Below are 72,089 nucleotides of genomic sequence, written 5' to 3'. Positions count from 1 at the left end.
TAAAAGTTCATGGTTGGTTCATAAAAGTGATTTACTGAGAATCACTTGCCTGGACACCAGAATCAATACTGACTGAGAGAGGTGGTTATCTTGGGGTCAACTCATACTTTCTTCCCAGTTTCTACAGGTTTATTAATCTCTCCCCCCCCCCTCATCCTTGTAGATTATGGAATTATTGTCAGATCCGTGTATCTGCCATTCTTCGTGGAAGAGTGGGGGGGATTTGGGCTTGTCACATTTAGTTCTTTTCCTATGTGTCCTAAATATCCAATTTCTTCCCCGGTCCTCTTTGTATAAACTTTAACCTGATTTATAACCATTGCCTGGCACCAGGAATGCCTGGAGAATTCTCACACCTCGGGAAATGAAAGGGAAGGGGAAGGGAAATGAGTGGATTGTAAAATGACCCTGAGAAGCTCTTCGTATCTGGTTCTCAGAGAGGCTGGTGCAATTCATCTTCACACCGGCGGATTGGTCGGATCCACATCAGAAGGTGGGCAGGGATTCCTAATTTCCTTTATCCTGAACTGCATGCCCTGAAGGACCCCAGAGCCTGCTTTGAGTTTTGACTCGCTTTTCATCCCTTTCAATAAAAGGGATGAAAGAATTTTGATCACATGACAATGGGGGTGCTGCAACGGTGATAAGTCCCATTTTTCAGTGCCATTGTAACTTTGAAAGGTCACTAAATGAACTGTCGTAAGTGAAGAACAGTAATGGATTATCAGTGCATTACATTTTTTAAATCAAATGGATAAAGAAGATTATCACGGTCGACTCAGCCTTCCATCCTTTCTAAGGTGGGTAAAATGAGGACCCGGTTTGTGGGGACAATAAGCTGACTTTGTATAAAATATACAAAAGTATGAAGGCTATTGCTTAACACACTGTAAGCCGCTCTGAGTCTCCAGAGAAGGGCAGCATTTAAAAATAAATTTAAAAAAAAATTTAAAAAATCATGCAAAGTTATTTCTAAAGAATTGCTCTGTTTAAACAGTAATATGATTTTCCAAACTTTTTGTTCCCACTTATTTTTTAAAGTTACCATTATTCATGTTTTTTGCATTCCGTCATTAATGTTTTTCTATGAGTTATAGAGAAGTTTGCAGTAATGTTTTTTAAATGATCGTTTATTTATTTAGTAGCCATTCATTCTCATTAAATTATATTAACTTGCAGTAATCAACAAAATATTAAAAACCAAGCAGAGCACAATAAAAGAAGGAACGAGAAGCTGCACAAAAAGCATTAAAAAGATTGAGAATGTACACTAAGTACATTTCTACCCTTAAGATAAAATACCACAGAGAGGAAGCAGTCAAGCTATTTTCCAAAGCACCTGAAGGCCAGAAAAGGAACAATGGATGGAAACTGAACAAGGAGAGATTTAACCTGGAAATAAGGAGAAATTTTCTGACAGTGAGAGCAATCAACTAATGCAGAAGTCTTCAAACTTGGCCGCTTTAAGACTTGTGGACTTCAACTCCCAGAATTCTCCAGCCAGCTGGCTGGAGAATTCTGGGAGTTGAAGTCCACAAGTCATAAAGCGGACAAGTTTGAAGACCTCTGAACTAATGGAACAGAAGTTGCCTTCAAAAGTTGTGGGAGTTTCATTACTGGAAGCTTTCAAGAAGAGACTGGACTGCCATCTGTCAGAAATGGTGTAGGGCAGTGGTTCTCAACCTTCCTAATGCCACGACCCTTTAATACAGTTCCTCATATTGTGGTGACCCCCAACCAGGGGTGGGTTCTAAATTTTTTTACTACCGGTTCTGTGGGCGTGGCTTATTTTGTGAGCATGGCTTGGAGGTCATGTGACTGGGTGGGTGCGGCTAGCTGGTCATGTGACCGGGTGGCCATGGCTATGTGTATAGGGTCTACTCAGAGGGCTGAAAAAAGTCATTTCTGACAGGTCCTCGCACTTTTGACTGGTCCTCACACTTATGACCATCCTCACATTTATGCCCGTGCAGCATTCTTAACAACCGTGTCACTCATTTCACAACTGCTTCTCTTCACCATGGTGACAAGATAGGGCAAAAACGTAAAATGTGAGGACAGTCATAAGTTCGAGGACTGGTCAAAAGTGCGAGGACCAGTCAGAAATAACTTTTTCAGCCCTCTGAGTAGTCCATATGCATAAAAGGATACAGCAATAGAGAGGGATGAAGGAAGGGAAGGGAAATTAGAGTAGGAGTGAGGGTAAGAGAGGGAGGAAGAGAGGAGGAGAAGGAGAAAGGAAGAGGAAGTAGGGAGGAGAAGAAGAGGGGGAGGAAGAGAAAGTAAGAAGGAAAGAAAAGAGAGAGGTGGTAGGTTTGAGGAGAAAGATTGCTGTACAATAAAAAAGATGAAAGGGAAGAAAGCCAACCCCAAACAAATATAAAGATATTAAGATAAAGAATGAATTGTTAAACTTTAAAGAATAAAAAAGAACAAATATGAATAAATAACAATAGTTAGAAACACACATACAAACATACAATGTATTTTCTTTGAACAGAGTACTTGGCCGGTTCATAAATTTAAACAGTGTTTAGTCATTTCAATTAAATTTACAATTTCTATATTTCCTTTTTGCCATATTTATTCCTCATCTATTTTTGTAAAAAACCAATATTACCACCCTTCATCCTCATCTCTAATCTTAATCAAATTCAATTTTTCCCTTCTATTCTATATTATACCCCTTCCCATTGTCATCTATTTTTATATCCATCCTCACATTGGTTAATTATGTAATATTACAGTTGTTTAATATAAATTCAACATTTTAATATAAATCAATTAGTTATATAACTACCTTTTTTGTATATTAATCAATATGAACATGAATATTCCAATTATTTCCATGCCATCCAATTTCTTACAAATCAATTAATTATATTTACCAATAATAATAAACCAAATAATTTCCCCCATATATTCCTCCAAACCACAACTTAACCATTTCTGCTTTCAACACAATATTCAATTAATAGTATCTCAATTATTACAATTCCCTAGTTAAATAGAGCTTTTTTCCTTTTGTGTTTTGAAATCTTGAACTCTCCTCTTTTTCCCTAAATTTCCCATTGTTTGCACCTACCTTTTTTGGTGAGGAAAAAGAAAAGAAATCTGCCTGCCTAATTTTCCAAGTTGCAGCAATAGCAAAGCCAACAGCCTGCTTTAGTTTCTGTTTCGTTTTTCAGCATAGCTAGGGGGAAAAAAATTGCTCCAGCACTCTTTGCAAGCAAGCAGCAGAGCCCTCCGCAAAACAGCTGAGACCAAATCAGCTGAGAGTCGGGAGCCGGTCTAATCAAGGGCTAATTAGCCTATGCTGAAGCTCCGCGGGCCAATAAAATTACAAAAAAACACCGAACCATTTGTTAAATTGTTGGCTCGCCCGCCCCTCACCCCCACTATTTATTGGCAATAAATAGTGGTGCAGAGGGGTGCAGCAGAATCCCACCACTGGCTATAGGGCGGCCCTTTGAAGCCCCGCGGCAAGAATTTAAACAGTTTTTTTTTTCCTCTAGCCATCAGCTGGGACTCCGGAGTCAGCAATAGATTGGGAGTGGGCGGGGTAAGCGAACGGCCGGTGATCCAACAGAGCAGAGAGTGAGGGTGAGTGAAGGCATGGGGGGGGCGAGAGAGGGCTTTGGCGACCCCTGTGAAATGGCCGTTCGACCCCCAAAGGGGCCGCAACCCCCAGGTTGAGAACCGCTGGTGTAGGGTCTCCTGCACGCAGGGCTCTGCTGCTTGCTGCAAAGAGGTAAATTGCTGGAGCAGATTTTTTTTTCCTTGTGCTAATCAAGCTATGCTGAAAATGAAACTGAAAGTAAAGCAGACTGTTTGGTGTTTGCTGCAACGAGGCAAAATTGATCAGAGAGAGAGACAGAGGCAGAGGGAGATTTCTTTTTCTTCTTTTCCTCACCAAAAAAGGTAGGTGCGTCTTATACTCTGAAAAATATGGTATGTAGTCGAATTAAACATTCTGTTTTCTTCTCAAACTTTTCTTTTCTTGGATTTATCCATGGTTGGCCTACCGGGGGTTGAAAAGCTCAATAAATTGCGTGCCAGTGGGTGTCACACATTGGCAGTTGTGATGCATATTTTGAGTGACCGGGAGCCTCAGTAAAGGGGTGAAAGAGCCACATGTGGCTCCAGAACCCCAGGTTGCTGACCCTTGATCTAGTCTAATGAAAAGAAAGATTAGGGGCGACAAAATAGTAGTCTTTCAATATTTGTACCGCTTTATAAAGCCTTAGTAAGAACACACCTGGAATCCTGCATCCAGTTTTGGTCACCACATTACAAAAAAGATGTTGAGACTTTGGAAAGAGTGCAGAGAAGAGCAACTAAGACGATTAAAGGCCTGGAGACTAAGACATACGAAGGACGGTTGCAGGGTTTGGATTTGGCTAGTCAACAAAAAAGAAGAATTAGGGGCAAAAGATTAGGGGGGACATTATAGCAGTGTTCCAGTATTTGAGAGGTTGCCACCAGTGGTGGGATTCAAAATTTCATCGGTTTTGTGGGTGTGGCATGGCTTGGTGGGCGTGGCTTGGTGGGTGTGGCAGGGGAAAGATACTGCAAAATCCCCATTTCCTCCCCACTCCAGGGGAAGGATACTATAAAATCTCCATTCCCACCCCACTCCACGGGAACGATATTGCAAAATCCCCATTTCCTCCTGATCAGTTGGGACTTGGGAAGCAGAGAATAGATGGGGGTGGGGCCAGTCAGAGGTGGCATTTGCCGGTTCTCCGAACTACTCAAAATTGGTCAGAACCTGCTGAAATCCACCTCTGGTTGCCACAAAGAAGATGGGGTCAAATTATTCTCCTAAGCACCTGAAGGCAAGACAAGAAGCAATGGATGGAAACTAACCAACGACAGAAGCAACCTAGCACGCAGGACTTCCCTTGACCTACAACCTCAGTTGGGACCAGAACTTCCATTGCTAATCACTGCAGTCATTAAGTGAGTCTTACACCTGATTTTACTATCTCCTTTTGCCATGGTCATTAAATGAATCTGGCTTCCTACATTGATTACTCTTGCTGGAAACCCTTCAGGATGGTCGCAAGTAGCAATGACATAACTCTGGGAACCTGCAATTGTCGTAACTGCATAAGTGGGCACACTACAGCAATTTTAAGGGTGATGACTTTTTTGAGCACCATTATAACTTCAAATGGTTGTTAAATGAATAGTTGCAAGAGGAAGACTACCTGTATACAGGCCATTTTTCCTATCCCCAGGGCATTTGGGTGACTTTGTTTGGCCTGAAAGAGGTGAAATTTGATTCCAAGGTTTTAGGAAGCATTCATTTTCCATTGCATTCTGCCCTTCAAAAAGTTCTCCAAAGTGTCCCACCGTTCATTGAAAATTCTGGGTTCTGCATTCATCGTGTGTCATATTTTGTTGGTACCCACTGACTCCTTTTTATTTATTTATTTAATTTTATTTATTTATTTATTTATTTGTGAAGCATATATAAGATAACAGGTAAAAGTATAAACATAATTTGAATACTAGGAATATTAGGACAGGGACGGTAGGCACGCTGGTGCGCTTATGCACGCCCCTTACAGACCTCTTAGGAATGGGGTGAGGTCAACAGTAGACGGTCTTAGGTTAAAGTTTTGGGGGTTTGGGGAAGAAACCACAGAGTCAGGTAATGCATTCCAGGCATTGACTCTGTTACTGAAGTCCTATTTTTCTGCTGTGATTACAGAAAACTATTTTCGTCTCTTCGGGCTCATGTGAGCTTCCCATATGAAATATTAACATTGGAATAAATATTGTATTGGTCCAATGCATTCCAGAATAAGCTCTAGCTTTTGTTCGCATATGAGTAACTTTTCCATTCCTTTCCCTCAGAGAGAGAAGTATTATCGATATAATTCAGAAAACTTCATTTTTTTAATCCTTTGTGCTCCATCTTTAGAAATGTGTTGGAAAATATGCTTTTCTGGGCAACATTACGATATTGCCTCCCTCATTTTTTTTAATGTAAAGATGTGTTTTTAGAAATGTGTGAAGCCTCATCTGCTAAAATCCCAAAGCAGAATTTACAAACCGATATGATACAGTGCTTTAATTGTGTGTGTGTGTGTGTGTGTGTGTGTGTGTGTGTGTGTGTGAGAGAGAGAGAGAGAGAGAGAGAGAGAGAGAGAGAGAGAGAGAGGGAGAGGGAGGGAGAGGGAGGGAGAGGGAGAGAGAAAGATATGAGAGGGGGAGAGAGAGAGATGAGAGAGAGAAAGAGAGAAAGATGAGAGAGAGAAAGAGATGAGAGAGAGAGAGACAAAGAGAGAGGGGGGAGAGAGAAAGAGAGATGAGAGAAAGAGAGATGAGGGAGAGGGAGAAAGAGGGAGAGAGAGATGAGAGAGAGATGAGAGAGAGAGAAAGAGAGAGAGGGAGAGAAAGAGAGATGAGAGAAAGATAGATGAGGGAGAGGGAGAAAGAGGGAGAGGGAGAGAGAGATGAGAGAGAGATGAGAGAGAGAGATGAGAGAGAGAGAGAGAGAGACAAAGAGAGAGGAGGAGAGAGAAAGAGAGATGAGGGAGAGGGAGAGGGAGAAAGAGGGAGAGGGAGAGATGAGAGAGAGAGATGAGAGAGAGAGAGAAAGAGAGAGGGGGAGAGAGAAAGAGAGAGATGAGGGAGAGAGAGAAAGAGGGAGAGGGAGAGAGAGAGATGAGAGAGAGATGAAAGAGAGAGATGAGAGAGAGAGATGAGAGAGAGAGAGAGAAAGAGAGAGGGGGAGAGAGAAATAGAGAGAGATGAGGGAGAGAGAGAAAGAGATGAGAGAGAAGGAGATTTTTTTTTATTTTTTATTTTATTTTATTTCGAATTTATATACCGTACCTTCTCCCGAGGGACTCAGGACGGTGTACAGCCAGATAAAAACATACAATACAAACATTAAAAACAATTAAAAGGATATATATTAATTTGGCCCCAATTTAAGATAACAAACCAATTAAAAAATTAAAAATATGTTAAAAAATATGTTAAGCCAGCCCGGCTTGCTGAAAAAAGAAAGTTTTAAGGGCACGGCGGAAGGCACCGAGGTCTTGGATTCTCCTTAACTCTGGAGGCAGCTGATTCCAGAGGGTAGGTGCCCCCACAGAGAAGGCCCTTCCCCTGGGGGTCACCAGCCTACATTGTTTGCCTGATGGCCAAACAATGAGAGAGAGAGAGAAAGAGAGAGAGATGAGAGAGAAAGAGAGAGAGATGAGAGAGAGAGAAAGAGAAAGAGAGAGATTAGAGAGACAGAGACAAAGAGAGAGGGGGGGTGGGAGAAAGAGAGATGAGAGAAAGAGATGGAGAGAGAGAGATGAGAGAGAGAGAAAGAGATGAGAGACAGACAGACAGACAAAGAGAGGGGATAGAGAAAGAGAGATGAGAGAGAGAGAGACTCACACATGAAAGTGAAGCCATTTAAGAAAACTCATGAAAGAATCAGCACCTTGGAGAACAATCTCCGAGGAAAGAGAGTGAGAGAGAAAGACCTCCTTTTGTAGATTTTTTTCCCTGAGGAAAAAGAAGACATTTCACTTCCCTCACCAACACTCATCCTGAAAAGAAATATGAACTTCCCTTCCATTGACCCTGCCATCCTGCCAGAACCAATGAAGCTTCTTGGATGAGAAACGAAACGTCTCCCTCAGGGGAAAAAACAGTCCAGTTGCCTTTTGAAAAAGCATCTTTGAGACAACTGTGACCTGGATGACTGAAAAATTCCACAAACTCCTTTTGGGGAGATTTCACAGGCAACAAAGATAATTTGGGGGCTGAAGGCTAAGACATATGAAGAAGGAATTGGGTTTGTCTAGCTTAGTGAAGAGGACTAGGGATGACATGATAGCAGTGTTCCAATATTTGAGGGGCTGCCACAAAGAATTGTGGGTCAACCTACTTTCGAAAGCGCCAGAAGGCAGGACAAGAAACAATGGGTGTAAATTAATCAAGAGATTCAAGCTAGAACTAAGGATGAATTTCCTGACAGTGAGAACAATCAATCAGTGGAACGGCTCGGCTTGCCTTCAGAAGTTGTGGGTGCTCCCTCACTGGAGGCTTTTAAGAAGAGACTGGACAGCCACTTGTCTGGAATGGTATAGGGTCTCCTGTCTTGAGCAGGGGGTTGGACTAGAAGAGCTCCAAGGTCCCTTCCAACTCTGTTAATCTGGTCTTCTATATGTCACTCCAGCCTTTTTCATCCATCTTCCCTTGCTCACCACCACTCATCTTCATAGCTGCTACCACCCACTTCAATGCCTTAACTCCTAAAATACCTTGACTTTCAGCCAAGCATGGAACAACCTAATCTACAAAGATCCAGAACTCCCTGCAGGGACCATGGAAAATCTAATTATTAACTTCAAGAGCTGAAAAACCCCAATTCCTTTTACAGGTTGTTGTTGACTCTCATCGTTCTTCATTATCCCTTTTAATCAGGTCATTTTGACCGAAGAGCTTCCATTTAGATCTCCATCCTGTGACTCAATTCCCTTGACCTCACAACGAAGCCCTGGAATGGGACCGGGTTAATCTGCCAGTTAATAGGATGGGGATCTAACATGAGCAGTTATGGGCCTCTTGATTTAAAGGGTCTTAATGGAAAAAGGAATGAAAACTACTACGAGGACCAGATAATACGGAAGGGCTGGCTAATTAATTGATTGATTGAATTTTCAGTCAAAGGCCAGTGCAAACGTTATAAAAATAAAATAACATTTTTGTGCAACTGATAAAGATTAGGAGAAAATGCAAAGGCGATAAAATCACAGGTAAAATACATTAAAATCAAATAGGATGAGATAAAATAGTTTATATATAAACAGCAATTATAAAATATTGGACAGCAATAGTTTTATAGTGCTCTAACTAACTAAGTTATGCAAGTTGATGACTGTAATAGAGATTTGATATGGTAATTAGCTAACAACAACTAACAAACAAATAACTACCCTGTTTCCCCCAAAATAAGACATCCCCTGATAATAAACCCAATTGGACTTTTGAGCGCATGGCAATAAGGCCAAGCACTTATTTCAGGGTTCAAAAAAATATAAGACAGGGTCTTATTTTCGGGGAAACATGGTAGGTTCTCCAATTCAAAGCAGTCTAAATCCATTAACTTCTGTAGCAACTGTAACGGGGCAAATTTTAACAATTCTCTTAGAGATTTCTGCTAACGAAAAGGGTTCAGTGTTGATTCAAACCAATCTATATGAGTATTGTATTCATATAGTATATCAGAGCATCAATTTTTATTCTGGTTTTTTTTTCAACCTAGGCGAAATGTTAATATCATACATTTCAAGTCTATGTATGATATGCCATACACTAAATAAATAAATAAGCAATCAGCAGGATGCAAATTCTTGATAGAAAGGCAGCTTTGCAGCATATGCCACAGATAGACAGACAGACATAGAATAACAGGATTGGAAGGACCTTGGAGGTCAACTAGTCCAACCCCCTGTTTGAGCAGGAGACCCTATACCAGTGTTTCTCAACCTTGGAAGCTTGAAGATGGAAGCGCTGCTGGCTGGGGGATTCTGGGAGTTGAAGTCCACCCATCTTCAAGCTACCAAGGTTGAGAAACACTGCCCTATACCATACCAGACAAATGGCTGTCCAATCTCTTCTTGAAAATCTCCAGTGATGGAGCACCCACAACATCTGAAGGCAAGCCATTCCACTGATTGATTGTTCTCACTGTTAGGAAATTTCTTCTTAATTCTAGGTTGCTTCCCTCCTTGGTTAATTTCCATCCATTGTTTCTTGTCTTGCCTGCTGGTGCTTTAGAAATTAGGTTGACCCCCTCTTTTTTTTTGTGGCAACCCCTCAAATACTGGAACACTACTATCATGTCACCCCTGGTCCTTCTTTTCACTAGACTAGACATACCCAATTCCAGCAAACGTTCTGCATGTTAATTCATGTATAAGTTTAAAAAGAAAACATATAATTTTCTGATCAGTGAGATAATATTAATTCAGTAGTGAACATATGTGCTGGGATATCTCTGGAGATTCTCAGTCATCCAGGTCATGGTTGTCCCAAAGATTCTTTTTCAAGAGGCAACTGGACTTTTGATGTCCCCTAATGATTCTTGTTTCTCATCTCTGCACCCTTTCCAGAGTCTCAACATCTTTTTTTATATTGTGGTGACCAAAACTGGATGCAGTATTTCAAGTGTTGTCTTGTTAAGGCTTTGTAAAGCTGTACTATTAAACCATCCTTCCATAAACTTCCATGATGGGCCACAAAATCTTGTAAGTGGGATACCTTTCTGTTTTAAATAATTATTTTATTTTATTTTAATACAAACATTTCATCTTTCATTAAACAGTGTGTCATCTGGGTACAAATATTTTGTGCAATAACAATTAAGATTTACAGCCATATTTAATATTTTGTCTATTCTTAACTTAATACCAATACCTTACATACCTACTATTATAACAATCCTCTTCTTAGCTTATTTAACTTTATTAAAACATTTTCCATATTTCACTTCTCTGCTTTTCTTTCTAATTTTCAATATTCATTCTCTAACCATTGATGGAATAACTCCCATATACTATAATAATCATAACCTTCCTTTTCTTTAATTGCAAGTGTTAATCTATTCATTTCTGCACATTCTAATATTTTCTTTCTGTTTAAGAGGGGAAAGTAACTTTTAAAAAATAGATGGCAAACACCCCAAAAACATAACTTAAAATATAACTTGAGACTTTAGGTGCAGCTAACTGTAAACTGTGATCAAGAGCACTTTATCTTGGAAATAACTTGATCTATTTATCCGTGCTTGCACTGAGAAGCTGGATAAGGGATGTTGCTTCCCAGAACAGCTGAATTTTTTTCCGTGAGAACAAGTTACAAGTAAAAACTCGCTCCTGACATTCAGTTTCAACCAATATCTCAGCCAGGCAAGGCAGACTCAGCAGATGATGGAGAATAGCACTGCAACCAGCAAAGGAAAATTGCAAGCATTAGTTCAGAATGCCATTATCCTTGCTTCATTACCTGACATCATTGAAAAATCAGACTCAACCCAGCCAACTTGATCAGCTCGTCTTGAGAAGAGAGTCTGTAAACAAATCAGTCACTTCCAACCAGATTGGCCCTCCATCTTTTCTCAATTTGCTTCCTTCACACCGAGGGTGAGTAAGTGGAGGCACTGAGGCAGAGCCCTCTGGAAATAAACAGGACAGGAATATATTTCCAATGTGCATACAAGGAAAATGCTCCCTAGAGTTCCTGAGGCGTAATTACATATAATGGATGATCTGCTTGAGAAAAACAGTGTTGGTAGATATTTGGGAAGATTTGTTGACTATCAAAATACTTTCACATTCTATGGGGAGAAAATTGGATAAAGAAATAATCCATTTCATGTCTGTGATAAAACATGTAGCCCTCACACTTTCAGATCCATTGTAGAACAGAACAGAATAACACAGTTGGAAGGGACCTTATAGGTTATCTAGTCCAACCTCCTGCCCAAGCAGGAATCCCTACACCATTTCTGATAGATGAGATAGTCCGGTCTCTTCTTGAAAGCTTCCAGTGATGAAGCTCCCACAACTTCTGAAGGCAACTTCTGTTCCATCGGTTGATTGTTCTCACTGTCAGAAAGTTCCTCCTTGTTTCTAGGTTGAATCTCTCCTTGGTCAGTTTCCATCCATTATTCCTTGTATGGCCTTTGGCTGCTTTGGAAAATAGCTCGACCCTCTCCTCTCTGTGACAGCCCCCCAAATATTGGAAGACTGCTATCTTGTCTCCCCTGGTCCTTTTCTTCACTAGACTAGCCATGTCTTCTGTCCATCCATGGTTCACTCAGATGTCTTTCTTTCTTTCTTTCTTTCTTTCTTTCTTTCTTTCTTTCTTTCTTTCTTTCTTTCTTCCTTCCTTCCTTCCTTCCTTCCTTCCTTCCTTTCTTTCTTTCTTTCTTTCTTTCTTTCTTTCTTTCTTTCTTCTTTCTTTCTTTTTCTTGTGCTTTGGAAAATAGCTTGACCCATTCCTCTCTGTAGCAGCCCCTCAAGTATTGGAAGACTGCTCTCATGTCTCCCCTGGTCCTTCTCTTCACTAGACTAGCCAGGCCCAGTTCCTGCAACCGTTCATTGTATGGTTAAGTTTCCAGTCCCCTCATCATCCTGGTTGCTCTTCTCTGCACTCTTTCTAGAGTCTCAACATCTTTTTTGTAGTGTGGTGACCAAAACTGGATGCAGTACTCTAGGTGTGGTCTTACTAAGGCTTTATAGAGTGGTATTAGTACCTCACTTGATCTGAGGTGCTTTCCTCCTTTAGGGAGACCATCAAACTATCTGGGGGGTGGGGGGGAGAGGAAGAGTGGTTCTACCAGAGGCATATGGTACAAGCCACCATCTTGATGGTGAAACCAAAACTGGATCTGAAGCTTAAAGCTTTATTTCATTCCCATCACCAGGACAAATAGCAACAGCACATTTACAAAGAGAAAAACATAAACACAAAAGCACTTTTAAACTTGCATCTGATTACACAGCTTTCTTGTCGAGAGGGAACAAAATGTTTTTCCCTTTATTGGCGGCCTTGCTGGTTGCCGCTAGTTTATTGGTGAAAAGAACAATCCTTTTCTTTTTTTTCCTGTCAGATCTCACTCAGCTTAATTGCTTTTAAATTCAGTTCCAAAGAGAACAGAATTCCAGAAACTTTGGAACAAGCAATAGGTGGGCCAGTCTACTGCCTGATGTCAAGGTACCACTAGGTGGGGTATTTATTTGCTCATTTATTTATTTATATTTATATGGCCACCCATCTCATAAGAACGTGACTATGGGTGGTGCACGGCAATGAATTAAAAGAGGGAACCAATAAATATATAAAAACAATGATCATTAAAAACTATAGAAGAGCTAGGAAAAGCGCATGAGCAGAGAAGATGAGGTTAGCTATAGTAAAGGAGCCATCACAAGATTTCCTGAGTCCCCTGGACCTTTTCTTGAGAGCCATCTCTTGAGCGACCTGTAGAAATTTGAAAGGGATGGAGCCGCTTGGAAGATGGCTATCATGTCACCCCTGGTCCTTCTTTTCAATAGACTAGGTAAACATAAAGGTTCCCCCACACATACATACTAATCATTCCTGACTCTAGGGAGCGGCGCTCATTTCCGTTTCAAAGCCGAAGAGCCAGCGCTGACCGAAAACGTCTCCGTGGTCATGTGACCGGCATGACTAAACACTGAAGGCACATGGAACACTGTTACCTTCCCACCAAAGGTGGTCCCTATTTTTCTACTTGCATTTTTTACCTGCTTTCGAACTGCTAGGTTGGCAGAAGCTGGGACAAGGAACGGGAGCTCACCCCATTACGCGGCACCAGGGATTCAAACCGCTGAACTGCTGACCTTTCGATCAACAAGCTCAACGTCTTAGCCACTGAGCCTTCACTCATTGTCCCTTCACTAGACTAGACATACCCAATTCCTGCAACCGTTCTTCATATGTTTTAACCTCCAGGCCCCTAATAATCTCTGTGGCTCTTTTCTGCACTCTTTCCAGAGTCTCTATATATATTATAACATAGTGACCAAAACTAGATGCAGTATTTTAAGTGTGTTCTTACTAAGGCTTTATAAAACGGTACTCATACTTCATGTGATCTTGATTTTGTCCCTCTGCTAATGCAACCTAGGATTGCATTGGCTTTTTTGGCTGCTGCCACACACTTCTGGCTCCTATTTAAGTGACGGTCCACTAGGACTCCAAAATACCTCTCACAAGTAGGTGTAGGGTCTCTTGCTTGGGCAGGGGCGGGGTGGTTTGGACTAGAAGACCTACAAGGCAGGGGTGAAATGCTCCCGATTCAGACTGGATCGGGCGATCCGGTAGCGATTGTGGCAGGTGGTTCGGAGAACCGATAGCGATGGAGGTGTGAGGCTCCGCCCACCCGTCCAAGTGTTGTTAATCCCTGCTTTTAAAAGGTTAAAAAAAAGACTCTGATGATTGTGAGCCACAGCTGTGATCGTCAGAGCCTTTTTTTACCTTTTAAAAGCATTTTTTTACTATCTATTCGCCCAAGCTGGTAATAAAAAAATGCTTTTAAAAGGTAAAACCTTTTTTTTACAGGGGTGGGGGGGTCCGTTTTTGCTCCCAGCAGGCTTCCCTGAAGCCTGCTAGGCCAAAAACGGGGGGTATAGGCCAAATACGGGGTCCGTTTTTGAAAGAGAGAGAGAGAGAGAGAGAGAGAGAGAGAGAGAGAGAGAGAGAGAGAGAGAGAGAGAGAGAGAGAGAGAGAGAGAGAAAGAAAGGAAAGGAAAGGAAAGGAAGAGAGAGAGAGAGAGAGAGAGAGAGAGAGAGAGAGAGAGAAGGGAGGGAGGGAGGGAGGGAGGGAGGGAGGGAAGGAAAAAGGAGAGGAAGGAAGGACTGGCACTAGACGCAGCTTCAGAGGATAATCCAGGGCTGGATGGGACCTGGAGGTCATCTAGTCAAACCCTGCTCCAGCAGGACATTCTTAGTGAGTTTCTGTCTTTTGATCCCCCGGTCACATGGTTACATAGCCACGCCCACCCAGTCACATGACCCCCACCACCAAGCCACTATTTTCATTATTCATTAATAAATGGACCCTCTTTGCAATCAGCCTCCAGCCTCCATTTTGTCTCCAGTGCCTTTCTCCCAGCTTGGAACTGAACCAGATGGAACTGAACCAGATGGATTTTTAATTCCAACAATTTAATTTAATTTAATTAATCATATTTCTATGCCAATTGGGGCCCAAATTCAAGATGGTGTCCATGAGGGTGACTTCAGAGCTCTGCCTGAGTTTTTATGTGTTCTTTTGGTTTCCCACAACAGCTTTTAGCTACGGGGCAAGGCCTCTGACTCGTATCCAGAAATCAGACGCGTTTGGTCCCTCCAGGCAAGGAAGATCCTTTGCGCTCAGAGCTGCCTTTCGGCACGCGGCTTCTGAGGCCCACCTCCCTCCCTGCTTGCATTTCACGCTGGTGGCTTCCGTTGTCATAAGTGCCATCCATCAAGGATACTCAGTGCAAAACCATCCTCATCTTTCATATTGTGACACTAACGCTCTGTTGTCAGAAAAAGGACTCATGTTTTCTGAGATTTATCTCTCCGTTGTATCCCAGGTCTCTCTCTCTCTCTCTCTCTTTCAAACTGCTTTCATTTTCCCCACACACACACACGCCTGATCCGAGAAGGGACGTTATAAGAAAGATTTGCAAGATCTGAGGAATTCATTTTTTTCACCCAATTCTGAGGCTTCTCGAGGTAAAGAGACAAAAACCTCAGCTGAAAGCAATGAGTGATGATTTGCAATACTATGAAGAAAAGAACCATCGCCAAAATCCTTCAAAATTATATACCTACCCCTCTCATGTGGAATTCAAGCTGAAATCTTCCAAGCGGGGGAAACAGACTTAGAAACGTACAAGAAAAACCAGGTGAAAATCACATATAATTTCTATGATGGCCTATCTCCGGAGGGACAGGAGGCTTCGTTTTCTCCCAGCTCAGTTTAAGGATGTTGCGTACAGCTGTTGGAGTCATTTGAAGCCCAAGCAGTCCAGATTCAGAACAATCATTTAAAACAGCTGTTCTGATGGGGAAGCAGTTGTTCTCTGCTCAAAAGCAGCTGTTTTCAGCCCCAAAGGCTGCCAAAACAATTTGAACTGTTTAAAATGAGAAAAAAAGCAGCTTTTGATCCAGAAGAGGATTTCCTCAAAACGAAATGATTTTACAACGCTTGTTTCTGGGGACCTGGGGGGCAAAGGCTTAGGTTTATTGTTGCCTCAAAGTATTAAGTCTACCAGGAATTTACTAAATCCATTTTAGGAGGGAAGGGGAGAAAAGGGGAGAGGAGGGGAATGGGTGGGGAGGGAAGGCGGGGGAGGGGTGGGGAGGGGAAGAGAAGGGGAGGGGGAGGGAAGGGAAGGAGAGGGGGAGGAAAAGGAAGGGAAGGGGAGGGGAAGAGAGGGGAAGAGAGGGAAGGAAAGGGGTGGGGAGGGGAAGGGAAGGAGAGGGGGAGGAAAGGGAAGGGAAGGGAGGGGAAGGGGAAGGGAAGAGAAGGGACAGAAGAGGAGGGGAGGGGAAGAGGAGGAAAGGGAAGGAAGGGGAGGGGAGGGGAAGAGAAAGGAGGGGAGGAGGGGAGGGGAAGAGATGGGAAGGGAAAGGAAAGGAGGGGAGAGGAGGGAAGGGAAGGGGAGAAGAAGAGAAAGGAGGGAAGAAAAGGGGAGGGGAAAGGAGGGGAGGAAAGGGGGAAGGGAGGGGAGGGGAGTGTTGGGAAACAGCCAGGCAGGAGAGAGACCTTAAGGGCAAAATTAGCCTTAGATCCTTGCACAGCCACAAAAGTTCCAGAATTTACACCCCACCCACCCACTGAGATGGGGCTTTATTTATCTGCTCCCAGGCTAAGGCTGACATTCTGGGGATGTCACTTGTGTCACTGGCAGTGTTACGATATTTTCAGGATCAGACTCAATAAATAAGTTGAGAATTATCAATTCAACTAAATCACTGTTTATTTACATAAGGCATTCTATATTCACTGAATATTCACAGATAGAAGCACAGAATGGACGTATGCAGCTCCTTATATATACAATGGGTGGAGCTAGATATGGGAGTGGTGAAATATGAATACATTAAGAGGTGAAGAATAAGTTAACCCCTGATACCCTGTTCATGTACTATTTACATAATGGAGAATAAGGCATTTACTTGTGACAAATCCCCCTCTAAATGCCGATTCGATATATTACAACAATTACAATCAGATTCAGAACAATATAAGACATGTAATTTAGAAGTCAAGTATTTATGTTGCTTAGACGGCAAAGGCTTTGTTAATATGTCAGCTATTTGCTCTGATGTTTCACAATGAACTGCTTTGATAAATCCATCTTGAGATAATTGTCTCACATGTTTAAACTTTATATCTATATGTCTGGACCTTTGTCCAATAGCATCAGACCTAGATATTTCGATAACAGCTTTATTGTCTTCATGCATAATAAAAGGCAAAATGGGTTTCTTCCAAATATCAGAAAGTAAATCGTTAAACCATACAAGGTTATTTGCTGCCTTAGATAGACAAACATATTCTGCCTCTGTTGTTGAAGTGGCTACTAGATCTTGTTTGCCAGTATACCAGTAAACTGGACAACCGTTAAGGAAGAATAAATAACCAGATGTGCTTTTTCTACATGAGGTATCGCCAGCCCAATCCGCATCGGCATAACATGTGAGGATGGGCTCTTTGACAGTATTAGGTTCCAATAACAAACAGAAGTCTAAACTATTCTTCAAGTACCTTAATATCCTTTTGACAGCTTCCCAATGGTATAGTGATGGTTTGCTAACATGTCTGGACAATAAGTTGAGAGGCAAAGCAATATCAGGTCTAGTCCAATTGGAGATATAAAGAAGTGAACCTATGACTGACCTGTAAAATGTATTGTCTTTGAATTCAGGGGATGATTCATCTGTATTCTTCAAAAAATCAGTTTGCATTGGAGTATCACAAGGCTTAGCATTACTTAAATTACATTTATTCAAGAGCTCTATGATTTTGTCCTTTTGAGAAAGCTTAAATCCTCTTCTGGTTTTACTGATTTGAACACCAAGATACTTATTTACTTTACCCAAAGATTTCAATGAAAAATGTTCATTCAGTTTTGTTACAAATGCTTCTCTCCTCTCATTATGTTTACCTATGTACAAAATATCATCCACATAGATCAATACAAATTCTAGGGAATCATCCTCTTTTTTGACAAAGAAACAATTATCAGCAGTAGTGGCATTGAAATTCATAGTTTTGAGTACTTTTACTAAACAATCATACCATTGTTTACCAGATTGTTTCAACCCGTATAAACTTTTATTTAGTAACCAAGTTTCATTTTTGTTTGTGTATTGACTGTGGGGTGCCCTTACATATATTTCTTTATCTAATTTTGCATGTAAATACGCAGTCTGTATGTCATATTGGAACACATCGAGGTTGAGTGCTGATGCTATAACCAGAGCTGTCTTGACACTCTCTGTTCTTACTGTGGGGGAGTATGTATCTGTATAATCTTCGGGATATTTCTGTGCATAACCTTGTGCAACTAATCTAGCTTTGTATAGAGTATTGCCTCCCTCTAAATTTTTAATTTTATATATCCACCTAGTGCCAATGATGGTTTTGTCCTTTGGTGCAATTGTAGGTGTGAATACATTTAGCCCTCGTAAACTATCCATCTCTTTAGTCATGGCTGATTCCCATTTTTTCTTTTCTTCAGGAGGAAGTTTTAACACTTCCTCATATGTGTTAGGTGTTGGTGATTCTCCATTCATATACATTACATAATCCTTGTATTTGTTTGGCACTTGGTTTCTGCTACTTCTGATTGCTCTTTCTGGTTTAGTATCATTGTCATGTAAATACCTTGCTTCCTTTTTAGTTAATGAATCTGTTCTTATTTTGTGTTGACTGTTTGTCCATGTTTTGATTTTACTTTTATGCATGTTGTTACTATGTTCTTCTCTATTCCTTTTTTCTTGGAGTTTAGTGCCTGGGTTGGTGTTTGGGAATATTTCATTAAGATGTATTCTAGACCAGTTGGCCTGTTCATGGAACACAGCTGTTCTGGAAACTATAAATTTGTTATTACTATCGATAAATCTGTATCCTTTTGTACCTGTCTCGTATCCCATGAATCTAAGTCTTCGAGATACGTTCTCACCCTTGCGCCTTAACTGTTTAGGTATGTGTACGTCTGCAGTGACTCCAAATATGTGCATGTGTGCTAGTTTTGGTTTCCTGTTATACATTGCTTCATACGGTGTCTTATTTACAATACTGGACCAAGTTCTGTTTTGTGTGTAATTAGAATATTGTAGGGCTTCTGACCAGAATTGTTTTCCTAAGCCAGCATCCTCTAATGTGCATCTAATCATGGTTTGTAATGTTGAGTTCTTTCTCTCTACCACTCCGTTCTGGAATGCGGAAAATGGGCTAGATGTGTAATGTAACATTCCTTTGTCTTTTAGCCATTGGGAGAATTCCTTAGACATGAATTCACATCCCCTATCTGTCATGATTTGTTTTATTTTAATATTGTGTTGTGTTTCTATACATTTGTAAAACTCCTTAAATTTCTGAAAGGTTTCATCTTTATGTTTTAATGTGTAAACAAATCCATAACGACTATAATCATCCACAATGGTTAGAAAGTAACGTTTTTTATAAGTAATTGATGGTGTTAATGGACCAACTAGATCCATGTGTACCAAATCAAAAATTTTGTTAGTTGATCTTGTTGACTTTCTAGGTCTGGGACTAGTTTTGAGTTTTGTAGATTTACATACTGAGCATTCCAAATAGTTTTCACAATTTTTTATTTTAACACCTTCTGCATGTTCAGTCATCTTTTGCACTACAGGAAAACTGGCATGTCCTAATTTCCTATGTAAGACATGAGCACACTCATCGTGAATTGGTTTACCTATTTTAGGTTTTTTTTATTGTGTGTATCTTTGTGATTATGAGTTACTTCATGTTCCTCATTGTCACTGTTACTATTGTCTCCATTATCTATTTCATTGTCATCTTCCATATTTGAATCAATGTTGTTTAACCATTTCTCCTTTGTCATTAAATAAGGTAGACCTCCTTTGATTATTACTGTGCCTATGTTTGTTCTGTTTTTCTCTAATGTTGCCTTTCCTTTTGAGAACACAATGTTAATGTCAGAATCTCTGCTTAGTTTTATTGCACTAAGTATGTTATGAGGTATTTCAGGTATTAGTAATACCCCCTCTACTGTTCCTAGGCCAGGTAAGGTTACATTCCCTCTACCTATTACTTGAACCTTTTCTTGATTAGCTACTTTGATTACAAATTTATCTTCTACAAAAGAAGTTAATATGTTTTTATTATTTGTAGTGTGATTGGTTGCTCCAGAATCAATAAGCCAATTGTTGTTCTCTGGTTGTTGTATGTTAATGTTGTCATGTTTGTTTAGCCCATTCAGTGAACCAGGCTTTCTATCCTTTGAATTATCTCTGCCCCCTCTATGTTCTCTATAGTTGGGCGGACTTCTATACCTATGTCTATCAATGGAAGGTTGTCTGTTGTTGTACCTATTTCTATATTCTGACCTATGTCTTTCTCTTAGAATTTTAGGACAATCCCTCCTATTATGTTCTCTGGACCCACAATTGTGGCATCCAAATGGTTCATGATATCTTTCTTGAAATGCTACCTTTTTATATTGTTTGTGTTCTATGTGGTTGTTATAACGACTCCTCCTTGAATTGTCTTCAGCTATTAACTTGTTAGATAGACTTTCTATGGATAAGTATCCTAGATTGATTGTGTCTAAATGTGACATATAATTATCCCATGATGGGTCAAGTGAGTTGATGATAACACTTTTCATCGTTTGATCTGAAATTACTTCCCCCCTTAAGTGCAGTTCTGCTCTAATTTTGTTTAAAGATATTAAATGTTCACTTATGGTAACCCCTGGCTTTATCCTAGAAGAGAAGAAATCTTTAGACATTCTTGTGGTAGTGGCTACACTTTCACTGTGAAATAAATTAAACATGCATTGAATAATTTCTGAGACAGTCAGATTTTGCTTAATACTGTGATACATGGCAGGAGATACACTGGAAATTAATAAGAAGAATGCTCTATGGTGTAGGCAATCTAACTTTAGAGTCCAAGGTCTTTTTGGGGGGTTAGTAATAAAAAAGAGTAAATTTTCTTTCATAAAGACAACCTGGAACTGCTGATACCATTCTTGCAAATTAATGCCATCTATCCTCAGCTTTGGGAAGTCATTGGGTAAATTCCCAACATTGTTGGGTCCATTACTTACAACCGGAGGTAGTCCGTGGTCTTGCAAATGGTGAAAGTTGCAAAACGGCGTGGGGATGCTCGCAACGAGTTTGCATGATTCTCTCTGCATCTCATGTCTTCCGAAGTTGTCTGCGTAGTCTTGCGCATGCGTGTTGCTCATTTCGTTCCTGGAGTCACCGTGAGAGGTTCTCGCTGCTGCAGCTCCCTCGCTTTGTTCTTCTTCCGATGAATCAGTCTCCGGCTCAATCTTTGGAGTCCTGGTGATAGCGGGCGCTCGTTTTCTTTCGCTGAAGGCACTGGTCCTTGGATTAATCTGCGGCGTGGGGCGGTATCTGCAGGGCTCTCTGGGCTCAGGTGTCGATGCTCTCGCCGTCTGGATAGGAGCGGGTAGATTTTGAGGCATTGGCTCGCTTGCTTGTTTTTTTGTTGATTTTTTGTTGATCTTCAGTTTTGGTCCAAATGCTGCAAAAAGCGTTTTCATTGCTGACTTTACTTGCATGTCTATTGAATCTTCTTCGTTCTCTGTGTCTGATTCTTCTGAGGTATATATTTTTTTCTCTTTCATTTTTGCATCGAGTAAGGCTTTTCGCGCCAGATATTTTGAATCCTGCTTTCTGATTGGCTCTGCTTCGCTCATCTTAGGGGTCTGTTGAAACCAAGATGGCTGCCATTCGAAATTTTGCACGGGATTGTTGGTTTTCTTCTTCGTTGCGTTTTTATCTGCAAGCATATTACTCACTATTTTTGAGTCTTTTGATTTTTCAGTAGCGATGTGCTTCTCTCTCACTGTTCCGTTGTTTTTTAGTATATCTTGGAGGTTCGCGACGAGACTTTCATCGTTCTTTTGGCTTTTTAAAAGTTTTAGTATCTCTGACCTGAGTTCGTTGTTTTCTATTTCGTTTTCTTCTTGGTCATCGTTTTCATTTATTATTTCTTCGTCGTCTGTGGTGTATTCTTCAGATTCTCTCGAAATTGCATTCGTGGACTCATCGATTATTTCTTGATCCGCTTCCATTTCTTTGCTGTATGCCCTGGTGTTGGGCCTATCTCTTTTAGACATGTTTAAGTTTTTATTGAGTCAATTCAACCATCCTCTGCTACCAGATTGTTACGATATTTTCAGGATCAGACTCAATAAATAAGTTGAGAATTATCAATTCAACTAAATCACTGTTTATTTACATAAGGCATTCTATATTCACTGAATATTCACAGATAGAAGCACAGAATGGACGTATGCAGCTCCTTATATATACAATGGGTGGAGCTAGATATGGGAGTGGTGAAATATGAATACATTAAGAGGTGAAGAATAAGTTAACCCCTGATACCCTGTTCATGTACTATTTACATAATGGAGAATAAGGCATTTACTTGTGACAGGCAGAATACGATGGCAGAGTACTGAGTGTGAACTTTACACATGTAGCAAGGGATTATAGTACCCACACAATGTTGTTTTATAACTCAATTCCACAATATGATCTTAGCAGATCAAGAGCTCAAGAGCCAGAAAAAAAATTAATTCCTGGGCAGGGCATATATTCTTGGTTAGCCATCTCTTTACTAAAATATTTCTGTTCCAGGGAAAGCTAGATTTGCTTTTCCAGATAAATTAATAATTGCAATACATTCTTTATTTTGGTCAAGGAGCAGCATAAAATAATAAAAATGTAAACTTTACAACTTATACCTTTCTCAATCTAGGCAATGAACTGCAAAACAACAACAACAAATCTGAACTATTAGGCTATTACAGAGGTCTAATTAATATTAATGCTAGAAAAAAGAAGATGCAACATAAGATACGAAACAAAGCGTTGGAAATATTAATGCTGTTGATATGTGAAATAACTCAAAAGAACCCTCCCCGTAAACAGAAGCAATCTAAATTTGAAAATATAGGAAATAACTAACATTCAGCATTACCAGGGCAAAACTATGAATATATAGCTCTGAAAACCAGATAGAAATGATAATTAATATTAATCCTAAGGCTGTAATAGAAGATATCAAAGACTGATAGCAGCGAATATTAAAACCTAGATGTCTTAGACAACTGAATACAGATGTAAAAGTCTAAGTGAGGATATTTTCTCTTCAATTACTAATACATTGTTTTTAGTGATGCTTCTTCTTGTGCCATATCCGTCAATGGACATTGGCGATCATGTTTGCAATCCTATTTTTATCAACAGCCGTATGAAAAAGTGCTACTGAGTTTTGTCCAAACCAATCCCTTAGATTTTGAAGCCATGGTGTTCTTGTTCTGCCTGGACCTCGTTTGCCTTCCATCTTTACCAGGAGGATTAAGTGAAGGATGCTGTATTTTTCTGGGTGTCGCATTACATGTCCAAAATATTCTAACTTTTGCTTTTTTTATGGTTTTGATGACTTCCCTTGGCTTTCCCAGGCAGCTTATCACCTCCTCATTTCTGATTTTGTCAACCCAACTTATACATACATAACATGTAAATCCACATTTCAAATGCTTCTAGTCTCTTCAAGTGGCTTTCTGTCAGAGACCAACTCTCCCCTCCGTAGAGCAGGATAGAAAAGATGTAGCATCTGACAAGCCTGATTTTCAACCTTAGGCTTATGTCGGGACTGCAGAAGACCTTTTTCATTTTGAAGAATGCTTTTCGAGCTTTCTCTAACCTTGTTTTTACTTCAGTGGTCAGGTTCCAGCTTTCATGTAAATTAGAACTGAGGTATGTGATCCTTTCAACTTTTTCTAGTGGTATAGTGATGTTCCCCTCGCACATATGTGCTAGTCATTCCCGACTCTAGGGGGCAGTGCTCATCTCCGTTTCAAAGCCAAAGAGCCAGCGCTGTCCGAAGACGTCTCCATGGTCATGTGGCCGGCATGACTCAACGCCAAAGGCACACGGAACGCTGTTATCTTCCCACCAAAGGTGGTCCCTATTTTTCTACTTGCATTTTTTACATGCTTTTGAACTGCTAAATTGGCAGAAGCTGGGACAAGTAACGGGAGCTCACCCCATTACGCGGCACTAGGGATTCGAACCGCTGAACTGCCGACCTTTCGATCGACAAGATCAGCATCTTAGCCACTGAGTCACCGCATTCCTTTTATAGTGATGCTTAGGGGAAGTCAATTTCTAGCAGGTTTTACATGCTACAGCACAAAACAGTAAGTTTATATGTTTTAATGGGGTGAAAGTCTGAATGTCATAAACAGGAAGCATCTCTGTTATCCCCAAGAAAACAGAATACTGGGCATTTTCCTTGTCTCCTGGAATCAAAGTTTTATTTGACTTACTGACCATTAAGAATTCAAAGGATTTATCTCCATCTACTCTTAGAAATATCTTTGCAAACTTTGAGCCCAGAAACTTGCACGTTCAAAAGAAAAGTATTTCAGGATTCTGTGCCTTTGCTGACTATTTGTGGGGTGGCAAGTCAGATGCATGATGGATTTGCAATAGAACCTCTGATACCCATTTGCTTAGTCACCTGGTGCCCAGATCCTTGTATCTCCTGGCCAGGGCATGAAAAACACAAGCAGTAAATTGATTTAGACAATGACCAGATACAAGCATACCCATCTATGTGCTTATTTCCCATAAATGCCTATTGCTGTGATTTAATGATGGCGCTCTAATTAGAAATCCATGGGGCTGGCAGTAAATTAACCTTGTAAACAATTAAGACGTGTTCAACATTCCCTGCATCTTGATCAGTCAATGTGGGAACAAGAGCAGCAAAAAACAGCACATTATTTATTTTATTTATTTATTTATTAATCAAATTTCTATACCGCCCTACTCCCGAAGGACTCAGGGCAGTGAACAGCCAAGATAAAATACAGATAATACAACTATTAAAAAAATCCCTTAAAATTATTAAATATTTCAGCCGAAACACAGATTAAAACACCCAATTTATAAAATCACAAATTAAAAAATTTAAAAAATTTAAAAAATGGGAGTTAGGCCAGGCCAGCTTGCTGAAATAGAAAAGTTTTGAGAGCACGGTGAAACGTGCGCAGGTCTGGGATCTTCCGTATCTCTGGGGGGAGCTCGTTCCAGATGGTAGGTGCCCCCACAGAGAAGGCTCTCCCCCTGGGGGCCGCCAGTCGACACTGTTTGGCCGACGGCACCCTGAGGAGCCCCTCTCTATGGGAGCGTACTGGTCGGTGAGAGGCTACTGGTAGCAGAAGGCGGTCTCGTAGATACCCCGGTCCGATGCCATGGAGCGCTCTAAAGGTGGTAACCAAAACCTTGAAGCACACCCGGAAGACCACCAGGAGCCAGTGCAGCTCGCGCAGGAGGGGGGTCACATGGGAGCACCACGTTGCTCCCATAACCACCCGCGCGGCCGCATTCTGGACCAGCTGGAGCCTCCGGGTGCTCCTCAAGGGGAGCCCCATGTAGAGAGCATTGCAGTAGTCCAAGCGGGAGGTAACGAGAGCATGAGTGACCGTATTTAACGAGTCCCGATCCAGAAAGGGACGCAACTGGCGAATCAGGCGGACCTGATAAAAAGTCCCCCTGGCCACGGCCGTCATGTGCTCTTCTAAAGACAGCCGTGAGTCCAGGAGGACACCCAAGTTGCGAACCCTCTCCGTGGGGGCCAGTGACTCGCCCCCAATAGTCAGTGATGGCACCAACTGACTATATCGGGATGTCAGAAACCACAGCCACTCGGTCTTGGATGGGTTGAGACTGAGTCTGTTTCTCCCCATCCAGATCCGCACGGCCTCCAGGCACCGGGACATCACTTCAAGGGCATCATTGGGGTGGTCCGGGGTGGAGATGTACAGCTGAGTATCATCAGCGTACTGGTGGTACTTCACCCCGAAACCACGGATGATCTCACCCAGTGGCTTCACATAAATGTTGAACAGAAGGGGCGAGAGGACCGACCCTTGTGGCACCCCACATACAAGGGGCCTCGGGGTCGACCTCTGCCCCCCTGTCAACACAGACTGCGACCGGTCAGAGAGAAAGGAGGAGAACCATCGTAAGACGGTGCCCCCCACCCCTAACTCCTCTAGCCGGTGCAGCATGATACCATGGTCGATGGTATCAAAAGCCGCTGAGAGGTCTAATAGGACCAGGACAGAGGAACAACCCCTGTCCCGAGCCCTCCAGAGATCATCAACCAACGCGACCAATGCTGTTTCCGTGCTGTACCCAGGCCTGAAGCCCGACTGGAACGGATCCAGATACAACGATTCATCCAGGTACTGGGGGAGCTGTCGCGCTACCACACTCTCAACAACCTTCACAACGAAGCGAAGGTTGGAGACTGGACGATAATTTGCCAACACTGCCGGGTCCAGGGAAGGTTTCTTGAGGAGAGGCCTCACCACCGCCTCTTTCAAGGCGGCAGGGAAGACACCCTCACTCAAGGAAGCATTTATAATCCCCTGGAGCCAGCCTCGTGTAACCTCCCGAGAGGCCAGCACCAACCAGGAGGGACACGGATCCAGTAAACATGTGGCTGCGCTCAGTCTACCCAGTATCCTGTCCACATCTTCAGGCGTCACAGAATCAAACTCTTCCCAGATAATACTCACAAGACCTGCCTCTGTCCTCCCCACTGAATCTACCCAGTCAGAGTCCAGATGTTCCCGATCTGAGCGATTTTGTCATACAGATACTGTACAAAATCCTCGGCTCTACCCTCCAAGGGGTCCTCCCGCGCTTCCTGGTGGAGCAGGGAGCGGGTCACCCTAAACAGGGCGGCCGGGCGATTATCTGATGATGCAATAAGAGTGGCAAAATAGTTATACTTCGCCACTTTTATCGCCACCAGGTAGGTCTTAATATGAGACCTTACCAGTGTTCGGTCAGATTCAGAATGGCTGGCCCTCCAACCACTCTCCAGGCGTCTTTTCTGGCGCTTCATCTCCCTCAGCTCCTCGGTGAACCAAGGAGCCAGGTGAGATCGACGCCGGGTCAGAGGCCGCAAAGGCACGACCTGATCCAAAGCTCCAGCGGCCGCCCTATCCCAGGCGGCCACCAGCTCCTCAGTCGAGCCGTGTGCCAGAGCCTCAGGAAATGGCCCAAGCTCCATCTTGAACCTATCAGGATCCATCAGGCGCCTGGGGCGGTACCACCTCAATGGTTCCGCCTCCCTGCGGCGGGGTGCGGCGGTTCGAAGGTCAAAGCGAAGGAGGGAGTGATCTGACCATGACAAGGGCTTGATCACTATATCCCCTATCTCAAGATCACTCAACCACTGACCAGAGACAAAAACCAGGTCTAGCGTGTTTCCCCCCGTGTGAGTAGGGCCATGAACTAACTGGGTCAGGTCCATGGCCGTCATGGAAGCCATGAACTCCCGAGCCACCTCAGACGCCTCACCGACGGATGGCATGTTAAAATCCCCCATGACCATAAGCCTGGGGGTGTCAACCGCCACCGCGGCTATAACGTTGAGCAGCTCGGGCAGGGCTGCCGTCACGTGGCAGGGAGCCAGGTACGTAATCAGCACACCCATCTGCACCCCATGACCCCACTTCACAAGGAGGGACTCACAACCAGCCGTCTGAGGAACAGTGACCTCCCTCGGATCAAGACCTTCTCTAATAACAACTGCCACCCCCCCGCCCCTCCCCTGTGTCCTCGGCTGATGGAATGCACGGAAACCGGGTGGGCACATCTCAATGAGGGGGACCCCCCCCTCCTGGCCCAACCAGGTCTCCGTAATACCCGCCAGGTCCGCTCCCCCCTCCTGAACAAGATCATAAATGAGGGGGGCTTTATTTACCACGGACCGGGCGTTGCACAGCATCAGCCGAAGGCCCAGGGCCTGAGGGTCTGTGCAACCTGGGGAATGAGGGGAGCATTGGAGGCCGGAGCGTGCCACCGCTTGGAGCCAGCGGGCGCGCGCTCCCACAACCTGATGTGGCCCCCTGCTCCCGCCATATCTGCCCCTCCCACCCACAGTACTGATGTAATGACCATCCATAACACAAGCTCTAACCCCCTCCTTGATCCCGGTTCCCATATCTCTAGTGCCGTGCTCTTCAGCCGGCTCTGGCCTCCTCCCGGACAGGTTCTCCTCCAAACCCACCGAACCCACCCCCCTCCCAGAAACCTTTAAAACCTTATCTAAAAATTTCCCCAAAAAACCCCACAACCCCCTCCTTGCCACATGCCACCTCTCGGGATTCCAAAATCCGTCATCAAGGTAGGCCCTCGATAGTGAGGAGGGCCAAACCTGCGAGAGGGGGGAGTCTCGCAGCGCAAGCAGGTCAGCAGCCGTAAACATTGCACAAAACAGAGATGGAGAGTCAACTGGTCAGGGCTTCACCAGATCGTCCAATAATACTGGGTCAAAGTAGATCTTCATATCAGGAGCTGGTTCACTGCCCTCTCACGACAGTGAAAGGGGCCAGTGACATCCCCCCACGTCTGGAGGATAATTATCCCAGTCACCCTCTCATAGTGACTGGGGCCGATGACACCGACAATAAAGTCACAATAGTCCATCCTTTCATCTGGCGGATGACAAACAGCCCCCTCAGCACCTGCACACCATTTTGCCCAGTTTCCTCCAGTTCGGGGTCGCACAAGAAGCCAGCAATTTGTAAAGTTATTAAAGACAGTGATGATAATTCCACAGGCACAAGTTCTTCCCTGGGGCGAGAGTAGGGATAGCAGACAAAAAACCCAGTCCAAGTCCAAGGGTGGATGGCCATCAAAGGCCAACACCCACACATACCTGAGGGAAGAAGGGGGGGGAGGAGAAGCCACCCGAGGCGACCGATAGAGCCCTGGTCAGCCTCCCGCCTCTCCCGTCCCAAGACTCCCCCAAATCCCCAGTCTCAGCTCTGATGACAAACAAACCCCGGATAACAGCGGTCAAGGCTCAAAAAAGAGCAGATGGTAATCCTGAGGGCAAGGCAAGGCTGTCCGTATTCCCCCATCCACCTGTTGCAAGTTCTTTCCTCAGCTGGATGATCCGTGGCTGCCATTGCCTTCCGCCGCCGCCGCCACCACCACCGCGGCCGGCTCGCATTATGTATAACTGAATAACAGCAGTCTCTCTCTTTTTTTTTTTTAATGTCCAATTGTAGATAGAATCAGAAAAAAAACATTCAGCAATTTTCCAGCATTAAAATTCTACACCGATGCTGCTCTGGATCTTTGAATCAAAAGGAAACCTCTCTTGGACTTTCCCATCAAAGCAAAAACCCTTGAGTAGACTCTACAGCAGGGGTCTCCAAACTTGGCAACTTTAAGACTTGTGGACTTCAACTCTCAGAAATAACAACAAAGCTCCTCAGCAAAGCTGGCTGAGGAATTCTGGGAGTTGAAGTCCACAAGTCTTAAAGTTGCCAAGTTTGGAGACCCCTGCTCTACAGGATTGTTTCTTGACCTTGAGAAGTTTAAGATGTGTGGATGACTTGGAAAGAAGCGGTGTCTAATGCTGAGTCAAATCCAGTAGAAAGGATGGGATATTTCAGGAGTGCGTAGAAAGAGAAAAGGATTTTCAGTTCCTGGGAAGCTATTTGCCCAAGCATTTGCCCATCAGTTGTGAAGTTCACAACCACGGGTTTTTCTAACAACTGTGTGGGTGATTTAAACTGTTGCCTTGTGATCTCATCTATGAAATTGACTATGACGTTGAAGCTATAAGAACCAAGAAGAGAAGCCTCAATTGATCAAAGGTTATCCATTCACATAATAAAATGTACCTGCCTGAGCAATTTAGTTAGAGAGGACAACCTGCAAAGTTCCCTAAAGAGGAAGTTTTTAAGTGATTGGGGCGCTTGCTTCCAGATGTGGCACTTTGCAGCTGGCTCAGAGAAGTAGGCTTGGATGAAAAGCAAAATGTCTTCAAGGAAAAACAAAGGAAGTCCAGTTGCCTCTTGAAAAAGCACTTTGGGGACAGTTCTGTCTACAGCATTTCTCGGGATAAGGATCTGTCTCCCATCCCATCAATGTCAACATGCAACTACCCGGAGAAGTTTTCCAAAGATATAGAGCAGTGATGGCTAACCTTTTTGCTGTCGCGCACCAAAAGAGGGGGGGAAGCACGGGGGGTCATGTGCATGCGTGCCCACACCAATAATTCAATGTGCCCTGTTCCCTGCGCATGTGTGTGCGGCTCTCCTGCGCTCCCCCCGATTTTGGCACACGATGGCACGGTAGGCCTGTTTTTCACCCTCTGCAGGCTCCAGAGCCTTTCTATGAGCCTGGGGAGGGCGAAAATGGCCTTCTTCACCACCACCCCCGAGGCCCTCCGAAGGCCAGTAACAGCCTGATTCCAGACTTCTGGTGGGCCTGGAAGGCCCAAAAATTAGCTGGGTGGCATGAATGTGTGCACCGGAGCTGAGCTAGGACAATGCTTGGGTGCCCACCGATATGGCACACATGCCATATGTTTGCCATCACGGATATAGAGTGATGAAAGTTATCCAGAGAGGCACATGATTCATACTTTATTTTGGCTGATTTTGGAAGCTAAACAGGGTCAGTTTTGATTGGTAGGGAACATCCTGAGAATTTAGAGCTCTAAACTAAGATGGGAAGCAAAAAACAAAACAAAAAATCAAAGAAGAAAGTGAGAAAATTACTGTCTGCAAGTATTCATGAAGTCAGCGCATCTCAATACACCTTGCTTTTTAAAGCAATTTTAACTTCACACAATTGCTACCCTCCATCCAAAATCCTAGTGTAAAATCTTAAGATCTAAAGCAGGGGTGGGATTGAAAAATTTCAGCAACGGGTTCGCTGCCCAGTTGCTGGGTGGGCATGTCCATGAGGGTATGGGCTACTCGGCCTCTTGCACTATGGTGGGGGGGGTGTTTGCTCTCCCCAGGCTCTGGAGGCTTTCCTCAAGTCTCCAGGAGGGCGGAAACGGCCTCCCCCGGGCACCGGAGGCCCTCCGGAGGCCAGAAACAGGCCCATTTCCAGACTTCCGGTAGGCCCATTTTTCTCCCTCCAAGAGCCTCCACGCACACCCTGCACTTACCTGGCATCCAAAATGGGCTGCGTGGAGACTCCTGGGAGGGGAGGGGAGGGGAGGGGAGGGGAGGGGAGGGGTAGGTGGGGTCAGCCAGTCCTTGGAACAACCAATTCGGCAAACCAGATTAAAATTAATATCCGGTTCGCCTGAATCAGTCTGAACCGGCTGAATCCCACCCCTGATCTAAAGGACTTGAGGCCTGGGCAACCTATGGAATGCATTATCTTCCTTTCATCATCTTGGATGTCTTCAATGAGTGAAGAGAAACATCATAAGGCAGGGTGCTGTTCTCCCTAAGGAAGTGTCCACTTTTTCACCTTGGAATCTTAGGGGTAACGTTCTTTTCTTGACCAGTTGAGATGTTCACCATTGATCTTTGAAACATTACATGTGCATCTATGAAGATTCTCCGTCCTCCAGGTCATGGTTGTCCCAAAGGTGCTTTTTTTCAAGAGGCAACTGGACTTTCTGGTTTTTCTTTGAAGGCCAGAGCTGAAGAAGCTTCTTGGATGAGAAACGAAACATCTTCAAAGAAAAACCAGAAAGTCCAGTTGCCTTTTGAAAAAAGCACCTTTGGGATGACATGCGTTTATTATGCTGAAATAATAGCTTACTCTTAACAGTATTTCACTTTGTTATGCTTGTTGCTGAATTATTGCTGGTTATTGGATCTTTACTCCTCCAGGCAGCTGTTAGTTTAAATCCTAGAACTGTGATGGCGAACCTATGGCACGCGTGCCACAGGTGGCACACGTAACCATATCAGTGGGCACCAAGCTCAGCTCCCGATGGGACTGGAAATTGTCAAACGGGCCATTTTTGGCCTCCAGAGTGCCTCCGGAGGGGTGGGGAAGGCTGTTTTCGCCCTCCCCAGACGCCTAGAGAGGTCCTGGAGCCAGGTGAGAAAGAAAAACGGGCCCACCGGGCCAGTGAGCGGGGGGTGGGTGGGTAACATAGAATTATGGGTGTGGGCACGTGTGCGCGTGACCCCCCCGAGCCCACCCCTTCCTGGCACGCAATGGCAAAAAGGTTAGCCATCACTGTCCTAGAAGGACATCATTAATTTCCTAGAGATACAATTGCAAATACAATTTTTCCAAAATTAAAACTAGCCTAATGTCTAAATAATACTTCAATTACTCAATTCACAAGGACATAAGCCTTAACGATTTCAATGCCTTTCCCATGTGGTCATGAAGGAAATTCAAAATATTTGTATCTAGACAGATTAGGCCCCTGTGGTGCTGGCGCCATCAAATCCTCAAGTCTTGTCCTCCTTTCCTGTCAATGTATTATGAAACTTTCTGACTTCTACCCCTATTATCACAAATCATCTGCTCCCAAGAAGCCATCTATCTTTTAAAATGTGGTTAACGTTTGGTTTTTTTAATTAAATTACGGTGGGCCTGAAGAACTAACACTTAAGGAAGATTCTGTGCTTTACACTGTATGAGGATTTATTACTTTCATATTTCACACAGTTTTGTTGCAACGGTCAAAGGCTATAATAAACTTGATCTGATTCGAAGGGCGTAGTTAATCATATAAACTGTTCATTAGAGAGACCGAGAAAATAGATGTGTAAAGCTGAACTCAAAACATACTGTATTGGCTCCCGTCATCCTCTACAGCAGTGTTTCTCAACCTTGGAAGCTTGAAGATGGGTGGACTTCAACTCCCAGAATCCCCCAGCCAGCAGCGCTGGCTGGGGGATTCTGGGAGTTGAAGTCCACCCATCTTCAAGCTTCCAAGGTTGAGAAACACTGCTCTACAGATGCTTGGAAACAGGGTGAAGGAATTGCTGAGCATTGTGTAAACGTGTGATGTGATTCATTGGTTCAAGTATCTTCTTGCAAGAGGTCGGTGGCCACACGCCTTCACAATATTGACTGTGGGGCAGTATTGAGAGTATTGACTCATGACGGACTAAGGTAGAAAGATGTGCTCAGGCGCTGATTGCTTTCACATTCCATGCTGAAGATGTTAGCCCTCCAGAGTCCATATTTTGGATGGAAAGATCCTCTCAGAACTGTCACCCACCTCCCATTTCTCATCTTTTCTCATCTTTCCTACTCCTATTTGTTTCTTATGGCTTATTAATTGTTTTTTGTAATTTATGATTAATGGTTGTAACTATGATTTATGACCTATGATCTATTTCTTGCTGTTTATAATGTGCATAATGTGCACTGTAAGTTTAAGCACCAGAGACAAATTCCTTGTGTGTCCAATCAGACTTGGCCAATAAATTATTCTATTCTATTCTATTCTGTGTTGCTGCAGAGAATCTCCCCCTTCAGGGTTTTTTTGTGTGCATCGGAGAGGGGCAGAAATTCTGACTGGGGGTCTGCTTTGGTCTCCTGGTGTGGGGCTTTGGGCGAAGAGTGGAGGGAAGCATCGCTGGTGGTGAAGAGCCGGAGGGCCTCGTTCCAGTGGGACATCCTCATGGCCTGGAACTGGCTGGCCATCTCAGCCCGCTGAACCTCCAGGCATCAGTATCTGGTCTTGCACTCCCACAGGTCTTCCCTCTGCTTGGAAAGCCTGTGCTCCTAGTCCTCTGCTGAGCCTCCTTCAGATCCAATTTGAACTGAGCTGTTTTGCCAACTCTTTCTCGTGGTGGCTGCTTAGCTCCAACAACTGCTTCCTGTTGGGGCCCTAAGGAGCCCGGGCAGGGAGGCGAGCAGTTGGCCACGCCCACCCAGTCACATGACCACCTAGCCACACCCACCCAGCCGGTCGTTAGGCAGATCATATTAGTGGTCCGCAGGATTTAAAATTATGAATTTAGTGGTCCCTGAGGTCCGAAAGGTTGATGACCCCTGCTTTAGAGAGCCCCCAGGAAACGCAAGAGGGAAGCCAGCAGCTCCCGGACGCCCCGCAATCCCCTTTTCCTGGGCGCTGGGACAGAAATATGTAGCTGGCGACGAAGCATGGAAAGCAAAGTTTCATGTGGGAATCCGCCTTTATAGGGCTTCTTGCTTCGTGGACCCCACTGAGATTGGAGCCTTCTCGGGGCAGAGCCCAGCCGGGCCCTTCAGGTCCTCTGCAGCGCCTGCATATTCAGACACCACTGCGCTCAGGAAGGGACCCCGTGCCCTGCTTCTTAGAGCTCCCCCCACCTTTTTTTTAATCGAGTGTTGTCATTTTTCACACTGCCCTGAAACTCTGTAGAACCTCTTACATACACACCCCTCGCTAGATAGAGACGCTGCCTGTACCTGCAACCCGCAACTCTGAAAAGGCAGCAGACACACTCCTTGCCTCTTTCCTCTAACCTTCACTGCCTTCACTCCTTCCACTCGGAGGCCATCTTAAAATTCTGGCTTCTGCCAGGCTAAGAAAAAAGAGAAACTCCCCCCACCAAGGGGTGGGGGTCCCACTCACAACCTTTGCAGGGCCAAGGCTGCATCTGTGAAGGCAACCGGGTAGAGGTTTAGGCAGTTCTGCTGCCCGGATCATGGGAATGAGAAGAAAGCTTGAGGGGGTGGGAAATAGTCCCCCAGGAACCCCAAGAAAGGAAGCCTCCAACTCATCTTCCAAGGAAGGGAGGGAGGAGGGGGGAGGGGGAAAGGAGGGAAGGAAAGAAGGAAGGGAGGGAGAGGGGGAGGGAGGGGAGGAAAGGAAGAGAGATAGGGAGGGAGGGGAAGGAGGGAAGGAAAGAAGGGAGGGAGAGGGGGAGGGAGGGAGGGGAGGGAGGGAGAGAAGGAAAGAAAGAAGGAGCAAGAGGGGGAGGGAGGGGGAGTGAAGGAAAGAAAGAAGGAGGGAGGGAGGGAGGAAGGAGGGAAGGAAAGAAGGAAGAAAGGAGGGAGAGGGGGAGGGAGGGGAGGAAACGAAAGGAAGAGAGAGAGAGGAAGGTAGGGAGTGGAAGGAGGTAAGGAGGGAAGGAAAGAAGGAAGGAGGGAGAGGGGGAGGGAGGGAGACAAGGAAAGAAAGGGAGGGAGGGGGAGTGAAGGAAAGAAAGGAGGGAGGGGGGAAGGAAGGAAGGGGAGGAGGGAGGGAGGGAGGAAAGAAAGTAGGAGGGAGGGAGGGAGGCAGGGAGGAAGGGAAGGGGGAGGGAGGGAGGCTTGGATTGTATAAATTCACACAACCCTCTTAACCAGGACAGGTGAAAATTTGCTAAGCTCAGTTAATCATCACCTTGGATCATTTTGTGTCTCTTTATGAGTCTGCACACATGGTGTAAACTCAGGCTGTTTGTCCAGACTGTGGCATAAACCCAGAAGTCAGGTCACTTCAACAACCAGGTTAAGCAAGCAGTAGGAATGTAGTCACTAAGATTGGACCTTTCGGCCAAAAGAATCCAAAGCAATGACGACTTATTTCCATCATTCAGGGACGCTTCAGCTTCAGGGCTCTTTCAAATGTAAGTCACTTCTGATGTGCCAAGGGATATTTATGGTTGTGTCAAGAAACCACAACTGGTGCCTTTCCTCCGCCTTTGCACTAGGACAAGCAAACGCTTGTCACGCACATGATTCCCCCCCCCAAAAAAAACAACGATCTTGGAAGAAGGGAAAGAAAAGCCCCAACAACATCTGGACTGATGATCATGACAGGTAACTTTATGGCGCTTCCATCTTTCTTCCCAGAAAAGAATGAAGATAATTCTGATGTGTAAGATGCATGCCTATGGTTGGATGAGTCTGCCTTCAGACAACTTGACCCTGCCGCATTGGGGGTGTCAGAAGGGGCCCCCCGTCATTCTGTTCATGGGCATCAGGCTGCAATGTCACCATTTGACCCTGCTAGGGTCATACGGTGAACACACAGGTGTCAGCCAGTCCTCTGTGTACAGGGCCACGTGTGAGGAACATTCTGGGTAGCAGTCGGTCAGTAGGTCCCCTGGCCAGATCCCCCTGCCTCTGATCCTGTCTCCTTAACGGCGAAGAGCTGAACGTGTGAACGATTCCTAGGAAAGCCTTCGTACTGCTGGGGAGGAGAAACTTCTGCTTAGGGCTGTTGATTTCTGATCTGTCCCGTAATTAGCTACCAATTACTTAGGTGCTCCTGTCACCGAGTGCTGATTGCAAATGATTCATTCTTCATTTATGTTTTGAAATGCAGAAGCTGTTTTTCCCCGAGCCCTTCAGTTCAGCCTCGCACGGTCTGTCCTTGGCGTTCATAAATCCAGAGTTTAGCAGGGTGTGACTTGTTTGGTGCAAAATTACAATCTCCGTCTCTACTATACCAGGAATGGATGAGGAGGAAGTTCCACACCCCTGGGCACCAGAGGGGAGGGCGGGGAGGATTGTGTGTCTGTGTGTGTGTGTTAATGCTGTGGTCCTTCTCTTGGATAAATCAACAGAACGGCTCCTGAACGAGATGCTTGGACTGAGTGTCAAAGGTTCTGCTCAATTCCAGAAGGGAGGCTGGCCGCAGCAGGGAAACCTGAACGTTTCCAAGGAAAATGCTACATTTATTCAATAGATTGAGTGGGTGGAGCTTAAAAGAATCACCCAGACATTTAAAAATTGCAGAAGGCTTTCAGATGCTCAGCAATCTGCATTTACAATGGGGAGAGGAAGAAGCTAACAAAAAGGGCCACCCCTCCTCCTCCTCCTCCTCCCACTTTTATCCCTGGGCTGAGAAGAAAATGTAAAACCACTAGAGATCTTCAAAGACGCAAAGGTGTTTTTGCTCTACTGGTGAGTCAGAATGTTTTTTTTAATTATTATTATTTTTACTGGCTTTTACTGTTAGTTTCTCCTTCATCTTTTTTGGCACTAATTATATCTCGTTCTGTGTGTGCATGTGTGTGTGTGTAAGTGTAACTGGCTTTGCAACCCGCTTCTCAGTTTATGGACTGAGAGGTTGACTCTAAACAGCAACTCACTCTAAGGCAACTCACTAATTAAGGGCCAGGGAAGAAGCTCTGATAAAGAGATGTTTGCCGAATGAATATTTAACTTCCGTGTAAGTTTGGAATGAGTTGCAGCGGCTGTGATTCATCTCCAACAAGCAAAGGGACTTCAAGAACTATTTTATTATTATCTGAAGGAGCCTTTACAAACCTGTTTCTTCTTGGATTTCGATGCATTTTTATCCTCATTGTTGCCTGGATTATAAACATTCTTTTTTTTTATATTATTGTTGATTTGAAAGAAAGGGGACAAATGATGAATTATATGCTTGCCTGCTCAGGAAAACATATCCCGTAGTTAATGTCCTAGAAGGAAGTCTGGCGGTGTCTTAAAAAAAAACAGTCATGAGCTTAACAATTCAGCCTCTGTTTTCAGATGCATTTTTCAGATAGAAAAGGTGAGCAGTGGCTTTACCTATTGAGTAATTGGTAAAATCAGGCTTGCACGGAAAAATTTGGGGGGGAATCCTGGAGAGTTATTCCAGGAAGCAGCAATAACGCAAGTTGACTGTGACAAGGCAGCTCTCTCTCTCTCTCTTACTCTCTCTTACTCTTTGTATAATATAACAAAGGTAACCGTGCCTTGAGGTGACCTATCATAAAAAAGATTCTTGCAGAAGTGGGAGAACTAGTTTTGCTCCTGCTTTCTTCCGAGGTGGTTCCTGGTTGAGCCTGGACTCTCCTGGGGGAGAGTCCCATCTCTCTTGGATGGGACGGGCTTGGATTAGCTTTTCACACTTTTTCAAGGTCAGGCAAGGTTGGGTGACAATTGTAACCTGTTGCATTTGTGGGTAAAAGAGAATCAGGGATGGATGGATGGATGGATGGATGGATGGATGGATGGATCGATGGATCGATGGATCGATGGATCGATGGATCAATGGATGGATATTCATTCATCCATCTGGGCAGGACAGTTGTAGCAGTCCCCTAGGCAGCTTTGCTGGCTGGGGAATTCTGAGAGTTGAAGTCCGCCAGGCTTAAAGTTGCCAAGGTTGGAGACCCCTGCCCTAGTCGACCTGTCAAAACAGGTTTAAAATACAGAGAGATGAAAAGTTACTTATATACAGTTAAAAGATAAAGTTTTGGCACTCAGTTTTAATTCTGGAGAGAGTGATGGATTTCCACTCCAAAATCCATCTTCCCTCCCTGCCACACACAAGGAGAACAAAAACTAAAAATCTAAATTCTTGAATGCTGGTACCAAGCAAAGCCCCTATTAATATATATGTCATTGACAGGGAATTGTTGACCCTCCAAATGTGGCTAGACTATTCCTTCCATCTCCCTTGGCCATTTGGGCTGAGGATTATGGAAACGTGGTCCGGTGATGCTGGGGTCATGCATTTTCCTTGCCTATGATTATAAACAGTCATGGATATCATTTGTGACCGGAAACCTTCAAGATGTCTGCAGGTATGGTCCAAGAAGTCACGTTGGCTGTGATAGTGCAGTATAAAACTCCAGGTGGAGCTTCCATTGCACCATCTCAGCCACCATCTTCACATGTGAGTCTGTATCCCATTGAGCTGATGGCTGGAAGATCAAAAATGGGATAAGATGGGACAGGAAATGAATAGCATACTTGTATTCTCAATCTAGGACATAGAATAACAGAGGTGGAAGGGACCTTGGAGGTCTTTTAGTACAACCCCCTGCTCAAGAAGGAGACCCTGGACCAATTCAGACAGTCTCTTTTTGAAAGCCTCCAGTGATGGAGCATCCACAACTTCTGGAGGCAAGCTGTTCCATTGGTTGATTGCTCTAACCGTTAGGAAGTTTCTCCTTAGTTCTAGGTTGCTTCTCTCCTTGATTAGTTCCCATTCATTTTTTTTCTTGTCTTGCCTTCTGGTGCTTTGTAGAATAATTTGGCCGCTCCCACCAATATTCCAGTATTTGAGGGGCTGCCACAAAGAAGAGAGGGGGCCAAATTATTCTCCAAAGCACCAGAAGGCAAGACAAAAAACAATGGTTGGAAACTGATCAAAGAGAGAAGCAACCTGGAATTAAGGAGAAACTTCCTAACAGTGAGGACAATTAACCAGTGGAACAGCTGGCCTCCGGAAATCGTGGGCACTCCATCACTGGAGGTTTTTAAGAAGAGTCTAGACAGCCACTTATCTGAAATAGTATAGGTTCTCCTGCTTGAGCAGGGGGCTGGACTAGAAGACCTCAAAGGTCTCTTCCAGATTCTATTCCTATTCCTATTCCTATTCCTATTATTATTATTATTATTATTATTATTATTATTATTATTATTATTATTATTATTATTATTATTATTATTATTTGATTTATATGCCGCCCTTCTCCAGAGACTCAGGGCGGCTTACAATGTGCTAAGCAATAGCCTCCATCCTTTTTGTATATTTATACAAAGTCAGCTTATTGCCCCCACAACTGGGTCCTCAATTTACCTACCTTAGAAAGGATGGAAGGCTGAGTCAACCTTGAGCCTGGCAAGATTCAAACCTGCAGTAATTGCAGGCAGCTGGTCTTAATAACAGGGTGCTTTAGACCACTGTACTACCAAGGCTCCTATTCCTATTCCTATTCCTATTCCTATTCCTATTCCTATTCCTATTCCTATTCCTATTCCTATTGTATTGTCTTGCCTTCTGGTGCTCTGGAGAATAAGTTGATCCCCCCCTCTCTTTGTGGCAGCCCCTCAAATATTGGAACACTGCTACAATGTCGCCCCAATCCTTCTTTTCATTAAACTAGATATACCCAATTCCTGCAACCGTTCTTCATATGTTTTAACCTCCACCCCCCTAATCATCTCTGTTGCTCTTCTCTGCACTATTTCCAGAGTCTCAACAGCCGTTCTTCTCTTGAATCACTACAAAGAAAATAGAAATGTGAACATTATCTGTTCACTGTTGGGGAAGAACTCGAGTATAGCAAATTTCTCATCCTCAAGGTAGTGACCGAAGTGACAGGAAAGATCTCCTCTGATTCAACTTCTGTGGACCATATAAACCTATCTATGCAGTTTTCTTGGTATCAGTACAGAAGTATGTCTCTGGAGATTTTCAATCATCCAGGTCCTGGTTGTGCCAAAGGTGCTTTTTCAAGAGGCAACTGGACTTCCGTTGTTTTTCCTCGAAGACGTTTTGTTTCTCATCCAAGAAGCTTCTTCAGTTCTGAACTGAAGAACTGAAGAAGCTTCTTGGATGAGAAGCAAAACATCTTTGAGGAAAAACAAAGGAAGTCCATTTGCCTTTTGAGAAAGCACCTTTGGGACATTACAGGAGTAATATATCATTGCCTTCTTCCATATATCTCAGTGATGGCGAACCTTTTAGGCACCGAGTGCCCAAACTGCGCACGCTTGCATGCCCAAACGGAAAAGTGCAGACAAGTGCAGATGTGCACGAACATGTGCATGCACATACATGCATGCGGACAAGCACCCGAGTGGACATGCATGGATGTGCGCATGTGAGAACATGTGTGAACGTGCGCATGCAGGGACATGCATGCACGCATTTGCAGACATGCATGGCTGCAGAGACCCAAAGACCAGCTGGCCAGCGTGGCAAGAGGTAAGGTCTTTTTCTTTCATGAGCTTCTGTTTCGTCGTTTGCAGGGAAACAGAAGCTCACAAAAGAAACGCCACGGAGGTCTGACCTGGGGTGAAGGCACTTTGCGTGCCACCTTTGGCACGTGTGCCATAGGTTCACCATCACAGATATATCTACATGGGTGTGCTTGTTATTTGATTTTCCAGACTAATCCACCCCTTGGATTTCTTGATGGTCTCCCATCCAAGCGAACTCTTATTTTGTATTTATTTTAAAAAAAGATCTTTCAAGATTGGCTAGTGCTGTCACTTCTGGTGGTGAGAATTGACATCTTAAAACAGAAATGACTTATCACTGCCTCCTTTCAGTCTGGTATTTTTTTTCGACCAACCTTGAGAAGGTTTTGCTTCAAAGTAGCTGAAAACAAAACTGGACCTAGGTAGGAAGGGATCTGGGCAGTGGTGGGTTCCTCCCGGTTCGGTCCGGTTCGGCCGAGCCGGTAGCGGTGACGATATGATGTCACCAAACCGGTTCTCTTTGTTCGGGAGCTGGGCCCTCCCATGCCCCCCCCCCGGTGTTATTCTTACCTTTTATTTGGCCCCGCCCCCAATCTATTCGCTGCCTCCCGAGTCCCAGCTGATGGCTAGAAGGAAAAAAACTGTTTAAACTCTTGCGGGGCTTCAAAGGGCCGCCCTACAGCTGATCAGTGTTAAAAGGCAGTGTGATGGTAGACCAGAGCGCTCGAAAAACAAATGGGTAGACTGATACAGCTCTGCAAGCAGTTAAAAGCCTGGTAGACCAGTACCTCTGCTAAATCCTAAGGAATTGTCACATGACCATCAAACCACGCCCACAAAATAAGCCACGCCCACAGAACCGGTAGTAAAAAAAATTAGAACCCACCCCTGGATCTGGGGCTGTCTGAATTCAGGAATTCTCTGGTCAGCCCCGAGTAAGAGAATCCAATCAAAGTCTGCAGCATAGCAAAAGTGACAGAATTGTAGAAATCTTTCAATTACCCATTGCAGGAGAGACAAAGACAAGCCTTCCTCAGCTCTGTTCCTCATATTCTGTAGCTGTAAAATTGAAAGGAACTTTAAAACTGCTTTCTCGAAGACCCAATTCCTTTGGCAGTAATAATTTGATGCCATTCTCATGTTCAGGCAGAGTTTAGCTATAGCTCATTTTATATTAAGACCGTCTCTCATAAACGTAGGCGCTGTAGTTCGGCTGATTTTTTTTTTTTAAACCATTAAGCAAAAATGTTCATGTACCATTTATGCGTAAAAATCAGCCAAGGGTTTGATTTTCAGATCCAGTGTAATCAGCAATTTTCATGCAAAGACCAGAGTCTTCCACAGTAAACCTATTTTCAGCAGTTATATGAGAAGGGATGTTTTGTTGGATCAGGGCAATAAATAAACTTTTTTCTGGGTTTGTTTGTTTATTTTTTACTTTTTTTATACCACGTTACAAACCCTTAGTAAGGCCACACTTCTGCATCTAGTTCTCGTCACCACAATGTAAAAATGATAATGAGACTCTGGAAAGACTGCAGAGGAGAACAACATAGATAATTAGGGGGCCGGAGGCTGAAATATATGATGAAATGGTTGCAGGAACTGAGTTGGAACAGAGTTGGAAGGGACCTTGGAGGTCATCTAGTCCAACCCCCTACTCACGCAGGACAAAGAAAAGGACTAGGGGTGACATGATAGCAGTCTTCCAATATCTAAGAGGCTGTCACAAAGAAGAGGTCAACCTTCAACCTATTTTCCAAAGCACCTGAAGGCAGGACAAGAAGCAATGGATGGAAACTAATCAAGGAGAGAAGCAACTTAGAACTAAAGAGAAATTTCAGCTCTATTCTTCTATGTTCTATGTCCAGGCTTTTTCACAGATTTTCAGGAAAGACTTTCCTATATCCTGATATCCCATTCTTTGGCAGCAGGTAACCAAAAACAAATGCAGAAATGCAAAGATGGGATTACCCGGGTCGCTTGAGATACAGCATTTGTGAAAAACGGATATATTGGAGGAGCATTTGACTGCAAAATTAAATGGGAGCCAGCTGCAAAAAAGATTAAGACAATTTTGGATTACATCAATAGATACATCAATTCGGAATCATAGAAAGTATTTGTTCTTGTTTATTTTGCATTGATCAAAGCTCATAGCAAACACTTGTCCAGTTTAACATACTTGAAAGAGAATTTAGAGAAAATGGAACTTCAAATCCAGGTTCTAAGGACCCATGTGGCGCAGTGGTTAGAATGCAGTACTGCAAGCTAATTCAGCTCACTACCAGCAGTTCAATCCTGACCAGCTCAAGGTTGACTCAGCCTTCCATCCTTTCCGAGGTGGGTAAAATGAGGACCAAGATTGTTGGGGTCCAGAGGCTGACTCTGTAAACCGCTTAGAGTGGGCTGTAAAACACTGTGAAACGGCATATAAGTCTAAGTGCTATTGCTAACCCCCCAGATAAGTCCATCGCAACTTGAAACAGTAGGCGATTCGATTGCAACTCAAGGATTACCTGTATGTTCATTATTCTGTTGATCCGCTAAAGCAGTGTTTCTCAACCTTGGAAGCTTGAAGATGGGTCGACTTCAACTCCCAGAATCCCCCAGCCAGCGCTGCTGGCTGGGGGATTCTGGGAATTGAAGTCCACCCACCTTCAAGCTACCAAGGTTAAGAAACACTGCGCTAAAGGTTTTAAAAAAAGAAAGGTAAGGATCAGAGGAATCTTTGAAAGGTGAGCGGGGGTTTAAAATATCAAAATCTAGTCATGAGGAGCAATCAAAGCTCCTCCCCTTTTGACAACTGACAGACCTGTCCCACATGTAAAAAAAGGGGGGGAGGGTTTCAATTGAACAGCTGCAGTCAGGAACAGCCTGAACCTCTTGAGCTCAAAGGCTGGTGTTTGTCACCGTGCACTTTTCCTTGAACTGAGCTTTTTGCAGGGGGAGAAAAGCGGAAGGCGGTTCAGCCCTTGTTTTCGCTCACGGACCTTGGGCAATTATCCTTCTCTTTTCACCTTTCTGCAAATGTTGAGTTTGAGCGCTTGGCTCAGAAGAACATTCATTTAAATGGGTATGTTAGATTTAGAAGGCATACCAAAATGCATGTGTTTCATTAGCTAAACGTAAAAAAAAAGGTGTGTTTGAGATTTTTTTTTTTAAGCCCATCTCCATTAAAAAATGTAAATCAGGATTCCCTATATTAATAATCTTTGATTTGGAAATGGAACAGTATTTTATTTAAATAAGTACACCTATGCAATCGATAAATGATTAGTTAATCTATGCATGGAGGTTCTATCTATCTATCTATGTATCTATCTATCATCTATCTATCTATTTATCTATCTTTCATCTATCTATCATCTATCTATCTATCATCTATCTATCTTTCATCTATCTATCATCTATCGATCTATCGATCTTTCATCTATCTATCTATCATCTATTATCTATTTATCTATCTGTCTGTCTGTCTGTCTGTCTGTCTGTCTGTCTGTCTGTCTATCTATCTATCTTTCTATCTATCTATCACAATGATGGTGAACTTTTTGGTACCGAAACATGCCTGTGTCTGAGCCGCAACCCGGATGCATGTGCCCAGCTATTCTTCCATGTTTCTGACGTGCATGCGTGCGCAACAATCAGCTGGCTGGTGCACATGCTCATGCAGGAAAACGGAAGACCAGCTCTTCCAGTTTCCGACACAGCCACACGCAAAAAGGCCAGCTGATCATCGCACGTCCATGAGCATCTGAAATCAGGAAGAGGAACAGATGACGCCACGCGTGCCAGGCGACATGGCTCCATGTGCCATTTTGGGCACGCGTCCCATAGGTTCACCATCATGGATCTATCATCTATCTATTCATCTATCATCTCTCTATATCTATTTGACATCTATTTATCATCTCATTTATCATGATCTATCTGTCATCTATCTGACATCTATCATTTATATCTATCTATTACCTATGTGTCATCTATTTATATCTATCTATCTGAATCCCTTCCTTTTTATTTTTATTTTATTTCAAATTTATATACCGCACCTTCTCCCAAGGGACTCAGGGCGGTGTACAGCCAGATAAAAACATACAATACAAACATTAAAAACAATTAAAAGAATATATATTAATTTGGCCCCAGTTTAAAATGACAAACCAATTAAAAATTAAAAAATATTCCTTCCTTCCTTCCTTCCCTTCCTTCCTTCCTTCCTTTCTCTATTTGAAAAATCCCTCCATAGTTTCTAAACCTTTTGCTTCTGATGTCCTATTTCTTTTTCATGTGTAGATTGCTAGCTGAAAACCAAAGGAGCTGCTTAATATAATATAGTTCTGGCCTTTTAGCTGCAGCTATTATGGCCGAGAGCTTTGAGCCTCTTCAGAAAGGCTTCCAAAAGTGTTCCAGGGCTCTGCTCTCTCTTTAATGCCTTTGACTAAACCTATTTACCTCACATTCCTGAACCCTGCAGAGGGCTGTATGCGATGGCCAAAATATGGGCCAGCAAATAAGGAAGAGCCACCCCTGATTTGTCATGGTGGGACTCCGAGTAGTTGTGGACCCATCACTCTTGGGAACGGGGGTGGGGGTTGTGCAGACCGAGGCTGTGTATCACTGACTGAAGCAGAGTCAGCTCCGGAGGGAATCCATGAGGTGGGGAGTCAAGTACAGCAACTTTGAGCACATGACACATGTAAAAAATGGGGTGTGAGCTTGGCCCCCATTCATCCTTTCTACACTCATCTCCTAGAATTTTTGGAAGAACCGAAGGAATCCTAGGGTTGGGCTAGATTGCGGGGAGGGGAAACTTCCCAGGGGTGGGTTTCACTTATCTTTTGCTACCGATTTGTGCAGGCACTCACTTCGCTTGCTCACGCACCAGTGGTGGGTTGCCCCCAGTTCGCATCAGTTTTATAGAACCGGTAGTAAAACTGGCGGGAGGCTCCACCCACTAACCCCAATGTCATCAGAACGCTTCTATGCATGCACTGAAGAGCGTGTGCACACACACACACACACACACGAGCAAAGCGAGCACACGCGCGCGGCCCCATTGCGAACCGGTAGTAAAGGTAAGTAGAACCCACCCCTGTCACACACCACTTCTGCACATCCGCAGAGCGTATTTGATGACGTCCAGGCAGGTGGGTGGAGCCTCCCACCGCCACTCCTACCAGTTTGCCCAAACTGGGGCAAATCGATAGCAACCCACCACTGAAACTTCCCCGGAAAAGAAATAGCAAGTCATTTCTCCAAGAGAAAAGTTCAGAAGGCACCAGACCAATGCTCGGCATGAGGGAATTTTTGCTTCTGCAACATTATGTTTTATTGACGGTTGTATTTGGGCTGACTAAACTGCTGTTGTTGCCCTGTAAAATAAGATTTCCACATAACAACCCATGTCGGAAGAAGAAATGCACATAGGGCACTGATGATTTATAATATTGGCACCACGGTTTGTTTTCCCAGTATCTGCAAAGGGTCAGGTCCTCACCGCCACTCTGATAAGGCGAATATTCTCCATACCAGAATAAATGATCGAGCCATTTTAATGCAATTTTTTTGATTAATTCATTGCATGAGTACTTCTCATGACAAATAACGCTGACCTTCGTTTTCCTCCATCCACATCGTTTTGCTTCCTTCTGAAACAGTGTTTCTCAGCCTCAAGCTGTTTTAAGATGTGTGGACTTCAATTCCCAGAATTCCCCAGTCAAACGAGAAGCACTGTTGGAACGGGAAAGTCACAGCCAAGAGTAGCATCAAATAAAGCTTCTCAAGAAGATAAGGAAGGGTGGATCTGGCTAGTAATCCCTGGACAGTTCCGTTCAGTTCAAGTGTCATTGCCTTCAGGGAGGTTGTGGGTCATCACCCCAATTTGACTCATGGTTGATTGCATGGTAGAAAAATGAGGCGTGGGCCCCAATCTTGTCCACATTCCATGCTGTTGACCAAATTGGGCTGGTTAATTTCTCTTGAAAGGATGTTTTCTCACCCCAGGACAAAAGATTCATTCACATAAATGGCCACTGAGCACATTTTTGCTTCTTCTGTCATGTTCTCTGTTGATCTGTTGAACATCCACAAGACTAGAGCCATTATGGAAGGTCTCAGAGATCTCGGTGGGGACATGAACATAACTTGCTCCACCTCTTCCCGGGTATGTAGATTTAAAAGATCATTCTGGAAGGATGCAGCAGGAAACCATGTCTGTTGTTAAGAAAGTGATATGGATGCATCCATAAAATAATCAGGAGTTGAGCTTGCCTCCTGGAGTGGATATAGATTCAATTTCTAATAGTTTTCATTTGTCCTCCCATCTCAAGTTGGGGGCAACTGTGTTATGTGTTTTAGCAGTCATGGTGAGAGAGCTTCTAAGGCAGGGGTCTCCAACCTTGGCGTCTTTAAGACTTGTGGACTTCAACTTCCATAAGTCTTAAAGTTGTGGAACTCTGGGTGTTGAAGTCCACAAGTCTTAAAGTTGCCAAGGTTGGAGACCCCTGTTCTAAGGGATCCTTAAATGGTCCATTCCAACTATAGAATTCTGGGGTGAGGAAATAACCTTTTAATCAATGTTTCTTTTTTTTTCTTCCAGCATGAAAATGTTGAAGAATAGAAACAAAACTGGATATATTCTTTTCTCTAATTAAAACAGCCTATAACAGCCTACATCTTGTATAAAATTGGACAACGCCATGGATCCTTTGTACCTATCTACCACGTGTCCCGATACTAATGTCTCCTTTTTGACAAACGCCACAGACAATGCAACGGTTACAGATTTTTCCGCCTCCTCCAGTATCCGTCCTGTCTTCATACCGATCATTTACCTTCTGGTTTGCGTTATCGGGCTGAGTGGAAACACTTTGGTCATCTATGTGGTTTTGCGTTACGCCAAAATGAAGACCGTGACCAATATCTACATTCTGAACTTGGCCATCGCTGACGTCCTCTTCATGTTGGGCTTGCCATTCCTCGCCACCCAAAATGCCATCTCCTACTGGCCCTTTGGAACATTCACCTGTAGGCTAGTGACTGCTTTTGATGGCATTAACCAATTCACCAGCATCTTCTGCCTGACTGTCATGAGCCTCGACCGTTACCTTGCAGTGGTCCATCCTATTAAATCCACCAAGTGGCGCCAGCCAAGGATAGCCAAATTGATCAGTGTGGCCGTCTGGACTTTATCCTTTTTGGTGGTCCTTCCCATGATTATATTTGCTGATGTCCAGGAAGATTTTCATACCTGTAACATGAGCTGGCCTGATCCCATTGAGATATGGTCAGCTGTGTTCATCATTTATACATCAGTCCTGGGTTTCTTTGGTCCCTTGCTGGTGATATGCCTCTGCTATTTGTTGATTGTCATTAAAGTGAAATCCTCTGGGATCAGAGTTGGCTCTACAAGACGCCGGCGGTCAGAGCGGAAAGTGACCAGAATGGTGGTCATCATCGTTGTGGTTTTTGTTTTCTGCTGGCTTCCCTTCTACATTGTCAATATTGTCAATTTGATATTCATCTTGCCAGAGGAGCCCATCTTGGTGGGCATTTTCTCCTTTGTGGTGGTTCTCTCTTACGCCAACAGCTGTGCCAATCCCATCCTTTACGGCTTTCTTTCGGAAAATTTCAAGCAGAGCTTTCAGAAGGTCCTGTGCCTCCATAAAGGCAATAGCATTGAAGACGGTGACCCCACCGACCTCCGGCTGGAGAAGAGTACCCATCTGAAGGACACGATGCTGCCTCAGAGGAACGACAACTTCAATGGGCACATGCTGACTAGCAAGGTGTAGAAAGTGTGTGACTTCAAGACAGATGCATCTGGATTGAAATACATTATGGCATCTGCTGCAAGGGGACTGGGTCAGAAGAAGGTGGTTACCTCACCTTCTAAGTTAATGTACAGAAGTTTCCTTTCCCAGCCCTTTGTTTGCTGTGTTCACCCTAGAACTCTGGGTGTCGTGAAAAGTTTCACAACTGGTAACCGAAAAGAACCTATTACTCCATTCATTCTTGCTCTCTGTTTCATGAAAGTTTTCCACAGGTATATAGGCACATACGACACACACCAAAAAAAAGGTTAGGCTATATTGTATAAAGGAAGGAACAATTGTTATGACTTCCACGGCACGAGGCCTTCCCTTTTCCAATTTATTAAATTGCAGGTGAAGATTGGAGAGGACGATCCATCACCCACCAATCAAACAAGCATGCTACATTCGTACACAAAACCATGCAACAAAACCTCAGCAAAGGGATAGGTTGAGCCTCAATGGGTATAATTGCTAGTTAAGAGTTGGTTAAGGCCAACAGGGTCCACTTGAAATAAATTGGAGCCCCTTCAAAGTTTGCCCAAATTTTCCCTTCCTCCAGTTTTCTCCCTCAGCTGTGTGAACTGAAGAATTCCCAGAATTCAGTGGCATCCTTGCCAGGTCTGCTCCCCCACAGATCTCTGATATACAGGGCCTCCAGCAATGGCCGAGATCTTCCAAAGAGGGTCTATGACAATTCATCAGAACCAACTCTCCACGGCCAACTCACTATGACAAATTCACCAGGGCCAACTCACCAACACCAATTCACCACAGCCAACTCACTACGGCCAGCTCACCACAGCCAACTCACCATGGCCAACTCACCATGGCCAACTCACTATGGTCAACTCACCAGAGCCAATTCACCACAGCCAACTCATCACAGCCAACTCACCACAGCCAACTCACCATGGCCAACTCACCACAGCCAACTCACCATGGCCAACTCACCATGGCCAACTCACCATGGTCAACTCACTATGGTCAACTCACCAGAGCCAATTCACCACAGCCAACTCATCACAGCCAACTCACCACAGCCAACTCACTATGGCCAACTCACCATGGTCAACTCACTATGGCCAACTCACCACAGCCAACTCACCATGGCCAACTCACCACAGCCAACTCGCCATGGCCAACTCACCACAGCCAACTCGCCATGGCCAACTCACCACGGCCAACTCACCATGGCCAACTCACCATGGCCAACTCACCATGGCCAACTCACCATGGCCAACTCACCACGGCCAACTCACCATGGCCAGCTTGCCATGACCAACTCACCATGGCCAACTCACCATGGCCAACTCGCCATGACCAACTCACCATGGCCAACTCACCATGGCCAACTCACTACGGCCAACTCACCACGGCCAACTCACCACAGCCAACTCACCATGGCCAACTTGCCATGACCAACTCACCATGGCCAACTTGCCATGACCAACTCACCATGGCCAACTCACCATGGCCAACTTGCCATGGCCAACTCACTGCAGGACAAGAGTTACACTAATACCAATGAAATGGTGGAATAGAATCATTAAAGAAGGGATGCAAAAAGGAGGGACAGAATGAAATGTGAATGGTAAAAATGAAAATAATTTTTATTTATTTTAAATAATTAAATAGAATTGTTAAATTGTCCCACAGCGAGTTATCCCGTGGCAAGTTGGCTGTGGTGAGTTGGTTGCAGGAAGTTGGCTGTGGTAAGTTTCCCCATTCCCTCCAAGGAACCCAGAGGTGAGCATGGCGGAGGATGAAAATAGAGAAGTCAGTGTTTTATTAGCTGTCCTTGGGGGATCCTGCTTCCTACTTGTCTTGGAGGGCTTGATCTTATTATATGTTTTTCTTAAAATCTAACACCAACCTATTCTTAGCCCTATGCATCTGAGATAGGGCGCCCACATTTAAATTTTTTCATTCAAAATGTTCTTAAAATGTCGGGAGGTACGGCACTTCATTCCATCCAGGGGTGGGTTCTACTTACCATTACTACCGGTTCACAACGGGATCATGTGTGCACACTCACTTCGCTTGCATGTGAGCCTTCTGCGCATGCGCAGATCGCCGAAGATGACATCCGGGGCAGTGGGCAGAGCCTCCCGCCGGTTCTTGCGAACCAGTCCGAACCAGGGGCAACCCACCACTGATTCCAACTTTTCCAAAACGTGAATCGTTGTGATTTAATACAACTGAGGCAGAAAACAGAGCAGCCTGCCTATCTACAAGTAGTCCTTGACTTACAACCGTGCATTTAGTGACCGTTCGAAGCTGCAGCACTGAAAACAGGGACTTCTGACCATTTTTCACACTTACAACCATTGCAGCATCCCCAGGGTCACGTGATCAAAGCTCAGACACTCAGCAACTGACTCCGATTTATGACGGTTGCAGTGTCCCAAGGTCATGTGATCTCCTCCTGTGACCTTCTGACAAGCAGAGTCAATGGGGAAGCCAGATTCACTTAACAACTTGTGGCAAGAAAGGTCAGAAATGGGGCAAAACTCACTAAACAGCCATCTTACTTAACAACAGAAACGTTGGGTTCAATTGTGGTATGTTGAGGACTACTTGTATATCTTTGGAAGGGTCTAATATTCTTTAAAGGGACGCGGTGGTTCAGTGGCTAAGATGCTGAGCTTGTCGATCAGAAGGTCGGCAGTTCAACAGTTCGAATCCCTAGTGCCATGTAATGGGGTGAGCTCCCGTTCCTTGTCCCAGCTTCTGCCAATCTAGCAGTTCGAAAGCAGGTAAAAAATGCAAGTAGAAAAATAGGGACCATCTTTGGTGGGAAGATAACTGCGTTCCATGCACCTTTGGCATTGAGTCATGCCGGCCACATGACCACAGAGACATCTTTAGACAGCGCTGGCTCTTCAGCTTTGAAACGGAGATGAGCACCCGCCCCCCAGAGTCGGGAACGACTAGCACATATGTGTGAGGGGAACCTTTACCTTTACCTATTAATATTCTTTTACAGGATGTCTACTTCCCATTTATTCATCCACACACATTCCTCCAGCAGTGTCCATTTGAGGGGCAGGGGATACAAAGTCAAAATGGCAGCTGCAGCCATACATTCAAAGCCTCGTTCTGGGTGGACATCAGAAGTGTGTATTCCTGATACCAGGTTCAGAACTTTTCAATGTGCTCAGATTTATTTTTGAAATCCAGGCCCCATGGGATCTAGAATCCATATCTCTCTCTTTCTTTCTTTCTTTCTTTCTTTCTTTCTTTCTTTCTTTCTTTCTTTCTTTCTTTTTCTTTCTTCCTTTTTTCCTTCTTTCTTTCTTTCTTTCCCTCTCTCTCTCTCTCTCTCCCTCCCTCCCTCTCTCTCTCTCTCTCTTTCTTTCACTTCTGGTTGAAGGCAAGAGCAGATTTGCACTTCTTTCCTATCGAAAAGGGTTGGCACCAAGAAGGAAGAGGAGTTGGGAGGTTTGCTGACCATTTTGTGCTAATCACTCAAGATGTTAGTTAGCTAGATCAATGTTAGCCGGCTGGGGAATTCTGGGAGTTGAAATCCACACATCATCTTCATGCTGCCAAGGTTGAGAAACATTGATCTAGGTAAAGTTTGAATCTAAAGCGAGCTGAAGTCAAATATGATTGGACTGGTGGCTAAAAGAGAAACCTTTTACAATTTGAATGCACGCTAATAAAACACATTTCTTTGAAAAGGTTTTTTTTTAAAAAAAAATTATGTCCTCTCCTAGCTATTGTTTTTCTTATTTTCGAAATGGTAATGTTCTGATTTTGAAATGTCAAGGTCCAATTTTGCTATAAGAAATTGTCCAGAGGGAACAATCTAATGCCCATTAAAATACTTAAGCCAGGTAGGTTCAAAGGAAATGGAAAAACTGCACGCTACTATCAATCACTTATCCCATTTTCAGCTGCATCTCCCTAGCAACGGTGGCCCAAGTGAAGACACAAAGTGTTCTTGCTCTGTCTCTGCCGGTGACGAGATGAGAAATTCTGAGCATGATAGAGACATATCATGAAGCATCCTTAGATCTTAGAGAAGAGGCAACCTCAAGGTTTCATCTCCCTTAGTGCCAGGTAGGCCATTTTTTCCCCTTTCCATACAATCGTGTCCAGTTCTCAGAAACTTCCTGGATAAACATCTGCAGTTTTCTTGGCAAGGTTTTTCAGAGGTGGCTTGCCATTGCCTCCTTCCTAGGGCTGAGAGACAGTGGCTGGCTCAAGGTCACCAAGCTGGCTTTCTAGGGCAGGACTGTTATTTCAACCATTTAGTCGTGTCTGATTCTTGGTGACTTTATAAGCAAATGCTCTCCATGCCATCCTATCAAACACAGCTTTTTTCAGTTGTTGGATGTTCAACTTTGCATCAGTTTTGATGTTATCAAGCCAGCATGCTCTTTCCTTGCCCCTTCTCCTTGTTCCACTAACCCAGGGGTCGGCAACCCGCAGCTCTGGAGCTGCATGTGGCTCTTTCATGCCTCTTCTAAGGCTCCATGTCACTGGTTGGCTCCACAATTGATAGGGCTTTGGGTTAGGACAGGTAGAGGAAAAAGGATGTTGTGCTAGGAGGAGACTCTATGGTGGGGGCCTGGACTTCCGGTCAGCAGAGGAAAAAGGATGCCACGGTAGGAGGAGACTCTATGGTGGGGGAACTGAACTTCCGGTCAGCAGAGGAAAAAGGACGCCGCAGTAGGAGGAGGCTCTATGGTGGAGGAACTGGACTTCCGGTCAGCTCCAGAATTGAACGGGGGACTTCCGGTTAGGACCTTTGTGGCTCTTTGAGTGTTTAAGGTTGCCAACCCCTGCACTAACCATTCCTAGCATCCTTACCTTCTCCAGGACTAGAACTAGGGCAGGACTAGAATTCCCAATTTCCTGGCTTCTATCCTGGTGCCTTAACTACTACACCAAACTGGCTCTTGGGCCATACTTAGTCTCAATACTTAAGTCAAGTGGGATGCTTATTCCAAAACTGTTAAACAAGGACCCTAAAACCTATAATAAAGTACTCCCCCAAAACTTTCTACCAGTATGACAAAGGAGGAAGATGTCAAAATGCATGGAGAGGGACCATCTGAATTCTTCTGAGGGAATTGTGGTGGGACTTCATTAACCTGTTTTCTCCATCACATCCACCTATCTTTGAGGCCAGCCTGAAAATTAGTACAAATCTGAAGACATGATCCCTGCAATAAGTGGCAATGTTAATTTTAACATGAGAAAATTCTTTCCAAAAATACACCCAAGAAACCTTGTGTTCCACTTTTTAGAAGCTGATAATCCATAAACCTCTTTTCCCCTAACTTGCAGATTGCCTTCATGTCACCAGTAATGTTCTTTCATCTGTGAACAGGGATTGTGAGGGAGAAAGCCACGGGAAGGTTGAACATGCAGCATGTCTTCTCTGTGGAACTCTTTCCCTGTCAAAATAGGACCTCTTTCAACCTTAATGTCAGCCATGTCTTGGTTTGTCCTCACACATGTTTCAAGGAGATGAGAAAATGTTTTGATTAAAACTCCTGGTGGCCCAACGATTTCACCTAGAGTTCATTCTGAAGATGAGTTGGCCTTTCAAAAGGTTCCCCTCAATTTTAGGATAGAGAAACAGGGTCAAGAGTTTCTCTGAATTTCTTTAAGGGTAACAGAAATTATTTATTTTTCAAGGGCATAGTAGGACGACTGCTTACTGATATCAGGAGCAATTGAAAGTGCCCCATAAATTGTTGTTGTTAGTTGCGAAGTCATGTCCGACCCATCGCGACCCCATCAAAAACTTTCCTCCAGGACTTCCTGTCCTCTACCATCCCCCGGAGTCCATTTAAGCTCACGCTGACTGCTTCAGTGACTCCATCCAGCCACCTCATTCTCTGCTGTCCCCTTCTTCTTTTGCCCTCAATGTTCCCAGCATTAGGCTCTTCTCCAGGGAGTCCTTCCTTCTCATTAGGTGGCCAAAGGATTTGAGTTTCCTCTTCAGGATCTGGCCTTCTAAAGAGCAGTCAGGGTTGATCTCCTCTAGGACTGACCAGATTGATGGCCTTGCAATCCAAGGGACTCGCAGGAGTCTTCTCCAGCACCAGAGTTCAAAGGCCTCCATTCTTTGGCACTTGCCCCATAAATAGAGTTCACTATTGATGGTGTCTTCCCATGGTATTGAATGTTGGCATGGGAAGCCAGGACGACCACATACCAAACTGAAGGAGTTTTAAAAAAATATTCCAAAAGTAGATTCTCAACTGTTACATTAATTAATGTAACATAATTAATTAAAATTGCAGAGAACTTTCTCTGCCTGCTACTGTTTAATATTGCTTAGTTTTCTTTGGCTCAAGCTATGTGTTTTTTAAAGGAGTGCATATTCAATCTACTGTTACACCGGGAACCTGAGGCTGCTCATGGCCCTTGTTATATCCTCAACCAAATCAAGAATTCAAGTTATCTTTGACTACTCCAGACCAATCTAAATGTGAGGATGTAGAGGTGGTACAGATCCAGATCTTTAAATATAGGAACCGAAGTAACACTTTTCCAAACTAGTACATTTATTTTTTAAAAAAATTGATGTTGGCTTCTCCAAGAAGACATCCAAATGCATCCTTTGGCCACCTCAGACCTAAAGGCATGAAAAGTCTCCAAGTTTGATGCCGAAGGATTTGCCTCAACGTTTATTTTGTTTGACTGATTTCAAAAGCAAACTCTTCAAGTAAATGAATAAAAATGGATACGGAAAGAATTTGGGCATGTGTGTTTAATTGAAAACCAGTTTCCTTCCTCCTATCCAGGAGCCTGGATAGCTCAGCAGACTAATGCATTGTAATTTAACAGACTAATGCATTGTAATTTAACAGACTAATGCATTGTAATTTAACTCCAGCTGTCTGCAATTAGTAAGTTCGAATCTTGCCAGGCTCAAGGTTGACTCAGCCTTCCATCCTTTCTAAGGTAGGTAAATTGAGGACCCAGTTTGTGGGGACAATAAGCTGACTTTGTAAAAATATACAAAAGTATGAAGGCTATTGCTTCACGCATTGTAAGCCGCCCTGAGTCTCCGGAGAAGGGCAGCATATAAATCAAATTTAAAAAAAAAAATCTGTTGGGTACTTAAAAGAGTTTTGAAGAAGCTAGCAAACTTTCTTTGGGGAAACTTAACAGAGGTGAAACACAGAAGGTTTATATGAAGTAACCTTGATCTTTTCTTTCATTATATTTTGTATGTTAACATTCTAAGGGATGTTCCTATTGAATCTACATCTACATGAAAGCAATAACAGTGTTGCCTTAGCAAGATGTCCTTTCACACAGCCAATTGCAGTCTTTACATGATTCAGAATTTTAAAAACCACTTTCCCAAATTAGAATGGGAGGTGGGTCATATTACATGTACAAAGCCTTCCGTACAAACTTTGCTTCCATCACTACTAACCAGAGCATACAAAACATTTGCTAGACCAATTCTCGAATACAGCTCATCTGTCTGGAACCCGCACTGCATATTGGACATTAATACAATTGAACGGGTCCAGAAATATTTCACAAGAAGAGTCCTCCACTCCTCCACTTGCAACAAAATACCTTAGGCCACCAGACTTGAAATTCTGGGCTTAGAAAACTTAGAACTATGCCACCTTTGGTATGACCTGAGCATAGCTCATAAAATTATTTACTACAATGTCCAACCACAACAATACACAAGCACACAATAGATACAAACTTAAGGTAAACCGCACCAAACTTGATTGCAGAAAATATGACTTCAGCAACAGAGTGGTCAATGCCTGGAATGCATTACTTGACTCTGTGGTCTCATCCCCAAACCTCCAAAACTTTAACCTTAGACTGTCTACTGTTGACCTCACCCCATTCCTAAGAGGACTGTAAGGGATGTGTATAAGAGCACCAGTGTGCCTACTGTCCCTGTCCTAATGTTTCTTCTATTTGTACCTATTTTATGTATCCAATCCATGTTTATACTTATTACCAAATACACTCTTGACAAATAAAATAAATGAAATAAAATAAATCACATAGATCTAATTCTCAGATCCAGTTAAAATGGGGATTAGACGAAGCTGCGCTGAAGCTGTGTTGGTCTCCATAGATCGCAGGGAGTCCTTGTGGTAATGTGGCACCATTAATCAGGGCTTGTTCTATATTTTCCCTCTTACTTAGCACCTTACAATTACAGTAGGTGGGTGGAAAAATCGCACTGGCTAAAAAATCAAAAGTAGTGGATTTCAGTGTGCAATTTGGGAGTGCAACGTAAGATAATCATGCGCAGGAGGGAGGCGTCCACCCACAGAACTAAATCCTGATTAAATGGGTGGTTAAGGAAAATAATCTGCCCCAAAGCTCCAACGAAGACTTCTGTTTCTCAGCTTTTTACTCCGCTTCAGAATGAATCGTCACCAGAGGCTGCCTTCACCTGTATTTAAACAGCCTGCTTGTGCAAATATCACCCTGGCATTTATTAATTGAATCAGGGCTGAACTGAATTCCCCAAAGAAAACACAGACAAGCCCAAAGGGGGAAGGAGTGGGAGACAGAAATCCTAGACCCATAAATCTTTCAGGAACAAATAGTGGCTAGATTATCTCCACCAAACGATGGGGGCTGAAGAACCAACGAAGGTCATTTGCAGAGATTAGAGGATTTGGCAGTTCCCGTTTTAGGACAAGCTGGTCTAATTCACCCTTTTCAAAATGGTACTTGAGTTCTCTTTCAAAAGGCTTGTAGAGAACCCTAGAGATGGCCTTGAGGAAGTATTTATGACCATTAGCAAAACGTGATTTAATTCTGGGAACAGAAGAGAACATTAGAAAAAAATAAATTTCCTGGCCTTATCTCTTTTGGGCATAAGGGCAAGAGAGAGAAAAACACTGTCCATGTGTTCAAGATTCTATTATTAATGCCTGGATCAGGTTTTCTCAACCTTGGCTACTTTTAAGACATGAAGACCACAACTCCCAGAATTCCTTAGCCAAGATGGCTGGCAGGGTTCTTCTGGGATTTGAACTGCACACATCTTAAAGTTGCCAAGGTTAAGACACTTTGACCTAGACCAGTGATGATTCACCTTTTTGGTGCCGAGTGCCCGAAGTGCGTGCGTGAATGCATACATGTGTGCCAGAACCTCCAAAGTGCAATGCGAGTGTCCCCTGTGCAGGTGTGTGCATTTCCCACGCATGTGTGTGCGTTCCCCGTGCATATGTGCCGCTTGCACATGTGTGCCATTTGCACATGTGCACACCGCTTGCACATGCAACCTCCATGCATACACCCTGCCCCCCCCACACCCCATTTTGGCTTCCAGGTTGGTGCAGGAGGCCTTCCAGGCCCAAAATGCGGGGGGCACACATGAACGACCCCCCAAAATGCAATGTGAGAGCCCCGCGCATGCTCCCACCTGCACATGTGCACACACGTCCCCCTCATGCACTGTGCCCCACACCGGTGCATGCGTGACAGAGACCCAAAGACTAGCTGGCCAGCGGGAGGCGCGCACAAGTGTGAGGTGGAGCTGGGCTGGGGCGGCGGCTGGTGTGCCTGCAAGAGAGGGCTCTGCATGCCACCTGTGGCACGCGTGCCATAGGTTCGCCATCCCAGGCCTAGACCAACGAAGTGATCTGTCCCCGTCCACACACACACACAAACACAGCCAGCCGAGGGTTAAGGAAGCACTTGGCACACACCCAGATCTTTATCTCCAACTTGGCAGCGATATACACACCGTCTGCCAAGTGCTTTTATTTCCACAGAAACAGAAAGATAATATACTTAGCGTACAAGAGTCCAACAGAATTAATATTCCTCTCAGCAGTTTTGGACGAGGCTTTAGTGACTATCCAAGGTTTATTTTTGTTCGTCACAGGGATCACTGGCCACCACCCTCTATTATATAGTCTCTGGGGTGTGGTCCAGTGACTCAGTTCTAATCCCTAGCATGCCTCCTGAGCTGCTGCAATCATTTATCACGCCTTCAGAGGCGTGCGTCCAGGAATGACGTCTCTCCCTCACTCTCATCCGAGACACCTGTCTCCCGGCTAATCTCCTCTCCCTCGGCCGGCTCCTGAGACAGTGCCAGAGGGGAGGGGCCTGGAGAGGGAGGCCTGGCTGACTCCTCTCCCTCATGCTCAGAGCTTTCTTCCTCCAATGGGATAGGCTCAGAGGGCGGGGCCACAACACGAAGGAGTTGTTTCAGTTGGTCTTATGAATTCCGTATCCTCATAGGGCTCACTCCAAAAGGGCACTGTTTTAAGGACTAGGGATGAGCAGAGCCTTAGGACACCAATGGCCTTTTGAAATTCTCCAGCCAGCCTCAGATCAAAAGCACATATAGCAGCCCTTCGGTTTCTGCAACTGCTTTATTCATGGAGCAGGTTCCTCAACCATTATTATTATTATTATTATTATTATTATTATTATTATTATTATTATTATTATTATTATTATTATTATTACTATGTTTTGGTAGACACCAAACTCAAGGACAGACTCATCCACTCTGATTCCAGTGTGGCGCTAATTAGTCTCCACATTTTCAATCAGCTGCCCGGATGAGCAGGCATTCCCCCTCCCGTCAACCATTTAATTAAAGATGCAATTTACCTTGACCAATAAACATGCAAGAAGTGACAAAAAATAATTAATGGCCCACTAAATAGACATCACAGGCTGAGCCAATGTTTGCAAACTGCATTGCCGAATGGAAAGCGTGAGAATTGAGGATGGAATGGCAAGATTTTTCCAGTGAATCAAACATGGCTTTAAAAGAACAGAAAATGTTTTACTGTTGCGGAGAGGGAGAGCAAAGCTAGGTGGTACCTTGAAGAAACATGGATGCATTGGTGTGTGTGTGGAGGTGTCTACCATAAATTTCTGCTCCATCCATTCACCCTTGTCATGTCTTCTCATAAACGCAACTGTAAAACACAATTTTGAGTGCACAAAATATTTCACCAATTACTTTTAGCTCAAAAGAAGAGTAATTATCACACACACATCCAAAAAAAACCCTTTGCACATCCTTACCTTAATTCCCTTTGAGAGGAAGAGCAATAAAAATAATGATGATGATGATGGATGATGATGGATGGTTTGCTTCTCATTTGCTGGCAATCCATGAGGGAAGCAGACAGCAAGATCTTCTATTTAGGGGAGGTTGAAGAGTTTTATAAGTGAGCGATCCTGAAAAGAGAAATTTCATGGAGCAATTATCTGTCAAGAAAGTTTGCAATGAAAAGGAGGCCCTTCACAGGAAAGGCTTTACAAGGGTAGGCCAAATGTAAGGAAATGCACTAGAGCAGGAGGAAGGGAAGGAAATATGTATTATGTGTACAGTAGTGGGCAAAATTGTGGAAACCTTTTGGGGAAAGTGTATTTTCTAAAACTAGCTAATAACATTAATTTGTTTGGAGTAGTACCACAAAGTTATATATCAATGGAAAGATAATTTAATCAAAAATGTAATGCAATCACTTTTGGAAGGATTTGCTATTAGAATAGCCATTACAGTATAAAGAAGAAAAGCAAAACATGTAGAAAAAATTAGATATACAAAAATTATCCCCATGTCAGTTAATACTTAGTTGGGTAACCTTTAGCATGAATGATGGCCTTACAACGTCTTCCCATGGAGTGAACTAAGTCTTTTAGTTCTGCAGCTGTTATCATGTGAAACCAAGATTGAAGGATTGCTTCTATTAACTGGGTTTTATTGTGATGGGAGCGTCCCGACACTCCCATGTTACACCCCTCCTGCGCGACCTGCATTGGCTACCGGTTGCCCTTCGGGTGAGGTTCAAGGTGCTGGTTATCACCTACAAAGCCCTTCATGGCCTAGGCCCGGGATACTTGTCGGACCCCCTGCAGCCAGCAACAATTCCCAATCGCCCGGTGCGTTCCCACAGACAGGGCCTCCTCAGGGTGCCGTCGGCCAGACAGTGTCGGCTGGCGACCCCCAGGGGGAGAGCTTTCTCTGTGGGCGCACCCACCCTTTGGAACCAACTTCCTTTGGAGCTCCGGATGGCCCCGGACCTTCGCTCGTTCCGCCGTGATTTGAAGACCTGGTTGTTCCGCAGCCTGGACTGATGGGGGGGGTTCTTAATAGTTTTAAATTGATTTTAAACTGTTTTAATTTGGACTTTTAATTTCATATTGTTTTAATGTACAATTGTGCATTTTATTGTTGTGAGCCGCCCTGAGTCCATTGGAGATAGGGCGGCATATAAATCGCATTAAACTTAAACTTTATTGCTGGGTCGCTTCTGACTAACAAGTTTCTTTGGACAGAAAATACAGATTTTCAATTGGGTTAAGGTCTGGGAGGGAGGGAGGGAGGGAGGGAAGGAGGGAGGGAGGGAAGGAAGGAAGGAAGGAAGGAAGGAAGGAAGGAAGGAAGGAAGGAAGGAAGGAAGGAAGGAAGGAAGGAAGGATAGCAATAGCCCTTAGGCTTATATACTGCTTCACAGTGTTTTTACAGCCCTTTCTAAGCGGTTTACAGTCAGCCTCTTGCCTGCAACAATCTGGTTCCTCATTTTACCCACCTCGGAAGGATGGAAGGCTGAGTCAACCTTGAACCTGGTGAGATTCAAACTGCCAAACTGCTGGCAGGATAATTTAAACAGGATAATTCTGATGGACGCCCCCCCCCCCCCCCGCACCTTGCACTTGAACACAATTCTTCCATTATTGCTGTGCCATAGATGAGCTGGAGAGTCAAATGTTGAGAAGGGAAGGAGCACAAATGGCACGTAGGGTGGGGTTGTAATGCTGTGATCCGGTAAGATGTTGCTTTCAGGACCTGGAACAGCTCCAAGGAGGTCGTTTTGTAAAAAACATAGATAACCCTGGGATGGCTACAGATTGTGGGAGCCAGAGGTTATGCCTTGTGGCAAAGTGACCTTTGAATCATTTCCTTTCCTTCTACACCTGGTGGCTGTTGCAGTAGCCAGTGACGCCCAAAAATCTCCCTGCCAGGTTTTTTCCCCCCCTGCAAAAGAAGTTTTAGAGAAACTCATTCTCAACTCTATAATAATGCTAGAGGGAGCAAGGAATCTGGCAAGCACTGAAGTCTGGTTTGGGGGTGTGCATGTCTGTCCATCAATATAATTATGCCCTTGGCCACTGCATAACCAGCTCCTGTAGAGCATAAAGTGGTACTTGCAGGAATTAGTTCTCTCTAATTAGTTCTGAAGTGTTAGTACCACTTTATAAAACCTTAGTACTAAGACCGCACCTGGAATACTGCAACCAATTTTGGTCACCACACTACAAAAAAGATGTTGAGACTTTGGAAAAACTTCAGAGAAGAGCAACTAAGATGATCAAAGGCCTGGAGGCTAAAATGTATGAAGAACGGTTGCAGGTTTTGGGTCTGGCTAGTCTAAAGAAAAGAAGAATTAGGGGTGACATGATAGAATAGAATAGAATGGAATGGAATGGAATGGAATGGAATGGAATGGAATGGAATGGAATAGAATAGAATAGAATAGAATAGAATAGAATAGAATAGAATAGAATAGAATAGAATAGAATAGAATAGAATAGAATAGAATAGAATAGAATTCTTTATTGGCCAAGTGTGATTGGACACACAAGGAATTTGTCTTGGTGCATACGCTCTCAGAGTACATAAAAGAAAAGATACATTCGTCAAGAATCATAAAGTACAACACTTAATGATAGTCATAGGGAAACAGTCAATATAAATCTGATATGATAGCAGTATTCCAGTACTTGAGGGGCTGCCACAAAGAAGAGGGGGGGTCAAATTATCTCCAAAGCACCAGAGGGCAGGAGAAGAAACAATGGTTGGAAACTGATCAAAGAGAGAAGCAACCTGGAATTAAGGAGAAACTTCCTGACAGTGAGGACAATTAACCAGTGGAACAGCTTGCCTCCAGAAATCGTGGGTGCTCCATCACGGGAGGTTTTTAAGAAGAGACTAGACATCACTTATCTAAAATGGTGTAGGTTCTCCTGCTTGAACAGGGGGGCTGGTCTAGAAGACCTCCAATGTCCCTTCCAGCTCATTCATTCTATCTTCTTCTCTTTAAAGACAGGGAGGGAGAGATCACAGAAACATGCAAGACCAACCTAAAGTAAGCTGTGTTTCACCATGGGAATAGGAAACCAGCTGTAGCATCTTGAGTGAATTCAGGCCTTTCTATTAGGCCAGAGTATGGTTTCCTTTGAAGGTGCATTACGCAATCGTTTGTGTTTTGTTTATCTGGGTTTAACATATCCATGTGTTGCATAGGTTAGAGATTTTAAATGAAGTTCAGTCTTCGTTGGATGGACATTATGTCAAGATGGTAACTGAGGTTCTTTCTTGGCCAAGAAAATGTATTACTCCAATACAGTTGGGCGAGAGAAGACTCCGAGGATGCTAGTTGCTGCAAGAATAACCGGTAGTCAGTATTTCTGTTCTTTTCCACAAATGCAAGTAGAATCTCACAATAACTGAACCGGACTGGGTTGCTTGCGTCAACTTGAAAATAGCGGCAGAATATTGAGTAGAGCGGATGGCCTTGACGAAGAGAGGAAAGATATGTTACCAGAGCAACAAACCGTCAGAAGGTAGTTTAAGCCCCCCTTGCAAAGACAGAGATGTGTGAAAACATCCAAGACAGACACCCCCTTAATTCACACCATGACACGGTTAGCCTGTTAGAACTGCCTTCTCATTCGCTCGATGCCAGTCTACCATGGATGGGAGGGGGGGAAAAGTTCGCTACTCACCGTACCTTCTGGAGCTATAACGTCAAGGTCAGGTAGCTGGGTGACCAGCAATGGGAAGTGACTGGGGCGGTACAGGGAGGGGGAGTTAAACTTAGGGATTTTTGACGGGCGAATTTCAGTTCTGGTTTTGCTGCATTGTATTCTGCTCAGAGGTGGTATTCAGCAGATTTTGACCAGTTCTGGAGAACTGCCTCCCAAGTCCCAGCTGATCGGGAGGAAATGGGGATTTTGCAGTAACCTTCCCCTGGAGTGGGGTGGGAATGGAGATTTTACAGTATCCTTCTCCTGCCATGCCCACCAAGCCACGCTCACCAAGCCACGCCCACAGAACCGGTAGTAAAAAATTTTGAATCCCACCAGTGATTCTGCTTGACCTTTACTAAGCTATGCCTTTCTCAACAAATGGAGTCAAGGATCATTCTTACTTAACGGCTTGAGCTGAGGCAGGACTGACATACTCCTTGAATAGCAATAGGGAGCAGGATTTCCACCACTAAGCGATGCAGTCTTCAAGTGCAATGTCATGTAGTCATATAGTTTAGTGATGGCAATTCTGGTGGTGCTGGTTGCCATCATAAAACCAGGATCATGTGGGTCATTAAGCAAGGCCCTCCCTGAAGTGAGAACAGTGAGGAAACTCCAGTGAGCATCCAGGGGGTGAGAGCTATGGGGTGGATGGGTAGGTAGATGGCATGGGCAGGTGCTATGGAGCAGGGGTCTCCAACCTTGGCAACTTTAAGACTTGTGGACTTCAACTCCCAGAGTTCCTGAGTTGAAGTCCACAAGTCTTAAAGTTGCCAAGGTTGGAGACCCCTGCTATGGAGCAGGGTTGGGTGGACAAGAAGCAGCGAGAGTAGGAGTGACTCACAACCTCCTGCTGGCTTCCTCACTTGCTTTGTTTGTGGAAAGCTATCCAGAAAGGCCGCAAATAGTGATCACATGACCACGGGATGCTGTAACCATGGTAATTGCCAGTTGGTTGCCAAGTGCCCCATTCTCAATAATGCCGACCGCAGGGACACGACAACAGCAGCAACTAAGTGGGCTTGTCATTGGCCCTTCCTCATTCAGCACCTTCAACACTTTGAACAGTTGCTGAACAAGTGGTTGTAAACCTGACGACTAGTTGTAATAGAGCAGAGTTCCCCAACTTTTCCAACTTTGTGGACCAGCATTTGGGGGGGTGGGGGAAGCTGTACACAATCGTGCATGTGTGTACAGCTCCACTTGTATGAGCGGTGTGCATGCATGCCCATTGCTCGCGCAAGTGGAGTGTGCGTGCATGCACTTACACGCTGCTCACGTAAATGGATATTTGCACGTACTCGTACGCTGCTTCCACAGCCCGGTTGCAAATAGCTCAAAGCTCACTAGCGGGCCATGGCCCGAGGGTTGGGGAGCCCTGTAATAGAGGGAGGGAGGGAAGCCCATTCAGATTGCAAAATTCTGTGACTGCATCTATTCTAATCAAAGTAGTTTCAGGCCTGCGCAGTGTCTGTTTCTTGATCTACAGGCCTAACCCTAACCCTGACAGGCAGAGTTAGAAGCTTAGTAAAATTTACACACGATGGCTCTGGGGCAGCTAATAGTGTAGGGCAGGGGTGAAATGTAAAATTTGTTACTACCGGTTCTGTGGGCGTGGCTTGGTGGGGGGGGGTTAATGTGACTGGGTGGGCGTGGCCAACTTTTTTTTTTTAACTTTTAAAAGCATTTTTTCTAATGCTTTGAAAAGCCTCTGCCCATCAGGCAACTCAGCTGGGATCGTCAAGAGACTTTTCAAAGCATTTTTTTTACCACCTCTTCAGCCACAAGGTTGCAGAAAAAAATGCTTTGAAAAGCCTCTGACTATCCCAGCTGAGCCGCGTGATCATCAGAGGCTTTTTAAAAAAACTTTTAAAAGCATTTTTTCATTGGAAGAGGTTGTAGAAAAAATGCTTTTAAAAGTTAAAAAAAAAAAGCCTCTGATGATCCTGCGGCTCAGCTGGGCATGGGGGGGGAGCAGGGATTTTTGCTACTGGTTCTCCGAACCACCCACCGCCATCACTACCGGATCGGGCGATCCGATCCGAACCGGGAGCATTTCACCCCTGGTGTAGGGCAGTGATGGCAAACATTTTTGCCGTCGCGTGCCAAAAGTGGGGGAAGCGCGGAGGGATCGCTTGCGTGCATGCCCACACCCATAATGCTATGCCACACACACACACCGCCCCACGCGCATGCACATGCGACCCACTCTGCGCTGCCCCACCCCCTGCACATGTGCCAGCCCCGCCCCCACGCACATGTGAGCATGACCCCCACGGGCCCCGTTTTGGGCCTAGGAGGCCTCTATGAAGCTTCCAGAGGCCGGAAACAGCTGTTTCCAGTAGGCCAGTTTTTCACCCTCCTAGAGCTTCCGTGCGAGCCCTGTGCTTACCTGGCATCCAAAACGGTCCGCGTGGAGACTCCTGGGAGGGGAGGGATGGCATGGGCATATGGGTGCCTCCCACATATGTGGCAGAGACCCGAAAATCAGCTTGCTGGCGGGAGGCAATCTAGGAGCTAATCTAGGGCGATGGCTCGCGTGCCCTCAGAAATGGCTCTGTGTGCCACCTGTGGCACACGTGCCATAAGTTCGCCATCACAGGTGTACGGTCGCCTGCTTGGGCAGGGGGTTTGGACTAGATGACCTACAAGGTTCCTTCCAATTCTCTGTTAATTCTCTATTTTCCGGAAGGGAGCATTACCATGTGGCTATTTAAAATATATGCTGAAAATGAGATCAGACCAGCCTCTTGCTCATGAGGTAGTGTTGGAAAAAATATCCATCTTGGGTTCAGTTCCAAGTGAGGAGAAAGACACTGGACACATGGAGGCTGGTTAGAAAGATGGTTTATTGATGGACAGAACCACATGGGTTTGAAGTCCTGGGCAGCTGAACACATGTAGTTGAGAGAGAGAGAGAGGTATCTCTTGGGTCTTGCCCTTGAGCTTCCTGTTCCTGTGCAAGAAATGTATTTTATTGATTGTCAGACTCCCATGGGGCTATGCAGGGGTCATAGCTAACTTCTTTAGGTTGTCTGAATGAAGTTTGATTGGATCTTGGATTCTCTGAGATGATGTAATGAGGAGGCTTGTGTCCTGAAAGGGTGTTGGGCCCTTCCTATCGTGTCTTAGTGGCTTTCCTAGTTTGGATCTTGAGCGAGGGTTGATCCTACCATTCTGCCTAATTCTGCCTTTGTTCCAAATATCCGGTCTTGAATGAATTATACCAAATCTGCATTTCTAAAAGCTGGCCGCAGCTTTAGCATCTCCTTGGGGGCAGGGAACTGTGGCTCTGAGTTTCTGTCTCCCTTAAGATTTCTAATTCTGTTGTAGAGGAAATATAGAAGGGCGGTATAAAAATTTAAAAAATAAATAAATAAACAAACAAACAAACCAGAAAACTTTGTACTTAAACAAAATGGTTTGGTTGAGACCTGCATACGTGGGACTGATTAGGGTAGATTGTAAGGGTGACACCGAAATATAATTTTATGTCATTTTATTCTATTTTATATATTTACCGTGTTTCCCCCAAAGTAAGACATCCCCTGATAATAAGCCCAATCAGGCTTTTGAGCGCATGGCAATAAGGCCAAGCGCTTATTTCAGGGTTCAAAAAAATATACGACAGAGTCTTATTTTCGGGGAAACACGGTATGTATTGAATTATATTGTAGCTTCTAAATTTTTGTTAAGAGTTGTAACTATTAGAGGAGAACGCTGTAATTCCTCTCAGCCAAGGCTTCTGGTAGTCAACTGTTTATGATGTTACTTTCCCCTCGTTCTTTTGCAATTATTTTTGTATTTTGGTCTGTGACCGCAAATAAAAGTTATTATTATTATATTGTAGCTTCTCTATTTTACCCTACATTTTAAACTGTATTTTATTCCAATTTCATTTTAAATTGTTTTTAATCAGATTTTAGTAATAATTTGTGTCTGCACTTTGATATGGTCCAAGGACTAATCAATAAAGTAAACTCTCACTAAAAAAGTAAACTCTCACCAGAAAATTAAATTCACCTTGTCCTGGAACAAAAAAACAGACATGTATATTTTCAAACGTTGGCGATCCTTTTAAATAACTGGCCTTCTATGAAGATGTTGTTCTGTCCGCTTCTTTCATTCTTCGTTTTACTCCCAGTCAGTCAATCTAGTGACCAGAGATAATTCCCTGGGACCAAACCTATAATGTGGAGGAAAAACCACCGCAGGAGTGGCAAGCTGTAAAAACAGCATCTGCTCTGGTTATCTTGATAGTGAGCTCCAAGGCCCACGGTAAGTGTACCACACCGGCCATCAATGCTTTTTAGATTATTGGTTCTTATCTAAATAGCACCATCTGATTTTATTGGCGGCCGCCTGCTAATGAGCAAATAAATGTCATGGTGAGAGGTGAGTTGTTGTTTTTTTAATCCAACCATTGAAACTGCACTTTTATTTTTTACCTTTTACCAAAAAAAAAAAAAAAAAAAAAAATTGGGGTGGGTGGGGAGAGAGAACAAAACCAGGGGAAAGATTTCTTTGCAAACTGCTATAGGGTGAGAAGAAGCCATTTTCCCCTCTCGTCAAAAGAAATAAACTGTGGCTAAAAAAACAAAACCCACAGAGGTTAGATCATTTTTGATCCTCAGATGATGCAAGGGTGGGCTTCAAAAATTTTAGCAAGGGGTTTTATGCCTGGATGTTGGGTGGGCGTGGCCATGGTGGGTGTGGCCTAGTCAGCCTCTTGCACCATGGTGAGGAGGGGCGCTTTTGCCCTCCCTGGGTTCTGGAGGCTTTTCTTGAGCCTCCAGGAGGGCAAAAAATGGGCTCCCCAGGCTTCGGAGGCCCTCTGGAGGCCGGAAACTCCAGCCTTCCCCATGCGGCCCATTTTTCGCCCTCCCCGAGCCCCCGCGCGCGCCCTGCACTTACCTGCATCCAAAACAGGCCGCATGGGGACTCCTGGGAGGGGAGGGTGGGCGGGGCCAGCCAGGAGTGGGATTTGGGGGGGGTTCTCCAAACTGCACAGAATCTTAGCTAGAGGTTCTCCCAAACCTCTGCGAACCCCCAGCAGCCCATCCCTGGATATAGGTGTAGTTTATTCTGAATTATAACTGGTCTGCTCAGATCGGTGGCAGCTCTCTAGAAATATAGGTAAATCCTCAACTTACAACAGTTCGTTTAGCAACCGTTCGAAGTTACAAAGGCACTGAAAAAAGGGACTTATGACCGTTTTTCACAATTACGACCTTTGCAGCATCCCCATGATCATGTGACTGAAATTCAGATCCTTGGCAACTAGTTCATGTTTATGACCGTTGCTGTGTCCCGAGGTCGTGTGATCCATTTTTGCGACCTTCTGACAAGCAAAGTCAACGGCGAAGCCAGATTCACTTAATGACCAAGTTATTAATTTATCAACTGCAGTGTTTCACTTAACAACTGAGGCAAGAAAGGTCGTAACATGGGGCAGACCTCGCTTAACAAATGTCTCGCTTAACAATGGAAATTTTGGGCTCAGTTGTGGTTGTACGTCGAGGACGTTTTTAAAGAAGAGGTTGGATAACCATTTGTCTGAAGTGGTGTAGGGTTTCCTGCCTAAGCAGGGGGTTGGACTAGAAGACCTCCAAGGTCCCTTCCAACTCTGTTATTCTATTCTATTCTGCCTGTTGGATGACCTGTATAGAGGCTGAGAGGGAAGCACCAACAGTGTGAGAACTTTGTGTAGATGTTACTTCTAGGGAACTCATGGAAGCCTTGAACTGACGGAGTCCCTTGAGGTCAGAGTGTCCAACCCTTTGCTCAGCACAGCAATCTCAGCTAAAGATGAATTGTCCGTCCTGAAACTTGAATCCATTTTTCTGTATCCCAGACTCAGCAGTGAAGAGCAATGGGTCTGGGTGACTTTCTTTGAGGTTTTTTTTTAATTATTTTTCTGAAAAAAAAATTATTTTTAAACAAAACATAAAATAACCATCATCCATTACAATTACAGAAGGTGTGTCAATCGGTTGCAATTCTTTTGTGCTTAATCCCATATCCAAAATTTACAAGTTATTTATCAATTTATTATATCTCATTGTATTACTATTCTCATTTAACATTTATTTAACAATGGCATTTTTCCCCTAAAAAAGCATATCATGTATTTTATTATTACATTTATTTCATATTTCATTTCCATGTTTTCTTATCTAGCCATTGATAAAATAGATCCCATACCCTATAGTATTGCTTGTCTTCCTGCTCTCTAATTTCAAATGTCAATTTACTCATTTCAGCACATTCCATAATTTTCTTAATAACTTCATCTTCCATAAGTATTTTCTCCTTTTTCCAATTTTTAGCAAATACAATTCTATCTTTGAGGTTTTTTTAGTGCTAGCATATCTCCTGTTACGCCTTTGTAGTGGCAATGAGGGAAGAACATTGTTTATGGCAAAGAATTAGTGACCTCTTTTGATCTCTCCTTTACATCACAAAAAGTCTAGAACAGTGATGGCTAACCTTTTTGCCATCGCGTGCCAAAAGCGGGGGGAGCGCGGTGGAATCACACGCACACATGCCCACATCCATAATTCTATGCACCCTGCCCCCCCCCCCCCCCGTGCTCCCCCCGCTTTTGGCACATGATGGCCCGGTGGGCCCGGTAGGCCTGCTTTTTGCTCTCTCCCCAGGTTCTAGAGCCTTTCTAGGAGCCTGGGGAGGGCAAAAACGCCCTTCCCCCCCCCCTTTCCGGCCCTCTGGAGGGCGGAAACAGTGTGTTTCTTGACTTCTGGTGGGTCCAGAAGGCCCGAAAATCTGCTGGCTGGCGCACGCATGCATGCCGGAGCTGAGCTCCCGTGCCCACCGATATGGCTCCGCGTGCCACCTGTGGCACCCATGCCATCATGGGTCTAGAAGATTAGAGCTCATTTAGACCTACCCTGGCCTGTTTTTCATTCTTGCTTGCTGAACAAAGGAGAAGAGGTGGGGAGTTGGACTAGAAGACTTCCAAGGCAGTCATGGAATTCAATTTTTTTTTTTTTACTACCAGTTCGGTGGGCGTGGCTTGGTGGGCGTGGTGTGGTGTGGCTTCCACTCTATTCTGAATTGGAATCTTCACGGAGCTTCAAAGCTTCTCTTGCTCAGATCTTGGACTCCCATCTTGGCGTCAGGTATCAGCCAGTCAAGATCAGGTCTTGCGTAGCGATGGGTTTCACATATTCTTACCACCGGTTCATCCCCCCCCCTCCCGTGTGCAGCCCCCCCCCCCTCTTGACCATTGCAGATCCACAAAATCCTGGTGTCATTTTTGATTTTTTTTTTTTAAAAAGTGGGGTTTTTGCTATTAGGGCTTCTGCAGGGAATTGTGCACTGTGGAAATTGGCCACCCTGGGAGTATCTCTGCTGCTGTTATTAAGGAGCTCCTGGCAGCTTGTAAGAGATTTGAGTAGCATCTTGCTTAGTATCGGGGTGAAATGCTCCCGGTTCGGACCGGATTGCCCAATCCGGTAGCGATGGAGGTGGGTGGTTCGGAGAACCGGTAGCAAAAATCCCTGCCCCCCCCCAGCCCAGCTGAGTGCACGATCATCAGAGGCTTTTTTTTCTTTTAAATGCCTCTGACAATCCAAGCTGAGTTAAAAGAAAAAAAGCTTCTGATGATTAGGCAACTCAGCTTGGATCGTCAGAGGCATTTATGCCTCTGATGATCCAAGCTGAGTTGCCTGATCATCAAGCTGAGTTTGACGATCCAAGCTGACGATCCAAGACGATGCCTGACGATCCAAGCTGAGTTGCCTGATCGGCAGAGGCATTTAAAAGAAAAAAAGCCTCTGCCGATCAGGCAACTCAGCTGGGATCATCAGAGCCTTTTGAAAGCATTTTTTTACAACCTCTTCACCGAAGAGGTTGTAGAAAAAATGGTTTTAAAAGTTTTTTTTAAAAAAAATGGCCATGCCCACCCAGTCACATTACCCCCACCACCAAGCCACGCCCACAGAACCGGTAGTAACAAATTTTAGATTTCACCACTGCTTAGTATGTATGCTTTTTAGGTTATGTTTTTCAATCTGTTTGCTAAAATTAATAATAAAGTTTAAAATTCCTTTATTTACAGGTGTATTCATTGTCTCTGGTCCAAAATTGCCTGGGCAGCTGATCACTGCCCTGACTCTTGTCAAAACAGCCTTTTCTTTTCAGAGTTAAAGCTTCCCGTTCTTTCCATCTTTCTTCATAGCTCATCCAATCATCATCATCACTGCTGATCACTGAACTTAAAATACAGAATATCAGAGCTGGAAGAGACTTTGGAGGTTTTCATATCCACCCCCCTGCTTAGGCAGGAAACCCTACACCACTTCAGACAAATGGTTATCCAATCTCTTCTTAAAAACTTTCAGTGTTGGAGCATTCACAACTTCTGAAGGCAAGTTGTTCCACTGATTAATTGTTCTCACTGTCACGAAATTTCTCCTTAGTTCTAGGTTGCTTCTCTCCTTGATTAGTGGTGAAATCCAATTTTTTTTTTACTACCGGTTCTGTGGGCATGGCTTGGTGGGCATGGTGTGGCTTGGTGAGAGTGGCTTGGTGGGTGTGGCAGGGGAAGGATACTACAAAATCTCCATTCCCACCCCACTCCAGGAGAAAGATACTGCAAAATCCCCATTCCCTCTCCACTCCTGGGGGAAGGATATTTCAAAATCTCCATTCCCTCCCCACTCTGGGGCCAGCCAGAAGTGGCATTTGCTGATTCTCCAAACTACTCAAAATTTCCACTACCGGTTCTCCGAACTACTCAAAATTTCTGCTACCGGTTCTCCAGAACCTGTCAGAACCTGCTGGATTTCATCCCTGGTTTCCACCCATTGTTTCTTGTCTTGCTTTCTAGTGTTTTGGAAAATAGACTGACCCTCTCTTCTTTGTGGCAGCACTTCAAATATCGAAATACTGCTGTTGTGTCACCCCTTGTCCTTTTCACTACAAGCCTGATTCACTAGAACTTCTTCCAGGTTCTCAGAATTCTTCATGTGTGACCCTGAACTGGATGCACAACGAGGGGGTCTGATAAAAGCAGAAAAGAGCAATGCTAGATATTTCCATGTTCTGAAAAAAGAGCCCTCTGTTAAATGTTTGCTTCCTTTTCTATGTCACGTCTTCCTTGGCTTTGTTCTTTTTTTTTTTTTATGAAGTCAACTCTTTTATATGCTGCCCAGCAACCATAATTATCTACTTCTGCTAAACCACAAGTTATCGTAACTGTCAAGTTTCCGAAAGATGCTCTAATTAATTCATGAGCCATGATCCAAACTTCAAAGGAAATATAGTGATTTATTAGGAGCAACATTCCGGCAA

At 44.1% G+C, this 72,089-nt stretch overlaps 1 protein-coding gene across 1 annotated transcript; it reads left to right on the top strand.

Moving 5' to 3' along the window:
• Positions 1–36,116: 36,116 nt before the first annotated feature.
• On the top strand, positions 36,117–48,222 carry SSTR5 (somatostatin receptor 5). The gene is made up of 2 exons (XM_034420712.2): positions 36,117–36,447; positions 46,811–48,222. Exon 2 carries the CDS (start codon positions 46,911–46,913, stop codon positions 48,003–48,005), a length of 1,095 nt encoding a protein of 364 aa, XP_034276603.1. The 5' UTR covers positions 36,117–36,447; positions 46,811–46,910; the 3' UTR covers positions 48,006–48,222.
• Positions 48,223–72,089: the final 23,867 nt, after the last annotated feature.

The sequence above is a fragment of the Pantherophis guttatus genome, chromosome 14 (genome assembly GCF_059756535.1).
Source record: "Pantherophis guttatus breed Tessera chromosome 14, ASM5975653v1, whole genome shotgun sequence".
In the NCBI taxonomy this organism is placed as follows: Eukaryota; Metazoa; Chordata; class Lepidosauria; order Squamata; family Colubridae; genus Pantherophis; species Pantherophis guttatus.
Note: the sequence above shows the minus strand (reverse complement) of the source record. Positions and strands in the feature narration are given on the sequence as shown.

What these genes read in the sequence shown, in the direction of transcription:
- SSTR5 (XM_034420712.2), top strand. Translation starts at nt 46,911, where the DNA reads ATGGATCCTTTGTACCTATCTACCACGTGTCCCGATACTAATGTCTCC.